Genomic DNA, 72,089 nt, shown 5'->3' with positions numbered 1-72,089 from the left:
GTAAAACCAGTCGGTTTTTTGCAATTTCTGCGCGGTCAAGGTGAAGGTTCGGAAAGGAGAGAGGAGATGATGACGATTCTTTTGGGACTGGTGCCACCCAAAATGATGGTCGGATGCGATGGTGGTGGCCCAAAAAGCTACCGGATGAATAGTGACAGCAAGGGGAGGTGGTTCTGCGCGCATGAGAGAGAGAGAGGGGGTTTTTAAAAACTGATCTTCGAAATATTTATGGTTATGCAACTAGGCTTCCGTAGATCATAACTTCTTCGTTACAACTCCGATTTGAGTCCACTACGTGTCTATAGACTTATCTCAACATTCTCTACGCAACAATCATACTAAAATCCCCAAATTCTTTCCCAAACAAAAAATTAACTTTTAAACCTATTTAAATATTCTCGGAGTAAAATTGCCTTTTGCTAGAATAATTTAATAATTAAATAATAATTCAGGATCGGATTATTAGCATCTATGCATTTACACGCATTTAAGAGAATATTAACCATTAAATTAATTTAATGAATATAAATAAGTCCACATCATCATAATTTTATTAAACCAAAAATAATCATTTGCACCTTATCATAACTATCCAATAACTTTGAAATAAATAATAATAATACATAAAAGTATCGTAGCACCCTACCCCAAGGAAAGCCATGGTTGCCTCTCTCTCTCTCTCTCTCTCTCTCTCTCTCTCTCTCTCTCTCTCTCTCTATTTGGGATTACTAACTCTCAACAAGGCCTAGGAAGAGATTTTATGAAATTCGGATCTTTTAACATAATACTTCAATTTAATATGCAAATTCATAATTGAACATTAATTGGCCACAAATACTGTATATGAAAAATCTTATATGTACTTGTCAACTATAGAACCTAGTGAAAAAAAAGGTGTGTGTGTGAGGAAAAGAGAGTAAGGGGCGACTGCCATGGATGGCAGTGGGGGTTGGAGGCTGGGTCAGGCTAGATGTTTCTTTTCCTACGGGGAAGATGGTTGTTGCTTGCTGGGATACCCTTTTTTTTTCAGAGTTATTGGATAAATATAATAAGGCGCAAATGGTTATTTTTTGTTTAATACAATTATGATGATGTGGACTTATTAAAGATCATTAGATTAATCTAATGATTAATATTATCTTAAATGTGTGTAAATACATGGATGCTAAATACAGACGCATGGGGATCCAAATATAAATATATGTTTATATCCACATTGTTAAAGTTTTTATTGACCTTAAAAGAAAACACCCTTATTTAAATATCATTACTAGAAAACTTGAATTTTAGCCTATGTTCAATGCATGGCCATAACTAGCAAAAGCTACACTTTTACCACAAATGAGACACGGGTTGTAATTGTGGTCTTAAGTAGGAATCGTTGTAGTTTGATTACCACAACTTTTCAATAAAATTGTGAACCGACTGATATATTACGATTTAGTAAAAAGACGAATGTGTTCATCTATGATTTTTTCCACTACCTACCTAGTGTGTGGCCTCTTAAACACTGGGGCCCACCCATACTCCAACCAGGTGAGCCATTATGTCTCTTGGACGAGGTAGAAATAATGTTTTATATTCAAAATTTCCACAGATTTCCCGAATGTAGCTAAACTCCTTTATCTTTTTCAAAAAAGAATTTTAACATTAAAATAATAAATTCACAAACATATTAACAATTACAATAGGCCATATATATATATATAATGTCTTTTAGATGGGCTTGGTGTAGGTAACTGTTGTAATTTAACTGCGGACTTAGGTGCATAACTAAAGTTAATTTTGACTGTACCATCTAAGTATTGTTGGATATAATCTAAATTATTCAGACTACGCTGGATAGGGGCAGGTTGGGTTTCAGTGACTAGGGTCCAATCTTTAGGTAAACTATTTTAGACCATTTAACAGTATGTGAGATTCTTATATTAGCATCAGGCGTACAACTCTGGATTAGGAGTGTTTGATCTTTAGGGCTTTTATTTAAAGCTTGAAAATTCATATTTGTACCTGTAACCTTGTAATAAATTCTGTAAACTAATGCTAAGGGTTGGGTACCTGGAAGGACATTATAACCAGAGGTCTTAATATTTAAGGTTAAAGTCTTAAGAATATGAGGATCATTTAGGCTAACAGTGAAATCAGGATAGCAATCAAAATGTACTGGACCATTACATAAACTGGACTCAATCATTCCAAGCACACTATCATTGAATTCAGTAAATCGTGCATCACATAAACATAACAATATGGAAGCTTGTAATCCTAATCTAGTTAATGGCTTAACAGCAACTTGAACAAGACCAATATGCAGAAAATTATTACCATCATGCTTGTGTTTTTTAATAGAATCTAAATTAAGTAACTGACAAGACTCATGTTCTTTACTTAAAGCATAAACTTGTTCTACAGTCTTAACATGTGTAGTTGAATTAAATGCAGATAAAGACCATTTTTTCTTATAAATATTTTGACTAGGGATTTTAGGTATATTCCAATCTCTAAAATCTAATTGTTCATTATCATTATTAGAATTATACTCGAATTGTTCTTCATTTACAATTTTAGGCATACGCCCAATAGAGGTTCTAGAGCTACTCGAACTACAAGAATTTGTTCTAAAGAGGCAACTCATTATACTAAAGTGTGTGGATTGGAAGAATGAAGAAGAAGATAAATAGTTGATTCTTAACTCTACTAATTATTCTACAAGAAACCTATCAGTACTCTCCCTAGCTCTCTGTCTCTTGCCCACCGCTCGTGCCACACCCTGGGACTTATCGTTTGGAAAAAGGACTCACGGGTCAAACTTTACGGGAGAAAACCAAAAAGTAACTTGGAGAACAAAAGAAAGAAAAGAAGAAACTAAAGACTTCAACTCAGAAATCCTAAACTAGCCACTTGGGTTGGATGAGTTGCAACTTAGACTCAAACTCTCACAACTCTTACGGCTCTGATACCAGAAAGGGGTCTAGAACCAGAAAGGATAATTACAGATAGTAATAAAATAAACGTAATAAAAAAGACGTAATTTAAGCATGAATCTTATTAATGAAAAAACATATACTGAGCATATGAACATAACGATATTTTTAAATTACTCAAAATACTTTTATGTAAGCCAACATTCTCATAAGCCTATGTTTTAATTTTAATAAAAGTATTTTGAGTAATTTAAAAATATCATTATGTTCATATGCTCAGTATTTGTTTTTTCATTAATAAGATTCATGCTTAAATTACGTCTTTTTTATTACGTTTGCTTAGTGGGAAACTTGAAGACATTAATAATTGGTCTCAACTCTCAACGGGAAAATATTATCTCAAAGACTTGGTACGTGGCTGGCTATAGTTTCAACTTTCACTCCAAATATATAATATATTTAGTGTTTTGTTTTATGTTTTTTTAAAGGGTAAAAAATTGTCGAAAATATAAAGTTACCCGGGGGGCGTGGAAAAGTAGTGCTCTTGAACGGCTTGACTAGTCGAGTGGCCTCCGTACTCTCATTTCAGGTTGAAGAAGAAGACGCTCACTCACCACTCCACCACCTAATATTTAACAAAGAGGAAATGATATTATATTGTCGGTGGTGAGGCAAGAATCAAAAGACACTTGACCAATATAATTGAAGGGAAACTTGCAGGAAACTTCCTCAAAAGACATGTCAATTTGGAGCTAAGTGATGTATAGGTCCCCACACGTGATGGCAAAACCCACGCATAGACAATCACAATTGTACAAAAACATAATAATAAATAGGGTAATTTTCACTTTCATACGGTAAAATTTATTAATTTTGTGTATGCGACTGAGATGAAAAAAAATTAATGTATTGAACTCTAAAAATCGGTAAACTTTATCGTAATAAAATGAAAATTACCCTAATAAATACATAGTAAAAGGCAAAAATATAGATATATGTATATATGGCTTTCCCAATCTCTGAGGAGGCCACACTCACAGCCGCCTCTAGAAGAAGACAATCTACCGAAAAGAAACGAGGAATATTGGGAAAAAAATAATACAAAAGAGGGAGAAAGTGGAAGTCTTGGCTGCGATGATCATATGATGATTCTTCTTCTTCCGGTTGGTGCAAAAAATTTGACAGGATATTTGTTTGCATATATATATATATATATATAGACAAAATCTAAACCTTAGTAAACTAAAATTAACTCAAGTAAAGTAACTCAAATAGCTTTATAATCACGAGCAAGGAATTGTATGGCTTTTGACTGGGTTGATTGTGCTTTTACTGCTTTACTCATGCTTTTACTCAGGCTCTTTATGCTTTTACTCAGGAATATGCTTTACTCATGCTTTTACTCAGGTGCTTTATGCGTTTACTCAGGAATCTGCTTTTACTCATTCAACTTTCAATTTTGTCTGCTGCTTTAACTCAATTATGATAGGGAATCTCAGTCTGAATTAAGCTCATAGGTGGCATATGCATCATTGGGGTCTTGACTATGGAGATAATTAGACCATCTCATGGGGCGATCAGGGCTCGGACTTTGTTGACGAGGTTGACAGCTTGAAGAGGATTGGGACTCATTGTCTTCATCATCTTGCATCTGGGAGGCTTGGAGTAGAAGTTGCTTGGCCATATCCTGTAATTCTGTTTTAGATTTACCTTCAACAGAGAGAGTAGTCTGGGAAGAATGAGGAGAGGTAGGCTCAGGTTCATGTCGAGGAAATGTGGTTTGGGGAAAATCACGATATATGGATTCAGAAATATGGTGGATTTCAAAACGATCCCACCAGTTAACAGAGAACTGTCGGGAAAAAATTGTGGTTTCCCAATTGACACTGTAAGACCATTTCATAATCCAGGGAATCTTATAACGGGTAAAGAAAAGTTGAGGGATTGGAAAAAATGAATCACGCTCAGGAATTTTAACTTTTGTAGAGAAATATGTAATTAAGTCAGTGATTTGGAGAGGGATAATATCTGATTTAGGACCATGTGTATCCCACCAGTGAAGGAACCAGTAGGGGAGTTCACAACGAAATTTATTGTCAAAATTGATGAACCAGGAATGGATAAAATTAGGAGTTTGATGTAGGAAAATGTAATACCAAGACTCAACGTAATCAGCATAATTATATTGTAATTTGGATATAAGGGTTCTGAGTTCATAGGGATGTGATCCCCAGCATTTCTGGCTTAAGACTTGGTAAATGTAGAGAGAATGATAGATGATTTTCTGGGGGTCAGTTTTATCACGAATAGGCTTAATATCAACAGATTTAGTCTCATGGAGTATTTCTCTATAGAACTTAAGGGATTTGTATGGACTGTGGGGAAGATAATGAAAACCTGGGGGAAAATGATTTTGTCTTCCTTTGTTTGATGAGAATATAGGTCGTGGCATAGAAGATGGTGTCAATACTCTCCTTTATACAATAATTGAACACTTTATAGGAACACCAAGTCATACTCAGTCCAGAATACATGATCAATTGAGTAATTTAAGATGCCCTCAATTAAGCGATTTTAGATGGTATAAAGATGTTTTTATTTCCCGAGTCATGTTAAGAGAAGATAGTAACCAAGCCTTTTGGAAAGAAAAATTTATTAATGGACTACCTAATTTATTTGCCCATAAAATACGCACCGTACTAAGCAATAAATTAGGCCATATAGACTATGATAAATTAACTTAAGGTAACATTATTAGTACAATTAACCAAGAAGGTATGAAAATGTGTATTGATATGAAAATTAATCGGCAAATACAATCTGAGAAAAGATCTGCCAAATATGAATTAGGAAATTTTTGTGAGCAATATGGTCTGTCTATTCCCCCCTCCAGACAATATAAGAACAAATACAGCTCTCCTAAACATATTAGAAAAAACCGTTATTATAAGCGTAAAAAATACCCATACCAACAAGATAATGAGTTCTATAAGAAAAGGAAGTTTCATTCTAAGAAGAACTGGTCCAAAAAGCCAAAAGATAAGAAAATAACCGACAAAAGTAAAGTTAGATGTTATAAGTGTCAAAAGTTTGGCCATTATGCTAATAAGTGTAAAGTAAAGGATGTTATCCGACAACTACAAATCACAGATGAAGAAAGAGCCAATTTGATTAAAGTTCTTGAACTAAGAAATTCTGAGTCTAGTGAAGAGGTAACTATGATAAGCAACCCTGAGTCATCCCATTATGAGTCTTCTGATTCCCAACCAAGTTCACCAAATATTCAAATAGGCTGTAAAGATAAACAAGAAGAACAAGAAGAATTATTAATAGAATTGATTAGCAAAGTAGAACATCCTGAGCTGAAATCTGAATACTTAAAAAAACTAAAGAAAATTATGATTCAAGAAAATAGCATAAGTCAGCCCTCTTCCTCCACTATAAGTCTTAATACAACCTTAGAAAGATTTCATAAGAGAAAAGAAATTTCTTTACACGATTTACATGCTGAGGTTAAAACTATAAAAAAGGAAATAATTGAGTTAAAACAGTTAAGTCATAAGTTGCAGACTGAGAATTATGATATTCGACAAAACCTAAATTCCTTCCTAGAAAAAGAGTCCCCTAAGACTGATAGTCAACCTGGTAGCCCAGTCCATTCTGAAGAAAATGAGAAAAATGATCATGCCATTAATTTAATTAATCATGTTTCCTTTCGAAAATGGTATTCCAAAGTTACTATAATCGTTGATGTTAATGTATGGTTTTTACTATTTTCTTTTGGCTTCCCTTGACAACTTTGTAATAGGATGTGTAATGTAATTTATCAAGCTCAAGTCTAGATTAGGGAAAACTTTTATTGGTGCTCTTCTCTAATCTCTGCTCTATGGTGGCTCAAGCAAGTTGACAAAGTTATTGAGTATTGCATATCATTACATTAAACAGTCTTCATAAAATGATGACTAGTCATCCATTTCTCATATGACTAGTCATCCGTTTCTCATATGACTAGTCATCCGTTTCTCATATGACTAGTCATCCTTTCTCATATGACTTCCAGCTGGATAACAAACTGTTTTGTCATATTCCTTTTCTCTCTCTCTGCTGCCATCTGTGTTTTCGACCTAACGAATTTTTTGGTGTAAAGGCCACGATTTTGGTCATTTGGCCGCTGTCTCTTTCGCGTGGAAGTTTTGGAAAGATTGCTTTGCTTTCTTTCTCTTCTTCCTCAAGAAAGAACCATATATTTTCATCTATGAGTTTTTCCAATTGATTTCTTTTTGAAAAACTGCATTTGAAAACCCGAATCTGCATCTAGCTATTCAAATCATCTCTCATTTATATCTAGGTCAGATTCAAGACTGATTTCTTCAAGAGTATGGTTTCTTGAAGAAATTGGTCATTCTCCTTTGAATCCAAATATTGGTTTCGGTCTGTGTTGGAGCTTGCAAGCTAGTGTCATGGGATGAACGAGCTGGAGAAGGAGCTGCATTGCCATGAAGAACTGAGCTTCAAGTTTTGCTAAGTTGGAGAAGAAGATTGCACAAAGGAGGTATTGCTCATATTCCTAAATAGACCTAGGTGCATCTTGAGCTTGGTTGTGTTTCCTTTGTAAGAATCTTTTTCTACTTAGTGGAGTGCCTGGTCGGTTGATGATTCCCAGTTTTTCCCAATGGTGGGTTTCTGGGTGAACAAAATTTGTTTTGCATATCTGTAATTTTTCTGGGTTTGTGTTCTTGGTGGTTGACTAGTCATCTTTATCTGCTGTTTGATGTTTGCATGATTATGATGATTTCACACACTTTCACCATAGTTGTTGCTAGCACAGGGGATGCCTAGATTGACGGGTCCTTCTAAGTGCCTAGGTTGTCACTAGTAATCTTCTAGGGTTGCAGGTACATTGTGGCATGATCTGTGTGTTCTCTTGATTGTGATTGTTCATTACTAGCAGTTGACTAGTCATATGTGTATTTGGTCAAGGTTTAAAGTGTGTGAAGATTGCTGTGTTGTTTTGTCTTGTTTGTGTAATTAAATTTACCATTAGTCACCTAAGTACCAATTTCAGTTGAGGATTTTGAAATTAATACCATTGCTTTATTCGACTCCGGATCCGATCTTAACTGCATAAAAGAAGGATTGATCCCCACAAAGTATTATACCAAATCTAAGGAATCTCTAAGTACTGCTTCTGGAAAATTATTACAATTAAAATATGAAATCTCAAAAGCCCATGTTTGTCATAATAGAGTCTGTTTTAAAACTTCATTTGTCTTAATCAAAAACATAACTGATAAAGTCATTTTAGGACTGCCTTTTATAAGCCTTCTTTATCCCCTGCAAGTTGAATTTGATGGAGTAGTTTCCAGTCATCTAGGAGAAAAAGTCAAGTTTGAATTCCTCACTCGGTCAGAATTGCATAAGTTAAAAATTTTGCATAACAATACAATTGCTAAAACTGCTTCGTTAATTCAAGATAAGACTAATCACATTTGCCACTTACATGAAGAAGTAAACACCAAAAGAATTGAGTCTCAATTAAATAATTCCTCTTTCCAAATACAAATCCAGACTTTTGAGAAAAAATTAATTGACGAAATATGTTCTGATTTACCTACTGCCTTCTGGCATAGAAAACATCATGTAGTAAAATTACCTTACATAAAGAATTTCTCTGAAAAAAATATACCTACTAAAGCCCGTCCGATACAAATGAGCCAAGAAATGGTAAGCTATTGCAAAACTGAAATTAATGAGCTATTACAAAAAAAACATCATTAGGAAAAGTAAGTCTCTATGGTCTTGCCCTGCCTTTTATGTGCAGAGAAAAATGCTGAGTTAGAACGAGGATCACCACGATTAGTCATTAATTATAAACCTCTAAATATTGTTCTAGAATGGATTAGATACCCTATCCCTAATAAAAGAGATCTGATCAACCATTTAAGCAATGCTGTCATCTTTTCTAAATTTGATTTAAAAAGTGGTTTTTGGCAAATACAAATTGATGAATCTGATAGATATAAGACTACTTTTGTTACTCATTTTGGTCATTATGAGTGGAATGTTATGCCATTTGGACTTAAGAATGCTCCCAGTGAATTTCAAAATATAATGAATGAGATTTTCAATCCTTATAGTCACTTTTCTATTGTTTACATTGATGATGTTCTTATCTTTTCTAAATCTATAGAACAACACTGGAAACACTTGCATAAATTCCTACAAATTGTCAAAACTAATGGATTAGCTGTCTCTGCTAAAAAGATTAAATTATTTCAAACTAATATTAAATTCCTTGGTTTCAATATAAGTCAATCACATATACATCCGATAGATCGAGCCATACAATTTGAGGACAAATTCCCTGACCAGATAACTGATAAGAACCAATTACAACGATTTTTAGGATCCCTTAATTATGTTTCTGATTTTTATAAAAACCTAAGGAGTCAGTGTAAGCCTTTGTATGATAGATTACAGAATAATTTTCCTCCCTAGTCCTCCATTCATACTGAGATTGTTAAGCAAATTAAGAGTCATGTCAAAACTCTTCCTTGTCTAGGTATTCCCACTACCAATTCTTTTAAAATAGTCGAAACAGATGCTTCTGAGATAGGTTATGGTGGAATCCTTAAGCAAAAAACTGAGTCCATTCCTTCTGAGCAAATCATTCGTTTTCACTCTGGTATTTGGACTAAGTCGCAATCTAATTATAGTACTATTAAAAAAGAAATATTAGCTATAGTATTATGCATTACTAAATTTCAAGATGATCTATTAAATAAAAAAAATTTAGTCAGAGTCGATTGTAAATCAGCTAAGCATGTTTTAGAAAAAGATGTTCAAAATATTGCATCAAAACAAATTTTTGCTCGATGGCAAACTCTTTTAAGCATATTTGATTTTGACATTGAGTATCTAAAAGGCAGTTAGAATTCTGTTCCTGATTTTCTTACTAGAGAGTTTTTACAAGATAAACAATGGCCAGCAGAAAAGAAAAAGATAAGCACAAAGAAAGTTACAGCCCATCTCCTCAGTTACCCAGAATCCTCTCTGCATCCCTAAGCCAAAAAACAACTAAAACTGAGCCTGGTTCTTCCTCCTTTCCTAAACCTGAATCTACAATCACCCTTTTTCCTGGTCTTTCTCCTATCTCAGTTCTAAATCGTTACAGCCCCCTAGGATCTACAATAAGCCAAATGAGACCTAATTACCATTCTGCACTAACCTCTAGCTATGAGCCATTTCAATTACCCCCTACTAGAACCCCTCTTTCCTCCTCTTCCTACCACCCTAAGACTTCTCCCTATGTTTATAAAAGTACAGCTAATCTTTTTATTATCGAACCCTATGTTCCTAAATCTTTGACCCCCATTATGATTGCCCAAAATCATTTTCCCCCAGGTTTTCATTATCTTCCCCACAGTCCGTACAAATCCCTTAAGTTCTACAGAGAAATACTCCATGAGACTAAATCTGTTGATATTAAGCCTATTTGTGATAAAACTGACCCCCAGAAAATCATCTATCATTCTCTCTACATTTACCAAGTCCTAAGCCAGAAATGCTGGGGATCACATCCCTACGAACTCAGAACCCTTCCATCCAAATTACAATATAATTATGCTGATTACGTTGAGTCTTGGTATTACATTTTCCTACATCAAACTCCTGATTTTACCCATTCCTGGTTCATCAATTTTGACAGTAAATTTCGTTGTGAACTCCCCTACTGGTTCCTTCACTGGTGGGATACACATGGTCCTAAATCAGATATTATCCCTCTCCAAATCACTGAATTAATTACATATTTCTCTACAAAAGTTAAAATTCCTGAGCGTGATTCATTTTTTCCAATCCCTCAACTTTTCTTTACCCGTTATAAGATTCCCTGGATTATGAAATGGTCTTACAGTGTCAATTGGGAAACCACAATTTTTTCCCGACAGTTCTCTGTTAACTGGTGGGATCGTTTTGAAATCCACCGTATTTCTGAATCCGTATATCGTGATTTTCCCCAAACCACATTTCCTCGACATGAACCTGAGCCTACCTCTCCTCATTCTTCCCAGACTACTCTCTCTATTGAAGGTAAATCTAAAACAGAATTACAGGATATGGCCAAGCAACTTCTACTCCAAGCCTCCCAGATGCAAGATGATGAAGACAATGAGTCCCAATCCTCTTCAAGCTGTCAACCTCGTCAACAAAGTCCGAGCCCTGATCGCCCCATGAGATGGTCTAATTATCTCCATAGTCAGGACCCCAATGATGCATATGCCACCTATGAGCTTAATTCAGACTGAGATTCCCTATCATAATTGAGTTAAAGCAGCAGACAAAATTGAAAGTTGAATGAGTAAAAGCAGATTCCTGAGTAAACGCATAAAGCGCCTGAGTAAAAGCATGAGTAAAGCATATTCCTGAGTAAAAGCATAAAGAGCCTGAGTAAAAGCATGAGTAAAGCAGTAAAAGCACAATCAACCCAGTCAAAAGCCATACAATTCCTTGCTCGTGATTATAAAGCTATTTGAGTTACTTTACTTGAGTTACTTTTAGTTTACTAAGGTTTAGATTTTGTCTATATATATATATGTGCAAAAAAATATCCTGTCAAATTTTTTGCACCAACCGGAAGAAGAAGAATCATCATATGATCATCGCAGCCAAGACTTCCACTTTCTCCCTCTTTTGTATTATTTTTTTCCCAATATTCCTCGTTTCTTTTCGGTAGATTGTCTTCTTCTGGAGGCGGCTGTGAGTGTGGCCTCCTCAGAGATTGGGAAAGCCATATATACATATATCTATATTTTTGCCTTTTACTATGTATTTATTAGGGTAATTTTCATTTTATTACGATAAAGTTTACCGATTTTTAGAGTTCAATACATTAATTTTTTTTCATCTCAATCGCATACACAAAATTAATAAATTTTACCGTATGAAAGTGAAAATTACCCTATTTATTATTATGTTTTTGTACAATTGTGATTGTCTATGCGTGGGTTTTGCCATCACGTGTGGGGACCTATACATCACTTAGCTCCAAATTGACATGTCTTTTGAGGAAGTTTCCTGCAAGTTTCCCTTCAATTATATTGGTCAAGTGTCTTTTGATTCTTGCCTCACCACCGACAATATAATATCATTTCCTCTTTGTTAAATATTAGGTGGTGGTGTGGTGAGTGAGCGTCTTCTTCTTCCACCTGAAATGAGAGTACGGAGGCCACTCGACTAGTCAAGCCGTTCAAGAGCACTACTTTTCCACGCCCCCGGGGTAACTTTATATTTTCGACAATTTTTTACCCTTTAAAAAAACATAAAACAAAACACTAAATATATTATATATTTGGAGTGAAAGTTGAAACTATAGCCAGCCACGTACCAAGTCTTTGAGATAATATTTTCCCGTTGAGAGTTGAGACCAATTATTAATGTCTTCAAGTTTCCCACTAAGCAAAGCTAGAGAGAGAGAGTGAAAGTAGTTCTGTTTGGCTTCAAGACTTTCGAAACCCTTCCTTCCTATATATATATATATATATATATATATATATATATATATATATATATATAAGCTTCAAGAGTGGACAAGAGTGGTAGTCTCTCTCTCTCTCTCTCTCTCTCTCTCTCTCTCTCAAGGGTGGTGCTGGCGGCTGCTTAGCTTAGAGACTCCCATATATATTGGTCTTGTAAGTAACCAACTTATCCACTCCTCCAGTTAATTAGTTTTTGATCTGTTTCTCAAAACTCCCACACTTATTGTTTGATGGTCTGTTGACAAATTTCATATCCATTCTTGTTATATGGGCCAAATTTTGACCTATAGTGTGAAAGTTTGCATGGCGGACCAGGAATTTTTTTAGGAGTGGCTAAATTTTTATTTATTTTTTGAGAGATCTTTTATAACAAGGAATTTTCCTGGCTAACTAATATTATATGGTAGGTTTATATTTTTATATATATAGAAAATATGGTAGAATTTCAGTGGGTAGAAGAAAATAAAATTGGATTTGGGTGGCTAGGATAGATTGAATTCTAAAAGATAAGTGGGCTAGAATTTAATTTTAGTGGATTTTGTTGTACAATAAAGACTAAAGTACAAAACCAGCACTGGACTAAAGGCCGGTTAGCTCCTTCGTAGATCCGCCCTTGTTTGCATGCATTTTCTTCAAGTTTTTTGTTTTCCTGTTTTGTTTTTCTTTCTTTCTTGGGTCTGCATATTTGAAAAAAATGATCGACGTGGAAGATCTTTTCTTCTTCCTTTTTTTATTAATTATTTGTACAGACATGATTCATGCTCTTTTGCTTTTTCACTTCCATTATCTGTATTTGTTTTTATTGATCCTCCCTCCCCTGTGTAAAGTGAAATAGAAGAAGAAGAGGAACGACTAAAATGGATGGAGAAAACAAAAGCATAATTTCACTCCATTTTATTAATTACTCTTTATTTAATTCAAGTAATTCAAGAATAATTAAGCTCTTCTATGTGTCTAGCATGCAAATTGGGCACACCAATACAAATCATGTGGGATCCACTCACTGGACCACATCTTTTGTTAATTAGGGTCGGTTATGTAATAATTATCAAAGAAAGAACTAGTTAAAATATAATCACTTAGATGAGAACCTACTAATACAAAATAACAACCTACTAATTTAAGTTTTTATTATTTATTTATTTATTTATTTATTTTGTGCAGGTGCACGCGTGCATATGGCTACACAGATTAATTTGGTAAGCATGTCTAGCCCACAAGCACAACATGTACCAGGAGCTGAAATCCGATTAATGGCTGGCGCTTCAACAACAGGACTAGGCATTCAGTCTCCACCACATCATGTGATCCACATAACCAATTTGACTGAACCCAAGACACCTTCACTGCATCTACTAGAAGAAAATAATGGTACGTAATATATATATGGGACATTTTGGAAAAAGCAAAAGGAGAGAGAAAAATTTTAAAAGAAGCAAAAATGGACAAAAATGCCTTATTTATTTTTAGATTTCCTAAGGAATCCAATACATTTGCATGTCTTTGATTTGAAAGTTGAGTGGTTTTTTTGTCTTTTTTGAAAAAACTTTGGCTTTTTCGAAAAGTGATAAAAATTTTATGTCTAAAACCTAAAAAACCTTATATTTTTATTTATTAGATATATATATCTCTCTCATCAGGTCCATACACACGATTATTGGTAGTCCCTTCTTTTATAACAAATAAGATTTTTGTCTATTGCATGACATAATTGTTAAGAATTTGGCTAGGTATAGACCATACATTTTCTAAAATTACAATAATGCAACTATGTCATGTATTTGTGGTTAATAAATTTAAAAGCCTTTGTCTATGCACTTGACAACCTGAGGTTGTGTTGGATTACGCATCCTCAATGTTGCTTGTATAAAAAATTAAAAAATAAAACTATTTACATCAAAAGAAGTTCACCAAACTTAGGGGCCGTTCAGTATCATTTTCACGGCTCCATTTTCGTTTTCCGTTTTCAATTTTAACAGAACACATGTTCAGTAGAGTGTTTTCCCAAAACACTCAAATCTGTTTTCTAAAAACAAATCCAACTCCATGTACAAAAATTGAAAACGAAAAAAGTCGTTTTCAGTGTTTTCTAAAGACAGGGGATAACACCCATCTTCTCCGACCCAACAAAATAGACCAACTCCGATCAAAATTCTTTGGTGGACTAGTAGATTTCACCGGCAGATTGAAAACCTTTTGGCCCTCGATTTCATTGCTATGTTTTGCCTCTCTGAAATTTATGTCGTCAACCTCCATAGAGACCACAATCCTTGCCGGAGAAAAAGTAGAAAATTTATTAAAGAATTGAGACCCCACAAAACTCACTTACCACTCCTCCAATAGAAGAAGAAAAAAAAAACAGAGAGAGAGAGAGAGAGAGAGAGAGAGAGAGAGAGAGAGAGAGAGTAGGATAATTTTAGACTTTTTTAACGATAGAATTATATATTTTTTTTATAATATATTTTGTTTGTTGTAATCACATATATATATATATATATATATTATGACTGAGATATTAACTTTGAAAAATCACAATGCATTTAAATGAAAAAATAAAGTAAAATGAAGTTATTTTCAAATTATACTACCAAACGCGTTTTCACTGCTTTTATTTTCTAAATTGGTTTTTCAATTAATCTACTAGACGCATTCTCGAATCCTGAAAATGAAAATTTATTTTTTTGTTTTCATTCTCAGAAAACCTTCTCCGAAAACGTTACCGAACAATTTAGTTTACTAAAAAAAATTATGACATATTACACAACCCATATTAAGGATAACATCCCACAACACATAGTAAGGAGAGAACTCTCCCACAACCATTATTAGGAATATTACAATAGTATTTTATAATTTGAACTTCCTCCATCTTCACAAAGATAATAGCATATATTGTTAAATGGCTTGAGATTTGAGAACAACATGCTATATATTTGAATCTTGTTAGAGTTTGTAGCATTTGGTATCCTATTCAAGTAGAGAACTCAAAACTTTGATTTTTCTTTAAAACAAGAAGTTCTCAAATCCATTTTTTAAGATTCAAAAATTTGTTTGGTATCCTATATTCAAGTAGGGAACTCAAAAACTTCAAAAAGAAGGAGTTCTAAAATTCATGTATTTAAATTAAAAAAGTTGTTTGGTATGCAACTCGAAAACACGTTTTAGAAAGAAAAAAAATTCTAAAACAACATATTTGTTCTGTTTTGGGGTATTTTTGAATTGAAGTTTTCAAAACTAGGTCTACCAAACAGAATTTTTGAGTTTTGAACTCAAATTCTGTTTTTAAGGTTTTGACTTTGTGATCAGCATGGTACTCAACAAATTAATTAAACATGCCAATATTTCTTCATCTTTAAATTCTACACACAGGAGAAGCAAGAGAAAAGTATCTTAGGTTATGTGTGCCCCTCCATAAAGCTGCTCTAAGAGGCGATTGGAAAACTGCTAAAAGCATTCTCAGTGAGGATGAGAAACTTTTAACTGCTAGCATAACAAAGGGATGGGAAACTGCCCTTCACATTGCCGCAGGAGCAAGACATGTTCACTTTGTGAAGGAACTGGTCCAAATGATGGATACAGAAGACTTGGCACTGCAAGACAATAAAAAAAATACTGCATTGAGTTTTGCCGCTGCAGCTGGAACGGTAGAAATTGCTGAGATTATGATACGGAAAAATATATCTTTGCCAACAATCCGAGGGGGTGAAGGAATGACACCGATATATATGGCTGCTTTGTTGGGACAGTCTGAAATGGCGGAATACCTGTACCCTAAAACTTATGAAATGTTTGACGAAAGGGACCGCAATGCGCTGTTTTTTACTTGTGTCGATACAGGTCTCTATGGTAGGTATACGAAACATTTCATGCTTTTGATTTTATAATTTTCTTTGTTTCCTAGAGAAAACTAATGGCACACACGAGTAATTAATTAATAAATCACTTCACACTGGCTGAATTTTCAAAGTTACTTTGTAAATTATGCAGATTTAGCCATGAAGATGTTAGGAAATTATACAGCATTAGCTACGGTTCGTAATGGGGAAAATGAAACAGCCTTGCATGTCTTGGCTCGAAGGCCTTCAGAATTTGCTAGCCAAAGTTCAGGATTGTGGAGTAGAATCACCAATTCATGTGAGTTAATTGATAGAAAATTATAATATATGGACATATATATGTAGTAATAATTACCTAATTAAGTGGAAGCAAGCACTTATTTTGTGTGATATGATCACTATTATTTTGTCATGTGCAAATTACTAAGTAAAATGCATAGAGTAAGCACTTATTTTGTGTCTCTCCCTTGCCATTGAAGAGAAGGAGCGCCTGATCGTATATAACATAAAACTTCACACCTGAATTAATAAGTTATTGTAACTATCTGCGATTATTATGCATACTTGACCTTGCGATTTTGTTATTCTGACACTCTCATCGTAAGTACGTCCTTTCAGTTCAGAAGTTTGCATACAAGGGAAACTCGAAGCAAACCAAAGCCCTTCAACTAGTTCAACAGCTTTGGAAAGAAATCTTAAAACTTGACGACCAAGTGGTCATGAGCTTGATAAAATATCCTTCACAACTACTATTTGACGCTACAAGATTAGGAAATTTTGAATTCCTGGCTGCACTTTTAAGTGATTATCCTGATTTATTTTGGGAACTCGACGAAAAAAACCGAAGTATAATCCATGTCGCAGTTTTGCATCGTCATGCAAGTATCTTCAATCTAGTGCATGAGATAGGCTTTATCAAGGACTTCATAACGGCAATGAGTGATGATGAGGATAACAACATATTGCATCTGGCTGCAAACTTAGCACCTCAAAATCAACTCAATCTTGTGTCAGGAGCAGCTCTTCAAATGCAGCGAGAGTTAGTATGGTTTGAGGTACTTCTGCTTCTATCCTTGCAATCTTTACCATTGTTGTATTTTTTTCTTATAAGATACTTATAATGTTGCCAATGTTTGAGCCTTACATGTGAGATGCGTTTTATGTGATCGTAACACATTCATATGGTGTGACTCAAATTACAAGGGTTCATAATTTAGTGCATAGTAAATACGCATTTATATGCATTAATATTTCCATATGCAGGAAGTTAAAAAGAATGTGCAACCTCTCTCTACAGAGATGAAAAATAAGAAAGGCAAAACACCGAGAGAATTATTCACCAGTGAACATAAGGGGTTATTGCATAAGGGAGAATCATGGATGAAGAACACTGCAAAATCGTGCATGCTCGTCGCAACCATTATTGCCACTGTTGTGTTTTCGGCTGCATTTAGCATACCAGGCGGTATAGCTGATAAAACAGGAGCACCAAATTTCGTAAAAGAGACAGCATTTCTAATCTTTGCAATATCAGATGGAGTAGCCCTCTTTTCCTCTTCAACTTCCATGCTGATGTTCTTGTACATCCTCACCTCGCGGTATGCAGAAAATGATTTTCTCAAATCCTTACCGTTGAAGTTAATGGTAGGACTCGCATCACTCTTCATCTCCATGACATCCATGATGATAGCCTTCAGCACAGCCTTCTATTTATCTTGTCACTACGGATTAGGTTTCGTCTCGGATTTTATATTTATATTTGCATTTGTTCCAGTGGTCTTGTTCCTTTTCTTGCAATATCCACTCTTGTCCGATATGTTCTTATCAACATATTGTTCCAGTCTTATATTTCAGCCAAGAAAACATATGATCCAATAGAAAGTCACGCCCTCATTAATGTGAACGCTCTAACTGAAACCTTCCCTCCACAATCATGTATATGTTTGTATATTCTAGCTTAGTTTTGTAATAAAATAATAGTGATCATCAACAAATGCATGGCGCTTAAGTTTTGTGTGTATGAAATGAAATCATCAATCGAAAATCAACGATACTATAACCAACTAAGCTCTTGATTGAATTGTATTTCTTAGTCCTAATGTAGAAATTCAACCTTATAAATAGTAACGAAGAAGGAAAGTGCGTCAACACCAAATCTTCAAATTCATTATTTATCTTTATTCTCTGCAACTTTAGGTGTACTGTAATTTATGAAATCGGTACTTAGGTGAAGGGGGTAAACTAAAACTCCAATGGACAGATCAGACATGCACGAATCAGACAACAAAATATTCCTAACCAATGTGTGACTAGCCAATCCCAAGTCACAGACCTAAGAACGCAGAACAACCAAACATACAAATTTAATCACAAATCTCATACCCCTTGCAGATCTAGAAAAAGACTACGTGACAACCTAGGCACTCAGAAGGACTCGTCAATCTAGGCATTCCCTGTACTAACAACAACTAGAGTGATAGGTGTAGTGTGAGAATCATTCATCAACATTTCAGCAACAACATGTATAGTATGACTAATCATAACAGTAAGAACAACACAGCAAAAATGTTTACCCAGAAACCCACCACTGGGAAAAACTGGGGGTCATCACGCTGACCTGGCAATCCACTAACAAGAAGAAATAGTTACAGAGATCAACAGATACATCTCAAGTTTCTTAGTTCTATAAAGGAGCAGCTATACCTCTCCAATTTATCTTCTTCTTCTCAACAACATTGCTTGCAGCTAGTCTATCATGACAATGGAAGCTTCATCCTTTAGCTCAATCATCTCATGTCACCAATAGCACAACACTACTCAAACAAATGCAGTGATGAAATGTAGATTTAAGAAAGGATCTATTTTCTCAAGAAACTATTCTTAGAGAGAAAATCAATCTTAAAGTCTAAACTCTAGATCTAGAATGATATATATGATTTAGGACATCTAGATGCAGATATAGCTAGTGATCACAAGCAGATTTTATGTTTTACATAAAATCTCATGAATGCAACCTCACAGCCTTCACAAAGAAAAGCACAGAGAAAATATTGATTCTTCAAACTTTCCAAAAGTGCAAGGTATATTTTGTGAAGTGATAGCACCTTAAAAATTTGCCTCCTTATAGCAAGGAGAGTAAAAGGCTGCCCTAGAAAAAATAAATAAATAAATACAATTGTCAGTAATGTATTGCCTATCAAAGAAGACAAAAAAAAAAACTAAACAGAGGAGTAAAAGCTGGCATAAAAGGTAAAATTGTACGATCAGGATGACAAGTCATCCAAGTGGACCACCAACCAAAGATGCAATGCAATGCATGATTTTACCTTTATTGAAAAATGTCATTTCCACCTTGTTGAAGAGAAACCAATGCGACAATCTTTCTGTGAGGTCCACAATAAGCCATCAACCTTAAACTAATCTAAATCCTTTTGAGGAAGCTTATTACAAGAAATTATACACATGTCAAGGAAAGCTAAAAACCAATTGATTAATTACAGCCTCCAACTTAGGACATGAGTAGTTGTAATTTAGGGCCTGTTTGGTATCCTACTTTAAAAAAATGAACTCAAAACTTATGATTTTTGTTAAAATATGAGTTTTTAAATACTTATTTTAGGATCTAAAAACTTGTTTAGTATTGAACTCTAAACTATTTTTAAGATCTAGAAAAAAAATTGAAATTAAAATAAAAAAATCAGAAACCCTAATTCCCAAATTGAAATTATCAAAAGAAAAGGATAGAGGGCGGAGAGAGAGAGAGAGAGAGAGAGAGAGAGAGGAGAGAAAAAAAACTGCAAAGAGTTTGGCTAATGTTTTCATAAGATTCATTTTTAGGAAGAATATTTTTTAAATATATTGGTTATTGGTCTGGGTTTAGTCAAAGAGTTAATGTTTTTGTTTTCTTAAGTTATGTAGTAATCTATACTATTTTTTAAGAGAATAGTCTTTATCCATCACTTTTGACCCAAAAAAAAAAAAATCAAAAGACTTCGAAAAAAAAAAGTACGACCCATGCCAAGATCTTTGAAACCTTGGCCCAGCCCAACCCAATCCAAAAAATTAAAAATTCCCATAAAGTCCGGCCCGATGACGAACCCTATTTCTAATCACAAAGAAAACTTCAAAATTTTCATTTTATTTTATTTTTTTTGTGGGGAAAGACAATCAATTATAGGTTTAGTCATGGCACCCATTAATTATCCATGGGCATTTTGAACTATTGCTCCCAACCCCATCTTTCTATCAACCATACAACATGCCTCATCAACATTTAATTCCAACAAATCCTCCTCAGGGGGCTTCAACAACAGGAAACTACATGAGATAGCTTAGCAGCTGTACTTAGATCAACACACTCTTATACTAGTGATGTGTCAAGGCTTTCTCATTAAGCCTCCATGAAGGCTCATGTTTCTCTATACTCAAATCATCCAAGCTATCACCGCAAATGAATATATATCCTCCTCCTAAAATATAATACGAATATGATAAAAGATATTCATGAAAGAAAATACTGTTGCTTGTCACAGAGGAGAACAATTCCAAAACTATTATGCAAACTTAAAAGACCACAACGAATGCAACAAATCTTCATCAGCTCTCAAACAACAAGAACAAACGCCAGAGGGTATCACTTGTCAACATGCTAGAGCAACTTGAAATGGAAGAACAGTTTTTAGCACATGCCAAAGGAAAACTTGTACCTTAAGCGTTAATTCCAGCTTCCAAGGATGTTTCCAAACCATTTGTTAAGAATTGGAGTAGTTAGAGGGGAAGAGACCATGAAACTAGGTAGTATCTGCAGCCTATAACGTAAACACTTGTTGAGTCAATTAAATAGCATACACTTCGGAATATGATGGGTGTAAAGATGAGAAATTTGGATGTAATTATCCTATTGGAAGTTAATTTGTAGTCGTAGCGAAATAGGTGATAGAATAATTAGCCAATTTTGAAGCAAAAAATACCAAAATTTAAAAGAAAATCAAAGACCTCAAGCTATCAATCACTCAATCAGATCATGATAGGAACATCACCAAAACTACATGAACCCATATCAAACCTCTTTATCACATTTTCGATGTAGCCCTTTGGTTATTAAAATTATTGGTGCTTGCTAACGGGGTCTAGCACAGTGAAAAAAGACTTTGACTTGCAGACTATTGACCTCATGTGCGACGTAAATTAGTAGTGTGTGAGTGTGTGAGTGTTTGTGTATGAATCCCTCTCCTCCTTGTAGTTTAGACTATCACTTGTATTCAAAATAAATAAATAAAATTTATTGCGGCTCATTTTTTTTAATGTTGACAAGTAGTGGCTACTTTAAATTTAGTCAATATATAGAGTTTAAATTGAATAATTAGTGACTAAAACACATAAAGTAGGTATGGTACGGTGTCCTCACATGTCTTCTTTGCAACATTTGTGACCAATTAAATTTTTTTAAATTCTTTTCAAAAGAAGCGTCCTCATATCCAACCATCGTATTCTTTTCTTTCCCTCCCTAAATCACTCTTTGAGAGGATGTAGATTTCGTAAGGAAATATCTCCACTCAAGTGGGCTCTTGATTTTGGCTTCTCTAATCGAATTAAATCCCGTTAATTCGATTTGAGTTCGACTTTGATTTTGATTTGAGTATGACTTTGATTTTGATAATCTTAGGCATAAACAACTAAAAACACTAACCTGAAGCCATTGAATTATCTCTAGAGCTAAAGTCTTTATGTTAGGTTTTGTTTTGGTAATACTTTTAGCTTTCCTAAATAAACTTGTAATCTTGTATGTAATTAATCAAACTCAAGGAATTTAGGCTAGTTTAAGTCTGCTTTTAAGATGATTACATAAGTTGAGATAAACCTTGTCAAGGCTCACATGAAATCAAGATCCTTGAAGGTAAAAATACATTGAATTCATTTAAATAATAGGTGATATGACTAGCTATCTATGAGAGTTTGTTTTTATTGCCAACAGTACCTCCTTTGTCTTATTATGAAGCCAATGTTTCGCTGCTAGCAGGGGCGGATCTATTAAGGCGCAAGGAGGTGCAGCTGCACCCCCATTCGCCGGAAAAACCATTGTAGGTGTTTCAAATTGCCCCTTTGCTCAACTGGTGTACAGATTACCTTATTTCCATTCTCAACATTTAAGTAAATGTCTTTGTTTTTTTACTTTTATTTATTTTTATATTACTCCATTTACTTAAGTTTACAATGTAAATAAGGAAGTACCCCCCATTTGGATTCAAATAAAAATACTAGAAAATCAAATTCCCACCAAATCAAAATATGAAAATTCGGTTTTAGTGCAAAATACGATTTAGGCTAAAAATGATGGCTCATTAAGTCAATATATACTTCATACTAAAATTCCATAAAATCAAGTTTTCTTCTTTGATGTATAAGGAATAAAAGCCGCCAAAAATTATCTCGAGAAAATGATTATTCCGAAAAACCATTTTCATACTTAGTCAATATTGCACCTCCGCTAAAAAATTTCTGGGTCCGCCTTTGGCTACTAGATGGGGGATTTTAGAGGAGACTTAATTTTGGTAGAAAGGGAGGCTACAACATGCCAGCCATCACTTCCTTTAGGAGAGAATTTGAGAGCTTCTTCTTCCTCTGCATTTTCTTCTCTCAGTGACGTCTGAGATTTTTGAGAGAGGGAGAGAGAGAGAGAGAGATCTTCTTCTCTACATTTGTACTTGGGTGAGGTTTTAGTTTCAAATGAGGTTTTTAATAGCTTTTGAAATTCTGGTTATATTTAACCTGACGGCAACAATCGGGAGCATAATGTACATGAAATGAAAACTAATCCAACAAAATCTATCGTAACCACACACTTGAGGTGAACTTACTGATATCAAAATGTTAGGGAACTCGATCACGAGCCCTAAAATTGCAAGTAAAAAGGAGCCGATGAATATTGGGGGAAAATTGCTTACTGAGCAAATGCTTCTTCTAGAGATTGAGACGACGAGAGAGAAGAGAGAAATAGGTGGTTGCTTGTGGTATTGGGCTACTATTGTGGGTTTCAGGGACGGACCTGCCCTTGAACTAACCTGGGCTATTGTTTTCACCAGCCCACTCAAAAAAGTAAAAAATAATGCTAAAAAGTAATTTTTGTAACCAACATGTGTCCATCCTGACAATCCCCACTAGACTCAATCAACAAACTACTACAACTTTTGTTTAAATATTTAACACACTACCATCTTTATTGCTTCTATATATTGTTTTAATACTCTGTCATTAATTAATATACATTAACATGTTAACTCGCAATATACTCACTTAAATCACTCAAACTCACTGTGCAATACATTTCTTTCAATTCCTTTTTTTATATATAAAAATTTCTTTCAATTTTTTTTGTGTTAAAATAATATATAACATTTTCTAAAGTTTCACTAACAATTTCCATATTTTTCACACAATTTCAATCTTTTTTTATCAAATTTGTACCGATATCAATAATTTGTCGGTATTTTCTAGTTTTTGGGCCACTGATCAGAAACTGTCGAAATTTAATAGATTTGTACATAAGGTAAATTTAGCCCACCCAATTTTCAAATCTTAGGTCCGTCCCTGGTGGGTTTGTGAGGGTTTATAAAGGATGAACCAAGTAAGATCGAGAAGTGAAGCTCTTGGCCGTTGGATTCAAGGGAAATATTTCGTTGGCGCAATTGGGCCCATTGGTTACGAGTCACAACTACGAATCTAGGATAGTATTTGGAAACATCTAGTTACACCAAAAATTATTGTCCAAGCAAATTCCTGACAAATTTTGTTTTTTGTTTTTTTTAATCCAAATGCAATGTAACAAATTTTGGGCTTTGTTAATTACATGCCATTAGTGCTTTCTATGTAGGATTTGGATTCTTTGTTAGGATCTGCTTGACTTCTTTCCTCAAGACGTCATCTCATTAAAATTTAATTCAAAGGATTTAAAGTTGACACCTCCCTCCAAATTTATTAGAAAATTTAACAAATGTGACAGCATGACTAACACTACTAACGAAAATAGAGTTGAGGAACTACATAAGCCATTTTGTGAATTAATTAGAGTACCAAAATGCAAATTGGGTCTAAATGTAGGGATATGGCCACTAAAAAGCCTAAATATAAAATAAATAAATCAAAAGCTGAATTGCCTATTATACTTTACACTTTCTGTTAGAAAACGCAATTTTCGTTCATGGCCACTATGTATACAGTGTACGCAATTTTCTTTCTCATCTTTCTGTTTTCTTTCTCATATCTACCCCTCTATTCCCTTTTTATTTTTTCATCTCACATTCTCACATGTAAAAATTAAAAGCTTGAAATCCTCTCAAATGCTTAGTTTCGATGTTCTACTTTTGAGCCTACGAAAATTTGGGTCAAATTTAAAATATGTCCAAAACGATGGAAAGGATTTGGATTTGGGCCTCTAAATCCAAATCTACCTAATCAAGTCCATGAATTCAAACGGATCCTTGTATTGCCTCCGTACAAAAAAAAAAGAAGATAATTTGAGATAAATTCAAAGGCTTAATTATTGATATGCCCTATGTGCTTCACCGAAAATCTCACTTTGCCCCCTATACTTCAAACTGAGTCAAACTGTGCTTTATTTTTGGGTCCCCCATTACCTCATTCCGTTAGCTTGGTCAGTAAAATCGTTAACTTGCTGACGTGGCATGGGTATTTTAGTAATTTTAACTATTAAAAATTCTCAAAATTTAAAACAGTATTAAAACATTTTAATAATAAAATAAATTAAAAAATAGGGAAAAAAAATAAATCCCCTGAACTTGAATAGCCCCCCACCACCACAACCTAACCCTTCCCCATCGCCAACAACCACCCCCAACCCATGCTTACCATTCCCTCCCCATCTTGCCACCCTGATTTCTCCTCTGCCAGGGTAAGAAAGTAAAAAACAAAATAAAATTCTTCAATATGAGTTTACTGTTTATAAACTCCCCCTTATGCTTCAAACTGAGTCAATATGCCCCTTGTGCTTTATTTTTGCGTCCCTCGTTACCTCATTCCGTTAGTTTGGTCAGTAAAATCGTCAACTTGCTGACGTGGCATGGGTATTTTAGTAATTTTAACTATTAAAAATTCTCAAAAAATTTAAAACAATATTAAAACATTTTAATAATAAAATAAATTAGAAAATAGGGAAAAAAATAAATCCCCTAGAGAATAGCCCCCCACCACCACAACCCAACCTTTCCTTATCGCCAACAACCACTCCTAACCCATGCTTACCATTCCCTCCCCATCTTGCCACCCTATTTTCTCCTCCGCCTAGGTAAAAAAGTAAAAAACAAAATAAAGTTCTTCAATATGAGTTTACTGTTTATAAACTCCAATCACATAACCTTCATGGCTACACAGAGAATATGTGAAAATGACAAGCATGAAATCAAATCAAACCCAGTTGGAGAAGATAAGAGAAGTTCTTGCGCCTTGGGGTTTTGGCATTCGGAAAATTTGTTGGGATGGCTACGGCTTGGGGTAGATTGGATTTGTGAGGTTGGGTGTGGATTTGGAGTGTCAGCTCGGAGTGAGTATGGTTGGAGGTTGAAAGTGGCTAGGTGGGTTGGGATTGATTGTTATTAATAGTTCGGGGTGGGTGCATCACCTGGGTGGGGATATCATATTTGAAAAATGGAGTGGTGGCCATAGGTTAAGGGCGGCGGGTGGAGGTGGGGAAGGGTTGGATTGTAGTGGTGGTGGGGCTATTCAGGTGCTAGGGGCTTTATTTATTTTTTTTTAAAGAACTTTCCAATTATTAAAATATTTTATAAACAGTTTTTACAAAGTTAATTTAAATTTTGAAAATTTGAAAATTTGAAAATTTTTAATAGCTAAAATATCTAAAATATTCATGCCACGTAAGCAAGTTAACAGATTTACTAACCAAAATGACGGAAGGGGGTAATGGGGGACACAAAAATAAAGCATAGGGGGCATGTTGACTCAGTTTGAAGTGCAGGGGGCAAAGTGAGATTTTCGGTGAAGCACATGGGGGCATATCAATAATTAAGCCAAATCCAAAAGGTATAACAATAGTTGGATGCAATCCTCGTATTTTCTCTATTTGATTTAAGTCCTTTTACTACTTTGCCACATAAGATTACATACCCTTTTAAGGAGGCTAACTAAATTTGTTTTTCTTTGGATTGAGGTGAAAATGGGAAACAATCGGATTTTAAGGTATTAATTAACAAAGTAATTGCTTCTGACTATAATGATTTTGTATAATTCATTGTTTGTTTCTTTTTTAGTTTTACCATTCAATTAATTGCCTTCATGATCAAAATTAATAGCATTATATTAATTTCAAATTAAGAAGTTGCATTTTTTTTTTTTGAGAGAACCTCGACGAAACGAGGGAAACTTTATTAATAAAATAAAAAGTTACAACGGGGTTGGGGGAGGGGAGGACAATACGCTTGACCCCGACTTAACAAATCACATAATAGAGCGTCCTGAATAAGATCAGGGGGCACCTCAAACCAAGTGAAGTTGTCCACAGTATGCAGACCAAATCGAGCAAGTCGGTGTGCAACACCATTTGCTTCCCTATGAGTAAATTGAAAAACAGAGCCAGGAAATTGTTTCTGAAGATGCTTTACGTCTTCGACAATGGTACCAATGTTGGAATAAATCTGTCCTGCTTGCTTTAAGGCTGCAACCACCACAGCAGAGTCTCCTTCGAAGATGGGAGATGCAATCCCGAGTGAGAGAGCAAGGGTCACCCCTTCAGGAGCCGCAAGAATTTTTGCGTGTTCAACCGATTGCACTTCCCTAACTAATTTTGCCATTGCAGCCACAAAACCTCCATCCGCGTCTTTGGCAACAATCCCAACATCCCCTCTTCCCGAAGTAGGGTAAAATGCTCCATCAAAGTTGAGTTTGAGGCGGCCTGACGGTAGTGCTGCCCATTTAACGACATTCCACACCCGATTAGTTACTTTGCACAAAGTATCATTTACCGTAATAAATTCATGCACATATTGTTGAGCATAGACCACAACATCATGTAGAGATCGTTGAACTCCCCACCACAACAGTGCATTTCGGTTTCCCCATATAGCCCATAGCAAAGTGATAATATGATCTCTCTGCACTTTATTTGTACTCTCCAGCATCTCTCTCAGCCAATCTTTCATTGTATTACAACGTACCTGATGGGCATGCCTTGTCAACATAGAAATATCCCAAGTAGCCACCGCAAACGGACACATAACAAGGACATGTAGAGCACTTTCAATGGTGTCGCCACAAAACAAGCACAGCTCCTGCATATCTACACCCTTTTTAATTAAGTTTGACTTAGTAGGTAGGATATCATGGGCTACACACCATGCAAAAAATTGAAGCTTTGTAGGTACAGTGGCTTTCCAAATAAGTCTCCAGAGCATGCTATTATCTGCACTGGATGAGGAAGACCCATCCTCATCACCAGAAGTAAGTCGCAAGGCCACTCTATATGCACTCTTTAACGTGAACACACCATGGTTATCATAATGCCATACAATTCGGTCTGGCGGCGCCCGAATACTTAAGGGGATTCGTGCAATGTCAACCACATCCAAAAAATTGAAGCTTTGTAGGTACAGTGGCAGGCCTTGGCACCCATCTATCCCCTCAAACTCGTGCTGATTTTCCATCACCAATTTGAAATCTTGATCCCATCTCGAAAGCCGTCTAGATGCTCTTCCAAACAAAAGATGGCCTTGATTCTAATGTAGCTTCCCAGAAGCTGGTTTGTGAAAAATATTTGGCTTTTAGAATTTTGCTCGCCAATGACTAGGAAGTTGCATTATGCATCTAACATTGGCTCTTTTTCTTTCTCCATTTTCCGATGTCTTTGTTTTGCTTTTATTATGGCGTTTTTTATTGTTGGTTGTATTAATGAGATCCACATACTACCTGATGCATAGTTACATAATTTCATGTGGATGCTTACTTGATCGATTGTTATAATATGTGAGTCTTTACATTCTTCGATTAAATTGTATTTTATCCATATATTAGGTGAATATTATCAAGGAAATAATGCAAAATTTAAATTCTGAAATTCAATTACTAGGGAATAATGTATTAAATTTGAATTTTGAATGTGTTTTCCTTATTTACCTCAAATGTTAAAATCGACATCACAAAAAAATAAGTGAAAGGACCTACATCTAAAACCAACAATGCGTGAACTACAATGACAATTAATCGTTTTGGATATAGATCTAATAATCCAAAAAAGAAAAGACAAAAGAATATACATGATAAAATTTCTCAATTTGATTGTTTCACATAATCACTTCTACTTTTGAACTATTCCTAGTCCACATTTCTTTTCGGTAAGCTTGTCTTCTTCTACTATTGAACTATTCTAGAAACTGAGGAAGCTTCTCACAAGTTTCCAGTCAATTATAATAAGCTTAGGTCGACCCTCTTTGTCTCTTGTCTCTCAGTGGGGAAGCTACTGGCCATATAATATCGTCTTGTCTTTATTAATTAAGGTGAAATGTTAGAGAGGAGAGTTTAGAACTTCTGTCAAATTTGATTAAATTCTGGAATTCTAATTGTTATCCATTGCCACAAGTTCGCCCTCAGAATTTCCATTCATCATCTCTCTTTTTCTTTTATAGGTTTCTTCTTTTTTGCTGTGATCTTTTTCTACATACCAAGTTTGGATCTGGGTGCTTTTTGTTCTTAAAAAATGTATAAAAATAAGTGGGATGCTTTCAAACGAAGATGTTCTTTCTTCGACCAAAAGAGAAGATTTTGATTTTCTTTCTTTGACCAACAAAGAAGATTTTCTTTCGAGTAGCTTTATACTGTACAGTTTGGAAGTTATTTCAGTATTGCTACTACAGCCAACCACACAGTTAAGTTCATTCTTAGTTTTCTAATAATATTGTTTTGAATTTGAATTTTGAAATGGACGAGTACATCATGTGTGAACAGCGATAGAGAAATACTTGTGTGAAATGGGCATGTGAATGTGACCAGCTGGGGTCTGAGCACGTGACCAACGGGGGCCTGAGCAATGGTCCTTGGGATGGATTCAACACTTATGACATGTTTACTTGTTAGGAACAAAAGAAGTCATGAATCGAGAAGCTTAGAGAAATTAAGGAATTAGAATTGGATCAACTAATCTTGATTTTAAGAATATTTAATTACGAATTTAACATAAAACTCACCCAAAAAAATTTATTCATTATTTGCAAGTAGACGTATGAGAAGTCAGGAATTGCAAGAATGTGATTGCAATCATATACACATTCTTGATTAGTAGACATGATATGAATGTGAAGTCAGAATTTCTCTAAAAGTTTACCCAAAAAAAGGAATATCTCTAAAAGAATTGTAATTTTCTTTATAAATTTGTCAATAGATTCAGTACAATCTTTATGCACATATAATTTGAATAAATTAATCAAATTACTATTCAAGTACACTAACGCTTTGATCTGGAGACCATGTCCAGCACTAGGTCAAATCTGTATGAGGATTTCCTTTTGAATAGAGAACCGGTACAGAGGGAGCTGTTAATGTTCAAACCAGAACCTTTTGAGCCAACGGCTTACGCAGCTACGCTGGGGATAGTGCATTGCACAGAGATTTGTAAGCATTAACACAAAGTTTAAATTTCTCTGCAGCCATTGCCTGCAAAGATGCACAAATATCTTATAAGAAGTTATGAATATAACAATGAAAAAGAAATCACGAAACTGACCTAATAATAATATGATAAACAAATCATGATCATGGCAACCAAGTGCAGCTAGTGCAAATAGCAGAGAAGCTACAAAAGTTAAAACAAATGGCGTGCAACAAAACAGGTCATTGTGCATAACAGCAAGACCGAGCACCAAGACAACCCAGCATACAACTAAGTCAACACTCAGCAAAGCAAGCCAGATAGGAGACAGCGATAATGACAAGTCAGCATTAACATCTTGACAGCCAGCTCAGATCCCGTTCATAAGACAGCTTCAGTTAGCTTATGTTAAGAAATTTTTTTATTAATTTATTTTTATTTTTATATAAACGACAGTTTAAACTACTCTAAATTGCTCTAATCTACCAGAGAGGGGGATCGAACTCGGGCACAAGGGGGTGGGTACACTGCCATTATTCTCTATAAGCTCCAATGGTGATGTATTTATTCGTTATTTGTAAACCGTTAGGAAACAGTTAGGAGTTTTGAATTTGTTATGCTTAGTTGTAATCTGTAAACTTGTTAAAGTCAAGTTATGCTTCAGTTGACTTGCTCCCATTGTGCATATAGGACCTATCTGACAACGAACATTTGGACATTCATCATCTCTGTGCCAATGTGATGGCGGTCAAGATTTTTGTTCGCAGATTCATCATTTTCTTCAACGCATACTGTTCCAGTTCACAACTATGCACTGTAGCATGAGTATGGTATTTTTATCTGTTTTAAAGTAAAACTTACCAGTGTTATCTGGCTAGCTAAAAAAGTGCAAAGTCATCTATCAATTCAAATAAACCTAATTAAGGGATGCGTATTTTTGTCTTGATAATTAAATATTAACAATTTTCAAGGGAGTAATTTGCCTTGAGACTTATTCCATATTTGTCAAAGCTTTTTACAAACAGCTTTTTGATGCCTCTATCAAGCCACTTACCCACACAAAAATGGAAAATCACACTGTTGAATAGGCTATGACTAACAACTGAACATGATATTTTGAACACACTCAACACTCGAATGAATTAAAGAATTCAAATTAGTCAACGATCCAAAGATTAAGAACTGACCTGTGAAGGGCCTTCATGCTTGTCAGGATGCCATTTTAAAGCTGATAAATGGAAACTGCCAGAAGGAGTCAAATGTTTAAATAATACTGAAAAAGAAAACGGGGAAATATAAAATAAAGTACAAGAACTTTGTTCATATACTCCATTCAAAAATTTGGAGAGAGAAAAAAGGCCCGCTGAAGAACTTACGCTTTTTTAACATCTTCAGCCTTTAAAGGACCTGTTGGAGGCAGGCCAAGAATTGTTCTATCAGAATAAGATCCTATAGTACATGATTCATCATCAGACTCCACGTCACTACTATTCTCCCATCTTTTACTTTTATCTTTCCAGCTTGATTGCTCTGACCACTCAAATCCAGATTCTGAGTCTTTAAAAGAGGAGTCACGGCATGAGTCAAAAGACCAGGTGTACCATTTCTTGCCAAATGTTGCACGAAAGATAGACTCAGGATTGTTGTCATCATCTTCGGAGAAACTCTCTCTTTTGAACTTGCCTGAACAGGACAGAAAGAGAAAGCACAAGGTTTGTAAGATGCACCTAATGCAGGCAAATCATAACCTTTATCAGCCAGCAGAAAACACATGGGGTTTTTAAATTTTTACATAGAATCTCTGACTTTTCGCAATGAAATAAGTAGATATGTAAAGTTCTGAAAAATCTTACATGAGAGCAGATTTAGAGATTCTTCTGACAGATATTAGCAACTTCATAAAGTTCTAAGGGTTCGTCAAGAAACATTTACATTTGGGATTGCAGTTCTTCCTATTGTGCATCCAAAAATCAGAAATGCATCTGATACCTAACCAGGTACATGTCACATATGACACACACCTCGGATTTTAGACTATTTGGTTTATGGATAAGATCTATAACTTTAGTTTACAACATAGGAAGGTTTTATGGTAATGATCAATCAGCATAGATTCTTACAAATAAAGTGAAAAATTCAGCCACAAGTTAACACAACATTTTAAAATTAATTATACTTGTATAATATGTTTGCTTTAAAAATGAAATAAAAGCACACCTCTTTTTCTGTATAGTTGGGAAGCACATCAGAAATGGGAGTATTTTTCAAAGTATTTAAGTGTAGAATACACAAATTTTCTAAGTAGGAATAACTATAATCAAGTGCAATAATCACTGAACTGATGAAAAGATCATCCAGCTTTTAAAGCATTAAAGAAAATATGAGCGCTAATCCTTTTTTTCTTTTTCTTTTTTAATGAGAACAGAGACTTCATCAATAAAACTCATTAAAGTCACAGCATGGTGGTGACCAGTCTTGCACAAGATATCCACCATCCAGACAACATTAAAAGCAAACTTTTTATCACGAAGAAATCTACTGTTGGCATGAGAAAAAGTGGATCAGCAAATCATAAAGCTCAGATGCAGGCCAAACATCAAAAAAGAAAGTACAGATTACTAGACAAAATTGTAAAAGTAACCAAACTCTTTAAGTGCAGCAAACGTAGGGCATAGAAAACAAATATAAATAAAAGGATAGGTTTAGAAAGGACAAATAAGAAGACCTCACGTTTCGTTTTCTTGTGGTGTGATTTCTCAGCATGTCGAGAAGATCTCGACCTATGTTTCTGAGGAGAGCTTCCTGAATCATTTTCATTCTGACAGTGAAAACAAACTAAGTATCACTACAGTAAAAACTAAGTGCACTTTTTTTTTAATCAAAAGCAGACACAATTATATTTATAAATAAAAAACTATCAGCAAAACACCATATTACGTGCTTCTGCCTCTGAGACATGACGGGGGAACTCTAATACCAGGAACTAGATAACTGAATTTCTAAAGTGCAAGGGGGAATTGATAGAATTGAGACGTCTCCATCGTGTCTTACATATCAATAATATATATATATATATATATATTAACGATTAAGGATCCACAAGGCCATTAGAAAAATTAGGAGCTATAGCATCATGAATTCATAATATGTTTTAGTTTTTTTTGTCACTACTTTTGAGATAAATTTTTAAATGGCTCCATTTAAATCATGTTTAACTATATCCAAATCCAAGTTGAATGGAATGTGGACATTCAATCAGAATTTAATGCCAAAGTATCCTCAGAGAAATATAAAAGAAACGAAACACATACACAAATTAAAAAATTTATTTTAATGCAACAAAAAAGAGGGCATTCCAATGTATAGATGCACACCCTCGTTCCAAAATAATGAGTAAAACAATGGAATTTTGCCAAGTTGTTTCATATATAGAGACTTCAACGAGACTACATACAAAAACAAGAGGACCAGTCTACCTGAATGTTCTGAAAGAAATTTTTAGAGGACCCACTGTTGAAGAGGAGGTTTTTCAGGGCTTTCTTTGTATCAGCACGCTTTTGACGTGTTGCATATCTGATGTAATTCTGAAATGCACATTTCAAATGTTAAGCTTCAATTTAGAAAATTCATAATTATGAAAGATACAGAGAGGCAGGGAGGGAAAACTGATACTAAGCAGTGAAACAACAGACTCCTAACTGGGTATAAGAGTTGGTACAATTATAAAAGAGGGTACTCCCTTGCTTTATAAGAGCATACAATAAATGGAATGAGGGACAAAACTATTGCAAGAAATAAGAGAATATAAAAGGCACATCTAAATTTATTTATCTTTCCCTCTGGACAGCCTGTTTGACTTGGAATTCAGATTACATTCTAGAACATGTGAAGGAAAAGGCTTGATAGCTAATAAACATTTAGCAGGTTAAAGACCAACCAGGGATTTAAAAAACATCTAAAAGAAAATATGAATAAAAAAAGACTGCACAGTCTAGATACTGGCACAGGGTGAAAAGGATAACACAAGATAAGGATGCATCTGCTTATTGAAGAGCAAACATGCTGCCGAACAGGGCTGAAATGCAATTTGAAGCATGGAAGATGAATGGAAATAATAGCTTTTCAAGCTACAATGAACTTGGCAATAAAAAGCAATAGAACTGAAGAATATATGGTTTGGAAACATCAGACAACAGCAAAGTAGGTCATCAAATATTACAGCAGCACCAAAATTTATTAATATTACATATTACGATACTCACTCCGGCTAGCATCCAATTTGCACTTATTTTAAGACTGGAAATGCCCCAGAAAGGGAGATTACAACCAGAAGTGAGAGCACCAGCGCATCCAAGATCTCTCTCTCAAGACTTTTTCATTTGCTTGGAGCTAAACTTTCCATTTGAGGCGGAAACTTGTGTCCCATAACAACAAATCTTATGTCCCATAATAGTTTGTGGAGCATATTTTTTCAAACTTGTCACGAAACAAAATCCCTCCTTCCACATGTATACGAACTTTAAACATGCACGTCTGTTCTGTCTCTGCCATAAAATGGCATACTCGAGAAGCGCATAATCTGTGTATTGGTAACAACTAATTTGCCTATCTTGGCTTTCTACTAAATCACGGATTGAGAGCATTTATGTTCACTTAGTCTGCTGAATTAGACAACATAGGTAGACTGAAGACCAATACATTCTCCCTTCAAAATTAATCATTAAGCATAAAAATAGTCTTATAAATTAGAAGAATATTTGTGGAATATGGATGTGTTTTTTTTCCAACTAATCCTAACATAACTGTTTTTTTATAGAAAATTTGTGTTTGTGAATTGGCAATTTTTTATAGGGGAGATAAATGATAGGAACTAGCCTTTCTTGTGCCAAAGGCAAGAGTAGAAGTTTGCCTCTTAGGACTTTTTCCCAAACAAACAACCAATCAAATTTCACACTCGAGAATTAACAATTCCCACGTATGATTATCATGTGGAAAGCACACCATAAAGGGGGAAAAAGATTAAAGCCCTGTGTGCAGTGTCAATTTTTGCTGCCTTTGCTTGCTATCATTGGCATGTATTTTCTATATAAGAAGTCCAAAATTAGCACAGAATTAATACCTTTGATGGTTGTTGACTGCTTTTTACATCCTGCAAAAACATTTGAATCAACAAACATTCTTATAGAAAGCAAAATTGTGTTACTTCAAATTTTATCTAATTGACGAGTATTCTAAAAAACTTTATAATTTAAAAAAACTAAATATGCATCACAAACATTAAGATACAGACGAATGAATTTGCCCAATCAAATTACACCAAGATGCTTTAAACCTCTCTCGGTAGAAATGCAAAGGTAGGAGAAACCTTAAAATTTGACCTACACCTGACACTGACTGGATCACTTGGAAACCTTAGAAGACGAAAAAATCACCACTTATATTATAGATTATCTATGCCTTGAAGTCAAAGATTAACAAAATACATAATTTAAAACTCAACGTAGAGACCAAACATTAGTGCCAATTTCTAGAGAAGAAAGTACAAACTTAAACAGCCATTTAACCATAGGGTGATCAACAAATTTAAACAGCCAATGACAAGAAACACAAACTGATTAACCAAAACAATAGTCAGTTATTCCATCATCAATTTTAAGAGTCAAGGTGGCAGTAGAAAAAAAAAATCCTCAATCAAAGACATTATTAACTTAATATAAATAAATACAAAAAGCACAAGTAAGAAGATAACATGTTTCCCTAAACAAAGCTAGAAACCGCTCTCTTTTCATTCAAAATGTAATGTTATTGCTTATAGGATTTATCATGTAAATTTTTGCCTTCACAACCTCTAAGAATCTTCAAACGAAAAAAAAAAATCATGTTCATAAGCATACAACTAAACGACGAATTAAGCATACAATTTTAACAAATCTTTGACATGGAGAGTAATAAAAATGAAATCATCAAAGAGAAAAACAACTCACGAAGGTCCATTTGTTCTTCCACTTCTCGAATGAAGTTGGAGTAGAATGGAACCAAGCGAAGCGGGTTGCTGTAGAAGTTGATGAAATCAATGAATTCTCGAGTAGAAACAAGTTTCTCCATCTGAATATTTGCATTTATGGAGAGGAAAATCTGGAAAAACTTGTATCAAGGTTCACTGGCGGATCCACGTAGGGGAAAGGGGGTCAAGTGACCACTGCAAACAAGAAACCACGGCCCGGGGAGAAGAATTGTGAGCCCTGAAAAGAGACAGGGGAGAGACTGAGGGAGAGAGGAAGAAGACGGAAAAAAAAAAGGTTGATTGTACCGGTGCAGCCAATCATCCAAGGGTTCATATTTCATTTTAAAAATTAATGGCTGAGATTGAATGACCTGATGACTTGTTTAGCCACTTTTTATTGAGGAGCACGTGAAATACACGTGACTGAGAAAACAAAGAATAATCCCTCGCGTGCACTGGAGCTGCTTCATCTCATCTCTGCGCACTCTCTCGGAAATCCAAGCTTCATCTATGTCCCCAGATCGGAATCTGGGCGTCTCATCTCTGCCCACGCCGAGATGCAACAGCCATCGGAGAGGAGATAGAGAGACAGCGGTGCTTCGAAGGGGAAAAAGGTGTCAGTTCAGAAGACTAGGCCGAAGCTGACCTCGCCTGCGTCCTCCGCCACTTCACTCGCGCTTTCAAGTAATGGAATCCTTAGAGGTTGAGGTTGTAACTCAGTTAAGAAATTTTTCATAGACAACTTTTGCTTGTCCTGAGTGTTTACTACTGAAAGATAACCATCAAAGGATTCTTTGAAGAATTATGAAAGGCATTTCATTAGAGAATATTGATAGAAAACCTTGTAAAGTTGACGTTTCACTGAACAATACTGATGCATTTGTTGTCCCTAGTACATGTGTGCAATAGTTTGATGGTGCTGCCTTTGCTTTGCTAATTGTAGGAACCCTCTGAGACTCTGCATGGTGATATGGTTGCTCCTGGTATATCTGCAGCAGGTAGTTTTCAGAAAGAATTAACCAATCAAGTTCCAAATGATGAAGGTAGTGAATCTAGTGAAAATCATATGACAGATGAACAGAGAGCACGAATGAAAGCTAGCAGATTTAAGGTCCTTGAGAAAGATGCAGCTAGGCGCCGCCAATTGCAGGTGGCTTGAGGTTCTGTTTTTCTTCTGTCGTGCTCTAAATTATGTTTCGTTGTGTTGAGCTGTGGAATGGCAATTGAACTCATGGATATAGGCATCAAGGCAGAACCTTCTGTCTTGATATTCTTTCTTTGTAGGACAAAGTTTTTTGTCATATTTACACAAGTCGATCTCTTTAATAGTTGATCCCTTACCAATAGTTGCATGTGGGTTCTTAATAGTTGATCTCTTTAATAGTTGATCCCTTACCAATATTTACACATGCCCAGTCAAATTGCATATAGGTATATGTAATTGCATGACACTACGAAAAATAACTACAGCTGCAAGTTCAACAATGTTTTAGGCTTTCATTCATGCTACAAAGGATGTAATAGGCGATATGCCCACAAAAACCATTAAACATGGCTAAATTTTTGTTTTATTGAACTTGTACTCATTTTTCAATTTACCCCATGACCTTTATTTAGAAAATTAAGGATATGAAATAATTAACATTCCATCCAATTTGCCATTAAATATGAGGGCAAATTGGTTAACTTTAAAAATAATTAAATAATTAAATAATTAAAATAATATAATATTAAAGGATATTAAAAATATGCTCTAAAGTCAAACATGTGATGTCAATTTCTGGATATTTCACCATCATTTATGGACAAAATTATTGTTTTCAACTATAATATATAGTCTATAATTATAACAGTAAAATAACAAGTCCTTAAAATATGATTAGTATGAGGGCATTTTTGTTACACTGAAATATATATTTAAAGATACCATCAAAGTGTTTAAATAATCTCTCTCTACCTCCATCTCATTTGCAGGAAGGTGTATGCTCACTTGGACTTTTCATGCATACTTGGTGAGATTCTCACCTTCTTCTGAGAGTTTAATATTTAGGGGCTAACATTTGTGTACTCTACAAGTTATAAATTGAGCTAAACGTATTACAAAATATTTTAGGGGAAGTGTTTTCTTTGTTCTATTTCGTTTTTGAGATCTTATTTCTTTTTTATGTGACATGTAGTCTTGGTTATTAGAGAAAATAGATGATATCACCTTTAATTTTCTATAGCTTTCAGGTAGTAATAGATTATCCGTATTGTCATGCAAATGAACACACACAAAAAAGAGGCCCTCTAGCCAAAAAGGAGGAAATTTGGTGATCTTTCCATACATTATAAGAGTGTGAGCTAATGAGCCTTCTAGTAAAAATGAAAAAAGTTAAAAACCAAAAGAAGGGTGGAATGCAATTGCATATTGTAAACTAAGAATTACAAACAGACGTTACGAAATTGCATACATATATATATATATATGCAATTGTATATTGTAATATGAGAACTTGCACATAGAAGCTACGAAATTGCATATAGGTATATGCATATACATATTGTAAACTGAGAATTGCACACATGTGCTATCAAATATGCGATATATGCCCACAAAACCATTAAACGTGGCTAAATTGTTGATTTAGTCCTTGAACTTGTACCAAAATTTTAATTTATCTCATGATCTTTTTTGTTATAAAATTAAGGATATGAATTTGTCTTTATCGCCAATGTCTCCCCTGCTGTTTAATTCCCTAACATTTCATCCAATCCGTCATTAAATATGAGGGAACATTGGTCATTTCATACGTTAAAAATAATTGAATTATGTAAAATAAAATAATATGAAAGGATGTTAAATATATGCCATAAAGCCAGACATGTTGATGTTGCTTTCTTTTTTGGATATTTCACCATCATTTATGGACAAAATCGTTGTTTTCAACTTATGATATTTAGTCTACAATCATAACAGCACAATAATCCTTGGAATATGATTCATATGAGAACTATGCAATGAGATTGGATATAGGAGACTTCTTATACTTCCAGTTCATTTTCTAAACATTCATGGTCATATGATTATCAATTGGGCATTGATCATAATCGAAAAAGTCCAATTTTCTTTTTCGTCAATTCAATGTGGCTCAATCAATCAACCATTAAGTAATAATTTTTGTTGAAAGTTTTTAAATTTATATTTGTATCAACAATCATATGTTTGATATTATTGATTTTTTTTAATTAACAATATAGTAATAATTGGAGATAATCAACAAAGTTCAATATTATTCCCAATAATTCATTTGGTTGAATTAGTAGTAAATCATGAAAGTTATATTGAGTAATTTATGCCAACAAACCTACCTAATGAACGCTAAGCGACTCATTTTTCGGGTAAATGATGTTGTCCGTTGACCAAACTACCCAACGAACTTCATGATTTACTCAACAAACAAGGTATTTTACTCCAAGGACAAAAGGGGTTTATTTGTTGAGTAAAGTTTGTTGTTTCCCTGGGAAATTGGACCAATTAAAATACTTTATCGAAACAAATGCGCTATTTTTTCACGCAAATGTAGGGGGTGCATTCGTTGAATAATCCTTCTTTTCTTTTAATTTTTTTCCCTAATTTTCGTTTATCGATAAGAGTAGTTATCCATTACTATTAGGCCTATTGTCCCCTTTTAAAATTTTACTTTCCAGAGTTATTACTTGTATAAAGAATTTAGCACTTTCACGTTTAATAATCTATTATACACATACATACATATTTTAAAATAATACATTCGTGTTTTATACACGTGTCACATTTTTTAAAAAGGAAATGTGGGATAGTTGTATTGTACATGTACATACGTATTTCTAACCTTTAATACATGTATTTTTACAAAATTGTAAGACACACAAAATTTACGTATTATACAAATAATTCTCACATACTATTGAATAAGAATAATATATGTTATAAAAAATTATATTACAATATTATTTAGTAGACGATTAATATCTACTTTGGATATGTTGAAATTAGCAAATTAATATGTATAAAGTACAAACTAATGCAACTAGGAGGGTCCTTTTTTCTTAATTTTTTTTATTAAATAGCATAGCCATGCGGCTAGACCTTTTGAATATAATGTATTTAAATAGTATAGCCGGGTGTCTATAATACAATTTTTTTTTAAAACTTGTTTTTGAAACGTGGCGATTATTTTGACACATGGCGCTAGAGGGTCCCTTTAAAAATGAAAATAAATAATACAGCGCACGGGTATACTCCGTGTTTTATATATATATATTTTAAATAGACTAGGTTTGACATGTGGCAGCTAATCGGTGGGGTTTTTTTTATATTAAAAATAGTCTAGCGGCATGGCTATAATTAATTTTTATTTTATTTTTCAAGTATAGCCTCACGGCTATACTATTTTACACGTGGGTGCCAAAGGGCAGTTTTTATTTAAGGTTTTAGACATAAAAATTTCACTTTTGTAAAAAGACAAAAAAACCACTCAATTTTCAAATCAAAGACATGCAAATGTATTAGATTCTTTAGGAAATCTAAAAATAAATAAGGGCATTTTTGTCCATTTTTGCTTATTTTAAAATTTTTCTCTCTCCTTTTGCTTTTTCCATTCCCTTTTTTTTATATATAAAGTAAGTAGTATAGCTGGGCAATTATACTCAACTTTTTAAATCTTTTTTAAAAATAGCATAACCATGCGGCTTTACTTGATAAATTGTTTTCAAAGTGTGTGTGTGTGTGTGTGTGTGTGTGTGTATATATATAGGCATCCTTTTTATCTTTTAATTTTTTTCCCCTATTTTCGTTTATCAATAAGAATAGTTATCCATTACTATTAGGCCTATTGTCCCCTTTTAAATTTTTACTTTTCCAGAGTTAGTCTTGTATAAAGAATTTAGTACTTTCACGTTTAATAATCTATTATAAACAAACGTACGTATTTTTCAATAATACATTCGTATTCTATACAAGTCTCACTATTTTTAAAAATGTGGAATAGCTGTATTTGAATAAGAATATATATGTTATAAAAAATTAACATATTACAATATTATATATTAGGCGATTAATATCTACTTTAGATATGTTGAAACTAGCAAATTAATACGTATAAAGTGCAAACTAATGCAATTAGGAGCGTCCTTTTTCTTAATTGTTTTTATTAAATAACATAGCCGTGCGGCTATACCGTTAGAATATAATGTATGTAACTAGTATAGCCGGTCGGCTATACTACGATTTTTAAAAAAAAAACATTTTTTTGACACGTCCTTATTTTTGAAACGTGGATAGTGTTCCTTTAAAAATATAAAAAATATTACAGCCGTAAGGCTATACTCCGTGTTTTCAATTTTTTTAAATAAATAAACTAGGTTTGACACGTGGCGGCTAGGTGGGGTCCTTTTTTTATTAAAATTAGTATAGCCTCGGCTATACTTAGTTTTTTAATTTTTGAGTACAATCGCTGCTATACTATTTTACACGCAGGCGCCAAAGGGCTGTGCGTTTGTCCTGTTTTATATATAGTAAATAGTATAGCTAAGCGATTTTGAAATTTTTTTTTTTAACAAATAGTATAGCCGGGCGGCTTTATGTTATTTATTTATTTTTTCATTTAAAAAAAAAATTGTCTTCAATATGTATATATATATATATATATATATATATAGGGATCCTTTTTTTCTTTTAATTTTTTCCCCCGATTTTTGTTTATCAATAAGAGTAGTTATCCGTTCCTATTAAGCCTATTTTCCCCTTTTAATTTTTTATTTTTCCAGAGTTGTTCCCGTATAAAGAATTTTGCACTTTCACGTTTAATAATCTATTATATACATACATACATTTTTTTCAATAATACATTTGTGTTCTATATACGTCTCACGTTTTTAAAAAAGGAAATGTAGAATAGTCTTATTATACATGTACATACGTATTTCTAACATTTAATACACATATTTTTTTACAAAATTTGCAGTAAGACATACAAAATTCATATATTATACAAATAATTCTCACATACTATTGAATAATAATAATATATGTTATAAAAAATTATATTACAATATTATATAGTATACAATTAATATCTACTTTGGATATGATGAAACTAGAAAATTAATGTGTATAAAGTACAAACTAATGCAATTAGGAGGGTCCTTTTTTCTTAATTTTTTTTAATTAAATAGCATAGCCGTGCGGCTTTACCTTTGGAATATAATGTATGTAACTGGTCTCGCCGGGCAACTATACTACGAATTTAAAAATAATAAAAAAATGTTTTTGACACGTGGCCCTAGAGGGTCCATTTAAAAATAAAAATAAATAGTACAGCTGCACGGCTATACTCTGTGTTTTCTATTTTTAAAAAATAGAGTAGGTTTGACACGTGGCGGCTATTTGGTGGGGGTCCTTTTTTATTAAAAATAGTTACTGTGTTTTAATTTTCAGGTATAGCCGCACGGCTATACAATTTTATACATGGGCGCCAAAGAGCTGTCCTCTTTGTTTATATAGTAAATAGTATAGCCGTGCGGCGAAAAACTCGATTTTTAAATGTTTTAAAAATAGTATAGCCGACCGGCTTTACTGTTGTTTTTTTTTCTTTTTAAATTTTGTTCAATATATATATATATATATATAGGGATCTTTTTTTCTTTTAATTTTTTTCCCAATTTTCGTGTTTCGATATGAGTTATTGCTTAGGGTTTTTATTACTAACCATCCAGGAATGGGATCCAAACCCTTGTCATTGAAGAGGAGGAGCGCCTGATAGTATATAACATAAAACTTTACACCTGAATTAATAAGTTGGTGGCGCATTGTAACTATCTTGAGATTTTATGCTCTTTCTATTTGTGACCTTGGGATTTTGTTGTTCTGACATTCTCATCGTAAGTACTAGTGATCATCAATGTGAACTCTCCAACTAAAACCTTGCTTCCACACTATGTATGTATATTCTACAACCATAATTGAGCGGAAGTTTTGTGTGTATGAATTCAATTCAATGGAAAAATCAAAACTATAAGCTCTTGTTGAATTGTATTTCTTGCAGTCCTAATGATTGAAATCCAACCTTATTAGTAACGAAGAAGTTTGAGATTTTTTTTTTGCTTATGTTGTTGTTCGTCAACATGTTTTTTTTTTCCAAGTCTTTTTCTTTTAAATATCATTATTTATCTGATTTGGCTTTCTCTGTATTTGTATAATCATTAGCAAACTTTAGAGAGAAGAAGAGGTTTAGTGTAACAGCTGGATATGATAGTTGTAATTTAAGGCCCGTTTGGTACCTTACTTTATTTAAAAAGTCAATTATGAGTTTTGTAATGCTATTTTTTTTTTCCATGAATTATGAGTTAGTACTTTTTAAATACTTGAAGGATATTTAGGATTCTCTAAAAATTTGTTGTTATTGAACTTTTAGCTTTTAAATTATTGCCTTTCTCTGAAGGATCCGCCACTAGAATAAAACTTGAAATTAATAATTATTGTAACTATCTGAGAAACCCTGACCTTGGGAAATTTTGTTGTTCTGAAATTCTCATCGTAAGTACTAGTGATCATCAATGTGAACTCTCCAACTAAAAGACAATCATGTATATGATGTATATTCTAGCTTAGTTTTGTTATAAAATATATAGTGATCATATATATATATAGAGAGACTATAAAGAGTTTGGCTAATATTTTCATAAGATTTATTTTTAGGTAGAATATTTTTTAAATATATTGGCTATTGGTCTAGGTTTTACTATCATATTTTTGTTTTCTTAAGTTATCTAGTAATCTATGCTATTCTTTAAAAGCGAATACTCTTTATCCATCACTTTTAACCCAAAAAAAAAAAAAAAGATTTTGGAAAAAAGTCCGGCCCAGGCTAAGCCCTTTGAAATCTTGACCCGGCCCAACCTAACTTAAAAAAATTAAAAAAGCCCATAAAGCCCAACCCTAGATAACTTTGATTTATTTTTTCTGGTGTTTGAGTGATTTTAGTGTTGATTTTGGGTTGAACTGGAACTTGATACACTTGGTCCTTATTTGTGATTTCGTTATCTGGGTTTTCTCTTCTGAGCTTATTTGGGATTTTGCATTTTCACTGCAACAATATGATTATACTTCCAGTTGCTGAAAATTGAAAGGGTTTTATTTCTGGCTGGGCTGGCAATTGGTTTTGTTACTCAAACTAGCTTTAGTTATTGCTTGGAATGGAACAGTTGGGGTTGGGGCCAATTCTATTGTTCAGCTTTGAATTTTTTTTTAGATCTGGTTTCTTATGCTTTACAAAGAGCCAACTCAAAAAGTTAGTTAATGATAAATTCAGCCACACTTTCATTTTCAACTTAGTATGCTCTCTGTTCCAAACTCAGCAGTATGTTGCATTAGGTTAGAAACATTGGCTGATGTGGGTACTTCTGTTTGATTCTAAGTTTTGGGATTTTCATGTGTGGTTATCCAAATCTTACTGCAATTAGGTCATTTGGCTTAGTTTGATTGGCGTTTTCAATGTATTGAAGGAGATTCTATTTTTTGGTTATAATTCTAATCTATATTGCACGGATACAAATACGAGTAGGCCAATATGATTTGCACCGATATTGCAAAACTCCAAAAACTAGAATACAGGGTATTGGCACTGATGCGGCTATTAAAATAATATAGATAATAAAAACTGATATTGCATCTATCATGTTATAATCATCCATTATGTTTAAAACATAAAACTAAAAACAGTGCAAAGGATCCACTAATGTAATAGGTTTGGAGCAATTGCTTCCTAAAAAGTCCTGACTTCAAATCCTAATATTTATGTATTGTGTGTAAGTTTAACATGTTATGAACCCTTTCAATAAGAAAAATATTCAAATAAATATAACCCAATACTAACAGCAGCCAGCTACAAAGGAAAAAAAAGGTTAGAGTTGATTGTGGGAAAGTCTGCATGTTTTAAAAGAAAATAATAAAGGTTTTACTGCTAAAAAACTTACAGCACGGGTTGAAAAAAGGTTTTGTTCCGTAAACGTTCCAACGTCAGTGAAATTGAAAAGCCCAAACAATGAGACGACGTCGTCTCAGTGAAAACCTAAAATAAACAAAATCGTGCTCTCTTCGTCTTCCTCGTGCAGCAGACGCAGAGCCTCACAGACGACGACGCTTCTTCATCTTCCTCACCGACGACGCCTCAAACTTCTCGCTGCAGCGCCGTTTCGGGACCGTATATCGGACGGTAAAACTTTAGGAACAGTCCACGATACGCGTATAGCGCCGTATCAGATACGTATCACACGCGTATCGCCGTATCCAATACGAGCATACCCCTCAAGACTGCCGTATCGGTGCAACAAAGGTTCAAATATTAGGCTTGTCCTTTTGTTTCTATGGTGTTCTGTTTCATCATCTATTATGCATAATTTCATAATGTGTATGCAGAATTTCATCATCTATTAGACATGCAAATATAAAAGATTGCATTAACACAAAATTCCAACTGATTCATTTTATGCCCTAATATTCTCATCTGTTTTAGTTTGTCTGATTTTGAATGTTTTTGGATTTAATTGTGCTCTGTATTATGTCTTTCTTGAAATTAATCAACTTTGATTTCAATTTTTAGGGCAAACCCAATCCTATTTAACTCAGATAATTTAAATGAAGAAACCACCAAGCACAATCTGCACATCAAGTAAAATAAAGTTCGAAGAACCTGAATCTTCGTCTTCATCCAAAGATGTAAGTAATCAAAAGAATTTTTATTTTATCTTATGCTATTATAATTCTTATTGTTGTGAAGAAGAATCAATTTTTGCATTTGATTTTCATTCTTTTTTATATTTATAATAGGAGGAGGAGATAGAGCAGGAGCTTGCAGATGTGACATTTGGAGAACTGCAAAAGGCACGCTCAAACGGGTCACATTTAGTGCACCCAAAGCCCAAAGAAGAGAAGAAGGGTGGCCGGGCGAACAAGAACCGGTAATTTGAGCATGCATTAGATTGTTTCCCATTGGTTTTTGTTGGGTTTTTTGTAATGCAATTGAGGAGCTGAATATGTGTGTATGTTTGCTTTTGAAGGCCAATGGAGGTTAGTTGCAAGAAGCCTGTTACAAGATTTCGAGAGATCATTCAAGGTTCGAAAAAGGTGAGCTTTTGATATGAAGATGTTCTGCTTTGTGATTTTATGACTTAATTAAGATTCAACCTTATTTGCGGTACACCTGTCTGTTTTCCTATTGGGTTCCAAAGGTTTTCATGAGAAAATATTGATAACTTAAATAGTTTACTATGACAAAAATTGACGATAAATAACTGTAGCTTGTTTCTTGATGTGTGTTTTTATGTTTTTTCTATGACCTATTTGGAATCAAAACCTGGTGTGTTATTAAGCATGACATAGGAGGATTATGGTTTTTAGTATTTGATGTGGATTTTATTCTTAGGATTCATTTCTCCTAGAGAAGTTATTTTTGTATCAAAGTTATGTTAAAGCGAGAAAGTGGATGAGCAAAGTTGTGAGTAGTCAATCTATGATTAGGCTAGTTATTTCCATACCTAGGCAATCATCTTATTAAGATAACTAATGGAGTGTTGGAGTAAAGCAGAAGGCTTACATGTACTTTGTTTAGTGTAAAGCTTGAACAATTCAATCAGTGTACTTTGGTTGAAATTATTTCTTGCTATGTTTAGGTGGTACGTGACCCACGTTTTGAATCTTTATGTGGAACACTGGATGTTGATGGGTAGGCTTCTCTCTCTCTCTCTCCCCCCATTTGTGGTGTGTGTATAGATTACTTTATTTAGGCTTCTCTCTTTTTATGAAAGATGAGTTGCTACTTCTGGATTATCCGAAGTACCAAGCCAAAAATGAGTTGTAATTATTTTGGCTTCAATAAAATTTATGTTACATAGAAAATGAAAAGGATAACCTGCATTCAACAGGTTTAGGAAGAGATATGACTTTCTATTTGCAAACGAGCTTCCTGCCGAGAGAGAGGTAAAATTTCTTAAATATGTTATATGTCTTCAGTTTCATCTCTACATGTTTATTATTTTTCTCTGATTTTTGTGTTGCGTCTGACAGGAACTGCAGATGCAAGTGAAGAAATCCAAGGACCCAGAAGTGATTGAAGAACTAAAGAAACGCATATCTTGGATCGTAAATGCTTGCCTTCAAAAAAATATATTTGATAGATTCCCTCATTTATCTGTCCTTGCTATATATTCCTTTTAACTCTCTATTTTGCTTGAAAGAAAAATTAGAGAAACTGTCTCTGTCACTATTCAGTTTTCTTCATTGTTGTGTCTTTTCAGGATAAACAGCTCAAATCTGAGTCAGCCAAGCGCACTGAAGCTGCAATACTGGCCGAGCACAAGCAAAAAGAGAGAGAAGCAGCAAAGCAAGGGAAACAACCCTTTTTTCTTAAGAAATGTAATACTCTCTTGCTCTCTCTCCATCTGTGTGTGCATGCGCATATGTGTTTTGTTTCAGTAGTCTATATTTCCGGATGGTACTTGGCAGATGCAAGAAAAAGCAAAATATTTTAGATCTCTCAATTTTAGATTCACTGTATGAGGAATTCTAGACCCCTTGACAAGTGAACCCCAGGATCTTATCATCTGATTATTCGAATCCCGTGTTTAACATTTTTAATTATATGCAGCTGAGATCCGAAAGAAACGACTTATGGAAAAGTATAAACAACTCAAGGTAAAAAATTTCATTTTGTCATGATGTTCAAAATACCTTGTTGGGACTAGTACTTAGTCATCTTGGCTTTGGCAACAAACGTAATTTTTTTAAATGATCAGGGATCTGGCAAGCTTGAAGCCTTCATCGAGAAAAGGCGCAGGAAGAATGCTGCAAAGGACCACAGATTCATGCCATACCGTAGGCCTGACAACACTGTGCAACAAATTTAATGACTTCACTTGGTTCTGGAGAAGCAGAGTAAATTTTCTTATTAGCTGAGTGGTATTGGGAGACTACTGGGTGGTGACATGATGAGTTTGCTTGGAAAGCTGCAAATTTCAGTAAATTTTGAACAAAAGCCCCCAAAAGAATCTTTTTTTTATTTTTTTATTTTTACTATTTGGAATTTAGTTGTCAAATTTGGATGTGGGTGGCAGGGTGCCAAAGAGTAATTCCAATGATCTTTTTATTATTCGGAGCTGCTATATTTGCTCACTATTTCATTCCTTCAAATGCAAATAGTAAAACTAACTTTTTATTTATTTAAAATATATCAAATGAACTTTCACCCTCTCTCTTCCCCACCCAGCCAACCCCAGAGCTTTGATGAAAGTAGGAGCCTTGCTGCTGGTGGGAGAACTAGTATTAGTGAGCAAACAAAGAGTTGTGCCAGAGGCCATTGGAGACCTGTTGAAGATTCAAAACTGAAAGAACTTGTGGCCCAATATGGTCCTCAAAACTGGAACCTAATAGCTGAGCATCTTGATGGCAGAGGGAAGCATCATCACTCTCGAAACCCAACCACCCATCACCATTTCGTCTGCCAAATACAACACCATTCACGTAGCCAAAACCCATAACAGTTTTCATCTCCTCACACTCAGAATCAAATTTAAAGAATTGTTGAATAAAAATCAAATTTACAGATTGAATATTTTAAGGAAAAATTGATATGATAATCCTTAATCTCCAGAAAATAAAAATTCATTGTCTATAGAACTATCATCATCCCATCATCCTTAACTAAAAAACTGGTGTCACCCTTTGACGTCGTTGCAAACCCAACCCCCACAACGTCATTTGGGATTGTCACAAATCTTCGATTTACGAAACCTAGGTGGTTGGGTCTTCACCAACCTCGAAAACTGAGTGATGTCGTCGCAAACCCATATGCCGAATATGCCATTATGTATCTGACGACGCGTAGATCTCCTCAAATCGCTGACCTCACCATCAAAATGAGGGGTCCAGATCTATTGGCTACATGTTGTATTGTCGACCTCACATAGAGAGAGAGAGAGAGAGAGAGAGAGATGAGGTGGCTAGGGCTAGGAGAGGACTAAGGGAGAAGGAGGTGGTTGGGCGGCGACATTATTTTTAATTATTTTTAAAATACAAGGAATTATTTATTACTGTTTGGCCCATATAAAGTCCATGTCATTGAAAAAAGGGATCTCATGTTTGATGCATAAGCATTTAATAGATTTATTAATGGTTTGTATAACGGAGTGGGTAAATTGTAAATTTTCCGGGAGTTTGAGTATGTACTTGTAAATGTCCCTAAAGGTGGGTATGAATTTGAAAATGACTTTGGTGGGTTTTTTACGTTATAAATACAAACTTAAGAGTATGGTGGCCCTTAGAAAGACATAATTTTGATATATATATATATATATATCTCAGTCTCTTCCATTGAGAGATTGCTCAAATAATTTTATTTGAGGACACCCTTTAGAGTACTCTACAATTTTTTATTTTTTAACGATCCAAATAGTTTATTTTTCAAGTCTCCATTCACAGATCATCTTTGCAAAAAATCAGACAAATCAGAAATCGTTTCGACATCTAATTATATCATGCAAAATCAATGAATACGGTACTTCAAGAAAGTATTAAAATTACAATAATGTATTGATGACATTGTTTTATGTGTAAGGAGAATAATACGTACGTGAAAAAAAAAGAGAAAGTTAGAGTGTTGAGGCCCAAAAATCCAGGGGCTAAGCCCAAATTAGTTATTGGCCCAACACAGGTAATGGAACGTAAAAGAAGCTCAATCGGGACAAAAGAGAATTTGTAGGGTGCACCGATACAAGCTACGGACCACATATGATGCCAAGCAAGCACGTGCAAAAGGGCCAAGAGCATGCAAACTTTACAAAATCACGCGCACATGCCCGTTCGGTGTTACTTGGCCCGATTATAGCCTATCATGAATAATAAAATTCAAGCACAAGCATAAGCGTCATGTGAGAAGAGATACTATCCTAACACTAAGCCGTGCTACAAGCTTAAGTGGGCCCAAGCCACAAAATTATCTGGGGCTTGTGAGAAGGTTGTGGTGTGGATGGATACAAGCAATCACGGGGCCTATTGAGGGTTCGAGGAGTGAAGATTTTAGGCCACTTGGGAGCACTAAAACTCGAGCTCATTCCTCGGCCCCAAATACATGGGTTAGCATGAGAGAGAGAACATAACCCAGTGCCTTAGAAATAGTACAATAGCTTGTTCGGGAAACCTTATGATAATTAGAGCACCCAAACACTTTGTCAAAACACTTCCCGCAGCTTGACGAAAGCCCATTAGATCTGGAGATAACACGCTAATAACCCAACACTGTACACACAGCCCAGCCTGAAGCCTTATAAAAAAATCTGCATCATGCTCCATCATCGTTAGGACTCCAAGAGAGTCAAACAAGGAGTCATGGCAAGAACCAGCAGAAATCCATGTGTGAAGGACGAACACCCATTGGACAAAAGCTCTACCCATCTCCTTTTCCATTACAAGCTTCGTTTTGAAAACCAAAGAGAGAAAGCAGGTGGCGCCTCACCCTCATGGAGAGGTCTAGCTGCGTCAAACCATGGAACCACAAAGGGTTCCTTACCCATGCATCTTGAATGGAAGAATTTCACCCAAAATATTAAGTGGAAAGAAGCAACGAGAAAGGGAGGAAAGGATTAGATGAAATTAGGGTTCTTCATGCCTATAAAAGAGGGCTTTTGCTACCCAGAAAACCAACCCATTCGGAGGCCTGACCAAGCATTGTCAAGTAACTGAAAATTTACTCAAGCCACCCAATCCTCTTCTTTGTTCGTAATCGTTCTAATCTTCCTTTGCGCCACTTCAAACCCCTGTTCTTTGTAAGAAATTCATGCTTCTCTCTCTCTCAAATTGCTAAACTTGTGAAAGCGTAGCTCTCATGCCACAGGCTCCTCAAGCTAAGCCATTAATCGATTTATCATGCTGATTTGGCTATTGGTGAAATGAACCTAAGAGTGTTTTTCTAAAGTCTCTTCAGGACTTTTCAAAAACTCTTTTGGGAGTTTGGTTTCGAACTCAGACACTTGGGGAATTTTGTTTCTTTTTTCTTCTTATGGCAGCCCAAGCCCATTCGTCAGGTTGCTAGAACAAAAAGACCCCTACAGAGAGAAGGTTGCTAGCATTCCCCTGGCTTAAAATACCACCCTTGTTACAATGTCACTATTCAAAAAAGCTTTTTTATTTTAAACCCAAAACACATAGTGGCTTTAGCCAAAAGCTAAGATCAGAAACCTTACTGTCATTACTCCCTCCTTTCCTTTTCAATTGCTCTCTGTTAGGAAAATCACAATCTCCCTAAAATGCCTTGCTGTATTCTCTCCTCATAATGTCATTTTTTAGGATATAGCCACCAAGAAGATGATTGGTGAAGGGCTAATCTTGATGGCCTCTTTTACCTGTCCAAGGATTTTCAAACTAGCAAGGGATTTCAAGTCAGTTCCAAGTTATTCCAGATCAAAGTTTGTGGCATCAACATTTATCTCACTTTTCAGAACCCGTTCTATCTGTTTTGTTTCCTAACCTAGTAAAACAACAGACCACATGTGACTCCTGTCAATTGTCTATGTCTGCTAGGTTGTCTTTCAATTCCTCTATGTCTCGAGCTAATAAACCCTTTGAGATTGTACACTCTTGACATCTGGGGTCCAACCTTTGAATCTTAATTTTGATGGTTATAAATATTTTGTGACTTTTATCGATGATTTCTCAAGAATCACTTGGTTATATCTCTTAAAATTCAAAAGTGATGTATTGAATGTTTTCAAGGACTTCCTTAATCTTGTTAGAAATCATTTTTCCACACAAATTCATACACTACGATAAGATAACGACATTGAATATATGTCCAATCTCATGACACAATACTTAAGCACACACGGATCATTCACCAAACAAGTTGTGTGGGTACACCTCTCATGACAAAATGAGCACACATGGTAGTTGTGTGGGTACACGTGGTAAAAGGAAAAATCGTGATTCACTTAGAAAACTAGAGCTCTAATGTTTCAAATGAATGTTCCAAAAAGATTTTGGTCTCAAGGAGTCCTCACTGCTACTTACCTTATTAACCATTTGCCTAGTAAAGTGTTGGATTTCAGATCACCCCTTGAAGTTATGAAGGGAAGAAAGATTGACCTGTCTCATTTAAAGGTCTTTGATTGTGATAACAGTAATAGTTAGTTAAGAGTTTGTTAGTATTGGCACGTGTGGCAGCTGTAATTAGTTAGTTAGTTAGTTTGTTATAAAAGAAACTTTATCTCTCTGTAATTAGATACACGATTAAGAGATTAAACAGAAAAGCAAATTCTCTCGTCTTCCCTGAGTTCTTCTTCAATATTCATCTTCTTCCTTCAGTCTCAATTCTTCTTTCTTATACTGTTATCATGGTATCACGAGCCTGGACTCGATCCTGATTTTCTTTCTCTTCTCTGCTGCGTGGTTTCTCCTTCTCTATTATTGTTCTCTGTTCTTGTTCTCTACACGATTTTCCCCAAATTCTTCTCAAACCCTATATTCTTTGCTTGTGAGTTCTTCAATCTCATGGCATCTTCTTCGTCTACTTCCTCTCTCAAGATTGAGAGTCTTCTCGGCATGCTTACCATACGCTTGAGCGGCGACAACTATCTGAAGTGGAGCTATCAGCTTGAGTCGGTGTTACAAGGCTATGATCTCTTTGGATATCTTGATGGATCTGTGTTTGCTCCTCCGAAATTTGCTATTTTGGATGAGGAATGTGTTACCTCTGAAGTCACCGCTGCACAAAAGACTGCGTCTCGATAAAGCTCTCTGAATCTGCGATTGCTTCTCTCTCGGAAGCTCTTGAGTATGTCATTGGAAGTTGCCTGCTCGTGAGGCCTGGCTTAATCTTACGGATCGCTATGCTTCATTTCTCGAGCACGTATCAACCAATCAAGACTGCGAAGGCGTGGTGACTCGATTGACCGATTCCTTCTTCGTTTGAAGCATATTCGTGATCAATTGCACTCTGTTGGTGTGAAGATTTCTGATGACGATTTTGTCATCGCTGCTCTCAACGGTTTGCCGTAGGAATATGATATCATCAAAACGGTGTTAATTGCTCGAGATACTTCACTTTCTCTCGGAGACTTCCGCTCAACTTCTTGTTGCTTGAGCAAACCACCGAGGCCAGGGTTGTGACACATTACGCAATGTTTACCTCTCAATCTGCTCCGAATTCACAATCTGTTCCTAGGTGCAAGCTATGGTCCTTCGTCTGGTCAAGGCTTGCTTCCTACACGGTGCAGGGTTCGGTTGGCTATCTTGGCTCTAACACACTATTTTCGGTCCTCGGCCTAATTTCAACGGCAATTCAGTCGTGGTGGTTTTGGTTCAGTAAATTTGGTTCATCTCAATTCCGTCCTTCCTCTGCTGGATTTCGTAATGGTTTCTCTACCAATAAATTTGCAATTCAGTGTCAAATTCTGCGATAGCGTGGGCTGCTTCTGCTAATTATTACCATCGCCATTCTTCTCCTAATTCTACTGCTTCTTCTGTGATAATTGAGTGTCAAATTTGTGGTAAGAAGGGGCATGGTGCTTTGGATTGTTACCACCGCTCCAATTATGCATTTCAAGGTCAATCTCCTCCTTCATCCTTGACTGCAATGACTGCTCAGACTACCTACAATCCTGATCAAGTATGGATAGCTAATAGTGGTGCTACACATCACATGGTCTCTACTCTCGATCATCTGAATAATGTGGCTGCTTGTGATTCTGCTGAGAATGTGACTGTTGGCAATGGGGAAGGTTTGCAAATCCGTCATATAGGAACTGCTAAGCTTGCTTCTTTAACTCTTCCATCCGTGTTTCATGTTCCACATCTCACGGCTAATCTCTTATCTGTGCATCAACTGTGTAAAGATAACAATTGCAATATTATCTTTGATGTTTCTGGATTTTATATATAGGACAAGCTCACCAAGAACATTCTGCTCCAAGGCAAGAGTAGCCAGGGGCTTTATCCAATACCAGTGCCTCTGCAATCTTGTCTCTATACCATCTCCCATACAACATTCTCAGCGGTCTATGTCTCCTTCAGTTGCGTTTCTTGGTCAGCAGGTTAAATCCTCCTTGTGGCATCACAGGTTGGGTCATCCAACTAATGAAGTGGTGAAGTATATGCTCAAAGCTGCTCAGCTTCCCTATTGTGATGATTCTCAATTTTTCGTGTGTTCTGATTGTCTTCATGGCAAAATGCATAAACTTCCTTTTCCTACAGATCATGTAAAAGTTACCATTCCATTTCAAAAAATCCATAGTGATGTGTGGGGTCCCTCTAGGATGAAATCTGTTGATGGCTTTCGGTTTTATGTGATCTTTGTTGATGAGTGTACTGGCTATATGTGGTTATATCCACTTTATAATAAATCAGAAGTTTATGCTACTTTTCTCCGGTTTCATGCAATGATTGTTACTCAGATTTGCTGCTTCATCATGTTTGCAAAGTGATGGGGGAGGGGAGTTTACTAGTAGGTTGTTCATTGATTATTTGGCTTCTAAGGGCATTGAACATCAATTATCCTGTCCATACACTCCTCAGCAAAATGGTTTAGCTGAGAGGAAGAATAGACATCTTATTGAAACCTCTATTACTCTTTTGACTGCTGCTCATCTTCCTAGTCAGTTTTGGTTTCATGCCGTTGCTCATGCTGCGTATTTGATTAATAGGATGCCTAGTAAAGTTTGGATCTTCAGTCTCCCTATTATAGACTTTTTGGCTTGGTTCCTGACATCACACATGTTAAGATGTTTGGCACTGCAATTTATCCATATTTGAGACCTTATACTGAGCATAAGCTTCAATCTCGCACAGCTCAATGTGTTTTTCTTGGATATGCACCAGGTTATAAAGGTGTCATTTGTGATAATCCTTTCACAGGCAAATTGGTGATATCTAGGCATGTTATCCATGATGAAACTTGTCATCCTTTTAAGAGGCTTCCGGCATCTATTTCTCCGGTATTATCCATGCCCTCACAGTCTACTTCTATCCGGGTTCCACTTCTCGTTCCCGTGACACCTTCTGCTACTCCTACTGTAGAAGGTGCTAATAATTTGGCATATGATCCTGCAGCCTCTGATCCGGCAGACACTAGTCCTTCCATTTCTCATGCGGTATCTCCTTCAGATTCTATAGCATCTGTTTTAAATGCTCATCAATTACAAGTCCTTGCGCCTGCATTTCTGCATCTGTGATAATTCATCTTCTGTCTCTGATATATCTGCTCTTTCTGTTCCATCTGGTAATACACATTCTATACAAACTCGCTAAGAATGGAATTAGCAAAGTGAAACCTTTTCGATTATCAATGTTACCATACTACCATTCCTGTTATTGCTGCAGATGATGAACCTTCGTCTTATCGCATAGCTGCTCAATCTCCTGCTTGGGTTAAAGCAATGCATGAAGAACTTGAAGCATTGCAAATGTAGGGAACTTGGTCTCTAGTGCCATGTCCTTCCCGGAAAAATATAGTTGGAAGTAAATGGATCTACAAAATCAAGCGCAATGCCGATGGTTCAATTGCAAGGTATAAAGCTCGTTTAGTGGCACAAGGATTCAGCCAACAACAGAGTGCTGGATTTTAGTGAAACTTTCAGCCGATTGTCGGACATACAACTGTGAGGCTGATACTTAGTTTGGCAGCCATGAATAAGTGGAGTTTGCGAGTTAGATGTTAAAACGCTTTTTACATGGTGATCTGGAAGAGGAAGTTTACATGCGGCAGCCTCCAGTTTTGAAGATTCCCAGCATCGAGTTTGTGTGTAGGTTGGCCAAGTCCCTCTATGGCCTTAAACAGGCACCAAGGGCTTGGAATGCCAAGTTCTACAGAGTTATCTTCGACCTTAGGCTTTAAGTCCTCCCATTCTGACCCAAGTCTGTTTGTCAAGCATGAAGGTTCTGATATTGTGATTTTACTACTGTATGTAGATGATATTATTTTGACTGGTTCAAGTCCTCGTTGGTTCAAGCAGATTATTGATGATTTAGGAGCTGTATTTGATATGAAGGACATGGGCAGACTTGCATATTTTTAGGTCTTGGTGTCTTATGATTCCACAGGAGGTATCTTTGTTCATCAGACCACGTATGCTCAGGAGTTGTTAAATAAAGCAGGGATGACCAATTGTAAAGCTTGTCCAACTCCCTACAAGCCACATAATCAGGTATTAAGAACAGAGGGCAGCCATTAGATCCAACCTTGTATCGAGTCTTGTAGGTGCCTTACAGTATTTGACATTCACAAGGCGGACTTGTCATATTACATCATCATCTGTTTGTCAGATATGACTACACCTCTGAAGCACATTTTGATTTGGTCAAGCGTATATTAAGGTATATTCAAGGTACCATCTGATGGCATTCACTTCACTCTGAGGCCCTTGGCATCTGCAGCCTCAAAGTGATGATCTGTTAATTGGTGGAGACTTGAATACACGCAGGTCTACCACGAGATTTGTGATATTTCTTGAAATAATCCTATTTCTTGGCAATCTAAAAGCGAGGATCTGTGTCTAGAAGTTCGATCAAGCGAGTCAGGGCATTGGCCAATACTGCAGATTTAGCTTGGATTGACAGGTCTTGTTGGATTTGAAAGTATGCTTACAGCCTCCTACAATTTCATGTGATAATTTGTCTGCTTTGGCTCTTAGTTCTAATCCTATATATCACTCACGCATCAAGCACCTGACATTGATTTCCATTTCGTGCGCGAAAGGGTGCAAAGGAATGATCTTACTGTCCAAGTATATTCCTACTCAAGAACAACTAGCTGATGTCTTTACTAAAGGACTACATAGTCCAATTTTCTTAAGTCATTGTGCAAACATGAGGCTGGGCAACCTAGAGCTGGGTTTGAGGGGGAATGATAACAGTAATAGTTAGTTAAGAGTTTGTTAGTATTGGCACGTGTGGCAGCTGTAATTAGTTAGTTAGTTAGTTTGTTATAAAAGAAACTTTATCTCTCTGTAATTAGATACACGATTAAGAGATTAAACAGAAAAGCAAATTCTCTCGTCTTCCCTGAGTTCTTCTTCAATATTCATCTTCTTCCTTCAGTCTCAATTCTTCTTTCTTATACTGTTATCAGATTGCACCTGTTCGTTCGTATTCAGGCTTCTCATCGGATAAGCTTGATCCAAGAGCTGTCAAATGCATGTTCTTTGGATATTCTTCAACACGGAAGGGGTATAAGTTTTATAACCCTATCTCTAAGAAATTCATCGTATCAAGAGATGTTTGATTTGATGAAAAAACTCCTTATTACCACAAGACTAATGAAGCCATGATCCATTTTTGATTTGTTTCAGTGCCTACTCCTGCTGCAAGTACTGACTGTAGTCATCCTATGCCTTCTATTGCTCATCCTTCTTCTCATAAGCCTGAAGTTGAAATTCAAAATGAACCTGTTGAAGACTCAAACAATTCTCTTAATCATCATAAGGACCAAAGCAATATAGAATCCTCTAATGCGCCCTTGAGATGTAATCCTACGCGTGATCGTCATCCTCCTTCAAGGCTGCAAGATTATGTCACATACACTGTCAAGCATCCCATCACCAACTTTGTATCTTATCACAAGTTCTCACCACATCATGCTGCCTTCCTCAATGTTGTTTCTAGTGCTCATGATCCACAAAGCTTCCAGGATGCAAATCTTCAAGCAGTATGGAGAAAGCAATGCAAGAAGAGTTGCAAGCTCTTGATGATAACAACACTTGGAGTGTTGTTAAGCTTCCCAAAGGAAAGAAGGCTGTTGGCAGTCGATGGATGTACAAAACAAAGTTTCACTCCGATGGATCTATTGAAAGATACAAGGCAAGATTGGTAGCTCGGGGCTTCACTCAAATGTATGGTGTGGACTATAAAGAGACTTTTGCTCCTGTTGCAAAAATGAACATAGTTCGTGTGTTGATGTCTATAGTATTCAATAAGGAGTGGCCTCTATAACAAATGAAGGTGAAAAATGCATTTTTGCATGAGGATCTTGAAAAAGAAGTCTTTATGAAGCTTCCACCTGGTCATCCTCAAATCAATAATTGTATCTATTTATGAATTAAAACAATCCCTACGTGCATGGTATGCCAAGTTGAGTTCAGTTCTAGAGGCAGTTGGCTTCCAGAGTAGCAATGTAGATTCTTCTCTATTTGTTCGAAGTGGATCCATTGGAAAATTGGCGGTCCTCATCTATGTTGATGATCTCATTGTCACGGGTGAAAATGCTGATGAAATCAACATTCTAAAATGGAATTTGCAACAGAAGTTTGCAATCAAAGACCTAGGAGTCTTTAAATACTTTCTTGGCATTGAAATGGCCACTTCACACGAAGGGTTATTTTTAAATCAACGCAATTATGTTCTTGATCTTCTTAAAGAGTCTGGCATGCTTGACTCCAAACCTGCTCATACTCCGTTAGACAGCAAACTCAAGCTTGACATGGAAGGTGAACCCCTCAACAACATCAGCTATTATTAGAGGTTGATTGGTAAGCTTATCTACTTAATTATCTCTAGAGCAGACATGACAAATGCAGTTAGCATTGTGAGTCAATTCATGCATTCTCCCACCATGTTACACTTGAATGTGGTTAAAAGAATCTTGCGGTGCCTTGAGAGGTCTGTTGGTCATGTTATACTCATGACAAAGAATGATAATGTTCACATCCTTGGGTACACTGACGCTAATTAGGTAGGGAACTTCTTGGATCGAAATCAACCATATAGGATTGCACCTTTGTAGGAGGAAACCTGGTCACTTGGAAGAGCAAGAAGTAGATCGAATTGGACTGGAAAATCCATATCTCACCTATATTGGATTGATTTGGAATTGGCCAAATTGTATCGGTTTTGAATCGAGGACACCCCTAGAAGAAATTTTTAAAATGGGAGGGAGAGCGAGAGGGCATTATTACTCTTTTCCAAAAACTCTTAAATGAGATCAATTATGAGTAATGTCCTCATAAAACGGTTTGAAAGTGGATCCAAGGGTCCTATAAATAAGAAGATAGAAACCAAGAAAAACAATAAAATTTCAAATTCAAATCTGTCATGGATTGTATATGCTGATATGGAAATAAGATCGAAGGACATGAGTCAATATTGGATCCTACACTAGAGATTAATTGAAATTATTCAAGGATTAAAATCCAATTTTCTCACTAGTAAAAAAAGGAAATCACTTTTTGTTTTTTATATTTTATTATTGCACCGATTGGCTTCTATGTAACAAGCTGTCCCTAATTAAGTATATGCAGAAGGTTTTGAGCCCTGCAGATTAAGATTCAAAAACAGAAGTTTTGTACCAGATTATCAACTTCTTTAGATATATATTTAGACTCGGCATCCATATTGGTCAAAAATAGATCAATGACCACAGAATCGTAAAAACCACAATCACGCACAAGAATAAGGGAGTCTCGAAGGCTGAGAGAGAGAGAGAGAGAGAGAGAGAGAGAGAGAGATCCCTTTAGGATGATGAGGGGGGCACATATGTAGTTTTCATGTCCGATAAGGGAGGCCCAAAACTTGGTGTAAACACTATCAAACCAAAAACACAATGAAATATAGCAACAGTTGTGGAACAGAATCAAATAATACATGTACTGTGTTTCTTTTACACATAGCTGGGATTTATACTGTGTTTCACAATACAATAATGCTAACTGAATTAATGAAGGAAATTTGAATGAAAACAACTTCTGTATATCTATTTTGTAAATATACATCTGCAAAAGCAGCAAGCATATTTACAAATACCCCAATATTTGCCCAACTATATATAAACATTATATTTAGAACCTGCTGCATAATTCTTCACTTCCCTTTCTTTTTCCCATCTTTTGCGAGACACGCCTGAGCTTTTGGAAACGAGGAACCATTCTGAGAAGGCGGCTGCGGCGAAGGACCATTACTAGGATAAATGGCTTTAGTGACGTTGGGATTCTTAGAAGACATATTGATGCTAGCTAACCTTTTTAACTTTCTTTCTGGTTGTGCTTTTCGTTTGCCTTTTTGAAACCAGTACGTATTTATAGCCCTAGCTAGTATCCTACCAGTTAGTTTCCACTCAATTACGAAGAAAGAAAGTAACAATTAAGATCCAAACAACTCAATTTTTTTTTAATCTCCTTTGCTATATAATAATATCCTACAACATGTTATCTCTGTGTTAAATTGGTTTCAGACTTTGCATTGCAGTTCAACGGAAGTGGTCTTCGTGCTAAATTGGTTTCAGGTTTGATCAAACCTTTGATTGTTGAATCACATGCGGTTGCTTGGAGCAGTGGTTTACTCGTCGTGAACAACACATTCCTGGAAAATGAAAATAAAATTTTGACTGGGATTTTTATATGATAATATTACTTCGAATTTGACGTTGGATTTACATTACATTTTCATTTCAAAGAGATAGAAATAGAAAGAAAACGTCAAAGTTGCTGCACAATTTCTCATATTCTTCCACAGGAAACAAGGTGTTTATCAGTCGATCAGATTCAGACCGACCCCTAACAAATCTGATCAAATCCACTTGAAGAGAAAATAAATAAGATGGAAAAATAAGAAAATATATTGAAGGTAACACCCGTATTTAATCTTAGACGAAACCCAGAACATTTTCCTCGCTGTGACAAACCAAGTTTACGTGTATATATATATATATGTCAACACGCTTTTACATTTGGAGACCTCTAATTAATTATGTAACTTCCACTTAAACTCATAGCAAATCCTCTTACAACCAAATGGGGCTGAAGGTTTGAATTTTAAGCACCACATCACCACATTCCAGTATTCCCCAATTAAAAAGATCGCAGTAATAAGCATGAATTTCTCATGTTGTTTCCCAGAAACCATGGATTGATCGGCCGATCAGACTGACCATTACGAAAGTAAACCTACATGAAAATTATGTACGTGGTCGTGACCTGAAAGAGCCGTGTGTCAAGTGAAGAAGAAAAAAGAAAATAAAATCAAGGATTAATATTTTCCAATGGTGGGAAGTGAAATGAAAACTGGGTTGGTTCAATTCAAGCCACGTTTATATATGGTCCACACGGTTCCACGTACATTTTTAGACGGCTAATTTATTGTATCGTATGTAAGTTCCACTAAAGCACATAGCAAAGTCCTCTTTAAGTTATGGCCATGAATGGGCATGGTGAGTTGAATTTTGAAGCCCCCAACCCTGCCCAAAATATAGTTACTTTCCTGGTGATTGTTTTTTATTTATTTATTTATTTTAGAAATTATGGAGAAATCTAACATCAACATTAAAACAATCAAGTACGCCTCCACTAAAAATGACCCAATAATCGGTTCTCACTCTCGTACTTCTCTTTTCAATTACATCCACATGGTAATAAACAAATGTATTAATTAGCAAATTGAATCTAGTTATTCTGATTGGCTTGGCATTTTTGTTCTTGTTTAGCTTTGCTATTTTATTTATTTATTTTTTAAGTGAACCTCGGCGGTACGAGGCCTTTATTTTTTCTCTTGGAAGTATTATTAGTAGTATCTCCAGACAATAGCTTCAACTGATCAGTACACAACAATGCCTTATTGAACAAGAAAATGCCATCTTGTGATTGGTCAGCTTAAACCGTAGTTTCTTTTTGGACATGACCAGTGCCTTATTTGTTAATTATGTGTACTGGTTTCTTCTAGTCATGATGAGGGGCCGCTTGTAGCTTGTTTGCTGCGCTCTTGATTTCTTTCTTTGGCATGTTGTCTTATTTTAGGGTTACTAATTTAAAACTACAAATTAGTCATACGTCATGTCTATATATGTCGCTTTTTCCCCCTTTTTAATAGGATGTTGTGGATTCGAGTTGTATATAATAATAAGAAGATTTATTACTATTTACTCTAAATCATAGGCTAAGAGATTGTCTTTGACATGAGCTATAAGAGTATTTTTACTCACCACTTTAATCAAAGGTGTTTCCCTCATCACATTTCTTAACACTTGACACGTGTTCATTCTTCAATGCGCCCCCTCACGTGTGGGTGGGAGGCTGGAGTCTGGGTCGAGGTCCTGCTCTGATACCATGTTAAATTTCAGAGAGACGAGTCAGCCCCACTATTAGCAACACCAATATTATTCCCAACTAAACTACTTACAAAGCCGAGTAGGTGTGGTGTTTTATCACAAAAGGCATCGGTGTTATTAGAACCACTTATTATAAGATATAATTTATTTAATCAAGTTTCCAATGTGGGACTTTATATTCTTCAACATGTATATGCTGATATGGAAATAGGATCAAAAGGACATGAGTCAATATTGGATCCTACATCATAGATTAATTGAAATTATTCAAGGATTAAAATCCAATTTTCTCAATAGTCAAAAAATGAAATCACTTTTTATTTATTTATTGAGCTGATTGGTTATCATGTCAACATTTTTTTATGGTTTTTTGGATGACGTTAACGATGGAAGGTAAAGTAGAACACAAAACCACAGTCAAGGAGGTTAAGTGACCGACTTTAACTTTTAGGCGCGGGTAAAATGAGATTTGATGGAAGTTTCAGGGGGAACTAGAGTAAATAAACCTAAAAATGGTCTGTTTATATTAAGGGAGACAAACTTTTGGTAGTTTTGAAAGTCAACCGTTGTTTTTATTTATTCTTGTTGTGTATCCAACAGGTACGATATGTTTTTGAAAAGGGTGTGAGCAATAATTTGGGCGGGGAGGTAGGCGAGTGACATAAAAGTTGGATGACTGCATGACCCCAAATAATTAATCAAACTTTGAATGAACTAGGTTAGAAATTGAATTAACTTGGGTTGGATTAGTTTTTCATCCTCGTACTTACACACGCCTATTCTACAATTGATTCGTGGGCTTGCGAGTTTTATAAATTTAAAACAACACATTCAAATGACAAACACCTACGCCAGAGATTAATTGAAAGTATTCAAGGATTAAAATCCAATTTTCTCACTCAAAAAACAAAATCACATTATTTTTTGTTATTGAACTGATTGGTTTCTATGTAAAAGACGGTCCCTAGTTAAGTATATGCAGAAGGTTTATAGCCCTGCAATTAATTAAGTGTGCTGATTCATATCCTAAAATAGAAGCTGTTAAATTTGTGTATTATCTTACCAGATTATCTAGCTTATTTTAGATATTTAGACGTGAATAATGCTACTTTTACCACATTTGTATGCCACATTCTATATCACCATATGTGGCAGATGAGGGAGACAACCACATCAATTACAATTATTTAACATTTTCTTTTCTTTTATGATTTATTAACACTTTAAAAAAATTGTTAATTAAATTTTTTATTTATTAAAATACACTTCATTGAGTTAATTGATATGACATATGATATGGACATATCACATCATATGGTATAGAAATGTAAGATAAAAATATAATAAGTCTAGCATTACTTTTTAGACCTCGACATTCATATTGGTCAAAAAGTAGATCAATGATCGCAAAATCGTAAAAACCACAATCACACACAAGAATAAGGGAGTCTCGAAGGCTCAGAGAGAGAGAGAGAGATATATATATATATATATATATCCCTTTAGGATGATGATGAGGCCAATATATAGTTGGGAGTTTCACTAAAACACCAAAAATGGGGGTTGAAATTATAAAAAAACCCAAGCACTATTTAAACATATAAACACACCCAAAACCCATTATTACACACACTTAAAACTCATTTATAAACACACCCAAAAAGTTGACTTTGGGGTTGATTTTGGGTGTGTTTCTATGTTTAAATAGTGCTTGAGTTTTTTTATAAATACATGTCTAGGATTGGGTTTATTTATAAATTGTATATATAGTTTTCATGTCCGATAAGGGAGCCCCAAAACTGGGGGGTGTAAACACTATCAAACCAAAAATACAATGAAATATAGCAACAAGAGTTGTGGAAGAAAATCAAATAATACATATACTGTGTTTCTTTTACACCCTAAAATTGGAATTTATTCTTGGCAGCAGCCGCCCGTTTTACAATATAATAATGCTAACAGAATTAATGAAGGAAATTTTAATGAAAACTTCTGTATTTATACATCGTCTTATTAAGAGTACAATACGAAAAAACCAGTTGTGAGAGTGAGAGACTACTTACATTATTCAAAACAATGAAAGACATCGTTATTTTGAAAACGGGGTCTTGTTTCTAGACACTTTCTTTCATGGTATCAAACTTAGAAATAATGATTTTGACAAAAAGAAACTTAAAATTAATTAGACAAAAAAAAAATGTAAAATGATTTTGACCCCAAAAAAAACGTAAATTGATGACAAGATTAAAAGTTTCAAGTATTATATAATGCATAAAAGAGAAAAATCCAAGAGTAAGGTATATATCTCAACTATAGTACCAATCCAATTTGCCCAAAATGACCAATTGCATTCAATTTTAATTGGTTTTGATGATTTGGTTGATTGAAGTGGATCCTAAATTTCCAAAATCAACATGATTGGATCGCAAAATCTAATCAAATTCAATCCCTAGTTAGATTCATGATTTTTTTTTTCTCTTGTAGGTAGTTGAAATTGAAAAACTAATACGAACATTTTTTAAGTCATTCGATGGAGTATGTTTAATACATTATAGAATCAAAACAATTTTCTTCAGTATTTAATTTATATTTTACATTCACATCTATTAAAATGTTTTATTAGATCAAACTTGACCATAAAGGTTTCATGTTTCATTATTGTCTTTTTTTCATTATTAAAACCAATTGGATCCAATATATCAATTGGATCGAATTGGATTGGATCCTAAAATATAACTAAATCGGATTGGACTGGAAAATCCATATCCCACCTATATTGGATCGAATTTGAATTGGCCAAATTATATAGGTTTTGAATCGAAGACACCCCTAGAAGAAATTTTTAAAATGGGAGGGAGAACGAGAGGGCATTACTCTTTTCCAAAAATTCTTAAATGAGATCAAGAGTAATGTCCTCATAAAACGGCTTGAAAGTGGATTCAAGGGTCCTATAAATAGGAAGATAGAAACCAAGAAAAACAATAAAAATTCAAAAATCTGTCATGGACTGTATATGCTGATATGGAAATAAGATCAAAGGAAATGAGTCAATATTGGATCCTACACCAGAGATTAATTGAAATCATTCAAGATTAAAATCCAATTTTCTCACTAGTCAAAAATGAAATAACTTTTTTCTTTTTTGTTATTGAACTGATTGGTTTCTACGTAACAAGTGGTCCCTAATTAAGTATATGCAGAAGTTTTTTAGCTCTGCATTTTAAGATTCAAAAACAGAAACTGTTAAATTTGTGTATTATCATACCAGATTATCTAGCTTCTTTTAGATATTTAGACCTCGGCGTCCATATTGGTAAAAAAATAGATCAATGACCACAGAATCGTAACAACAACAATCACACACAAGAATAAGGGTCTCGAAGGCTGAGAGAGAGAGAGAGAGAGAGAGAGAGATCCTTTAGCATGATGAGGAGGCCACATATCTAGTTTTCATGTCCGATAAGGGAGCCCCAAAACTGGGTGCAAACACTATCAAACCAAAAACACAATGAAATATAGCAACAAGAGTTGTGGAACAAAATCAAATAATACATATACTGTGTTTCTTTTACACAGAGTTGGGATTTATTCTTGGCAGCAGCCACCCCTTTTACAATACAATAATGGTAATTGAATTAATGAAGGAAATTTGAATGAAAACAACTTCTGTATTTATACATCTGCAAAAGAAGCAAGCATATTTACAAATACCCCATTATATTTCCAACAATATATAAACATTATATTTGGAACCTGCTGCATAATTCTTCACTCGTTCCCTTCCTTCTTCCCATCTTTCTTCCTATCTTTTCCAGCACACTTCTTAAGAGTTGGAAACGGGGGACCATTCTCAGAAGGCGGCTGCGGCGAAGGACCAGTACTAGGCCAAAGGACTTTAGTGAAGTCGGGATTCTCAGAAGACATATTGATGCTAGCTAGCTTTTTTACTTTCTTTCTGGTTATGCTTTTCGTTTGCCTTTTTGAAACCAGTACGGTATTTATAGCCTACCAGTTAGTTTCCACTCAATTACGAAGAAAGAAAGTAACAATTAAGACCCAATCAACTCAATTTATTTTTATTTTTAATCTCCGTTGCTATATAATATCCTATAACATGTGGTCTTTCTGCTAAATTAGTTTCAGACTTTGCATTGCAGTTCAACACAAGGGCGTTTGATCAAACCTTTGATTTTTGAATCGCAATGCGGTTGCTTGGAGCAGTGGTTTACTCGTCGTGAACAACGCACACATTCCCGGAAAATGAAAATAAAATTTTGACTGGGATTTTTTTATGATAATATTACTTGGAATTTGGCGTTGGATTTACATTACATTTTCATTTCAATCTTTTTTCCCCGTTCTTTCTCAACTTCCCTATGTGATTATTAATTTCCCTTCTGTAAATATTGACTTTTAAAACCGTCTGTAAGAAATGATGACAGAAATGCTTACACATGTACAAAAGCATCATGGATCGAAACCCTGAAAACCAAGAAAACGTCAAGGCCGACCGAAAAATAATATTCCCAGAAACTGCAGATCGAAGAGCCACACGATATGTCATATATAAAAAGGTGGCGTGCATGCATGCAGTCAAGTCATTTCATGTGGAATGTAAAAATACCATGTTTAATTTGTGCACACTCATTTTCGTTGTATTTTCTGAGAAGATACTAATTTGAATTATCACATGCGTGACTGTATATTCAATCTTTGAATATTTAAGAATCAATCCCTTGTGCTAATAGCTTTCCTATAACTGGAAATTCTCTTTGCCCCCTTGCCTGGCTGCAAGAGGATTTGGTATGAGTTTAGGTGGAAGTTACATCGTTAATTAGAGGTCTCCAAATGTAAAAGCGTGTTGGCGGTTCTAGCCTTTGACAGGCTGGGCTCATGCCCGGCCGAAATTTGTGTTAAAAAAATATTACCCACACTCTTCTCTCTCCTCTCTCCTCTTTTCCCTAGCCCAAATTTTTGTTAAAAAAATATTACTTACATTGTCCTCTCCTCTCTCATCTCACCTTTTTTTATTCTTTTCCTTCTTTCCTCTCTATCTCTCTTTTTTCGTTCTTTTACTTCTCTCTTCTCTCCCTCTCTTTTTTTTTCCTTTCTTTTCCTTCTATCTTCTCTCCTCTCCCTTTCTTATTTCTTCCTTTTCCTTCTCTCTTTTTGTTAGAAAAATATTACCTACACTACTTATGATTATAAAAAAAAAAAAATTTGTCTCGCACAAAGATAACTATTTCAGAAATTACGGAACATGATTGATAAGGCTATATGGAGCTCGAGGTTGAAAGCCAAAAATGAATGTCATAATAGACGTTTATAAAAGGAAACAAGAGGAGAAATGAGGTCACAACTCGTTAAAAAAAAAAAAAAAACACTAGCTCCATTTTCTTCCTTCCCATTTCTCTCGATATAAACCTGGCTTTTTCTAAAATAATGTAGTCCCCTATTTTATCTTTCTTTTTAATATGAAATAAATTTTTTTCTATTTTTTTCTTTTGGTTTTTATTTTATTTTTTGTATTTGTAGATATAAATGCATTTGAGGGTAATGCCTATTACGTCTCCCCTCATTATGTAATCTTTTTATGTTTATTAATTAAATTTAATCGTTTCATCAATTTTATTATATAAATTTTGCCTGGTCGGGTTTCAAATCCTGAAACTGCCACTATATACATGTAATTAACCTTCAATATGTTTTCTTATTTTTCCATCTAATTTATTTTCTCTTCAGAGATCAACTCACACACACGTACGTCGTTTTCTGGTGGATTTGATCAAATCTAGGGGTCGGTCTGAATCTGATCGACTGATAAATCTCTTGTTTCCTGGAACAATATGAGAAATTGTGCAAACACTTTGACGGTTTCTTTCTATTTCTATCTCCTTGTTTGAAAAATTAATTATATGATAAATATATGCACAGTAGTGGGCCATATAAGCGGTACAATTGTCATAATCAGAACCGTTAATTTTTTCAAAATCACCAACATAAATATCAATTCTCCAAAAATAAATTAAATTGTTTATCGTTTAGTCATTCAAATGTATCAACTAAATAATGTACGGTTCATCATGAGAATTTTAATTGTTATAGCAAAGCTCATCCATTTATTCCATACATATAAGCATCTCCAATTTGATTAATTTTTTGTTGAGATGATATTTAGAATAGTTAAGGACTTCTCCTCTCAACCACCCATTTGATATTTTAGTGAGTTCATATTTTTTTAATATTTACCATGTATCAATGCAACAACTGGGATTACAAGTCCTATGACTGAGATTAAAGTCTTAACTAACCTTTAGCATACAATACTTAATGGACTTTCCCATTTTAATTTCAATTCAATTATACTCTTAGGGTGTGTTTGTTACACTGTGTAGGCATGGACTGGCTTGGCTAAGATTTTATCCCACGTTTATTTAACCCGGTTCTAATTTTAAGTGGGATTAACTAATATGGGCCCCACCAAAAACACCTCCCTAAGTATTCTTAGAGAAACCTGTCTGGAGAGGAGGGACTAACAGTCATGACCCAAGCTCCTCACAACCAACCCCACCCATGCTCCTCACAACTAGTGCCCCCCCAAGCGGCAGCCACAACCACCAGCCACAACCACCCAAGAAGGAGAAGACAAAATAGAAGAGGAAGATGAGAGAAGATACAATTTTAGAGAAAAAAAAAAGAAAAAAGAGGAGAAGGATAAGAAGAAGACAGAATAGAAGAGGGAAAAAAGAAAATTTTCGAAAAACAAAAATAAAAGGAGAAGGAGAAAGACATAATAGAAGAGGAAGAACAGAAAAATTTCAAAACAAAAAAAAGGAGAAGACATAACAGAAGAGGAATAAGAGAAAAAGAGAAGAGAAATTTTTTTGAAAAAAATAAAGAGAAAAGTATTCTGAAGAAGAGGAGAGAGGATGGAGAAGAAGAAGAAGATGAAAGAGATGCAGAGAGAAAGACGAGGAAGAAGAGGAAGAAGGGGAAAGAGAGAGAGTGGGAAGAAAAGTCAAAAAAATATTTTAAAAAAAGCTTACTTTTCAAAAAATATTTTAAAAAGGGAACAAAGATCTCATCACTTAAAAAGTGGTTGCCTATGATTTAGGATAAACAGTAATAAATCTCATTATTGTATACAGCTCGAATACACAAACATCCTATTAAAAATAAAAATAAAAGCGACATATATGGGCATTACGTGGGAAATGAGCTAAGCGGCCCCTAATTAAAAGGGGATAAAGATCTCATCCCTTGAAAAGTGTCCATGTCCAAAAAGGACCTACGGTTTCAATAAAAATACTAATTAAGAAAAGAGTAATGTTATTTGGACACATAAGATTGACCACATTAGCTGACCATCTTATATAGCAGCTGATGTGTATATGTCACGTTACTTAAATGTGCCCAACTGTGTTTTTATTTTTTCCTTTTTAAATTAAGTAATTTATATTTTCAACTTTTCTTCTTCTTCGTTGTATCCCTTTGGCTGCCTTCTCCTTCCCCTTTGGCCTTTGCTCATCCTCCTGCAATCTCTCTCCAAAAAGAAAACCAATTCTTTGATTCAACAAACCCAACTCTGCAAATCAACTAATCAAGAAAATCCAACTCAAAAATCTTAATGCCTATTTCACTAGCTATCTAGAAAATCCGAATTGATTTTGAGATCTCATATTCTCTGGTCATGTATATAAGAATTAAAAAGAATTTTAAAGCTTTAGTATGTTGCTAGGAATGGAGTATTAGCTTTCCAATCAAATGGGCGGTCTGGTGAACAATCGAAGTCGAACAATTCCCAAAATATGAACTATTTTTATTTTAAATATGAATGTTCTTCATGAATGTTCTTCCAAGATGGATTGATGTGATTTGTCTGGTTTCTCGCGCGGCTTGGCGGTGTTACTAGGTAAGGGTAGATTTGATGGAGGAAGGGAGTGTTGAGTAGAGAACGAAGCGCACTGCTACAGACATACAGATGCTAGGGTTAATTATAATTAATTATAATTTTGTTGTTTTTAAGGATTATTAAAAAAAAGTAAATAAAAATAAAATATGCATGGTAGTATTCATTAATTGACATGACATGACCATATCAGCTGCCGCATAAGGTGGTCAGCTAATGTGGTCAATATTGTGTGTCTAAATAGTATTACTCTTAAGAAAATCAATTGATGCCAGTATAGGTCCAACTTAAATATGCACAAGTTTTCTTTTTGGCTAGCAATTGAACACACAGATTAATATCCTAAATGAAAGCTGGTTTTATTTTTATTTTTTATAAACACGATATATTGCATTTATAATTCAAGTACAAAGGCGTACAAACACAAATAACCACATAAGGTTATTACAAATACGGAAGCGCAATAACCACAAATGGTTAATTCAAATACCGAGGGTTAATCCAAATATGGAAGCGCATCTTTTGATTAGTTAGTCTGATTAGTTGATTGGTTTTGAGATTATTACTTTTATAGTACAAGAGATAATCTAAATTATAGGAGAGGAGGATTTCTCTCACACACACACAACTATGATATCATGGGGATTCAAACCTTATACCTCTAGTATGCAATTATCAAGACCTTTTTCACTAGGCTAGACTCCATTTGGCATTTTTGAGATTACTTAGTCTCTAAACTAGCTAGCTTATCTGTGTAATTCAGTTTTTTAATCTTAGCTTAGCCAATATGTGTTATGATTCTAAGCAGACTAAATTTTTCTCAAGAACAATATAAAGAACTTCATACTCTCTGATGTTTTCTCTCAGATCTCAACAAGTTATTAATAACATGAAGTAATACAATCGAGGCTGTAAAACAGCAATCGAGACAACAATCACATATAAGAACACGACGCTTTGACATGGTTCATCCAATGTGAGTTACTTCCACGGAATTTGTTTGGTTATTGTTTCACTTTGAGTTTCCTTAGGAGAGTCTCAAAAGCTAAGGGACAAAAGATCCCTTTAAAAGGGGGAGGGGGGCCTGTTATATAGACAAAGGGTTTGTCCTCCCAGCCCTTTATATATTTCCATGTGGATAAGTGAGGCACAAAATATGGAATTTCATTCGTTTCTTCGTACGGCAGCCCAAGCCCATTCGCTAGGCTGCTAGAACAAAAAGACAATGAAATATAGCAACAATAGTTGTGGAACAAAATCAAATAATACATATACTGTGTTTCTTTTACACCCTAAAGTTGGAATTTATTCTTGGCAACAGCCACCCGTTTTACAATATAATAATGCTAACTTAATTAATGAAGGAAATTTTAATGAAAACTTATGTATTTATACATCGTCTTATTAAGAGTACAATACGGAAAAACCAATCGTGAGAGTGAGAGACTACTGATATTATTCAAAACAATGATAGACATCGTTATTTTGAAAACGGGGTCTTGTTTCTAGACACTTTCTTTCATGGTACTGATGAGTCGATTTTATATTATATATTTAACCTCATTCTTAGTATATTTTGGTTAATATGTTGGAAGAATTGTGATACTTTGAATTATATTTCTAATATAGGACTTTCGACTTCCTCTGGAGCAAAACATAATCAAATGGACGAATTTTGGAGTAATTCCAGTTGGAGGATGTACGTGAGTCACTTAGCTTGATCGTATCAAAATATCAGACTTTTCCACCAAGCGATGAGTTCCTGGCGAATAAATGAAGGAGCAGTGCACTATGCTGGAATAGTGACGTTTTGGGCTATTATTGCGATTTTAGAGCCCAAGATGACCTTGGATGGGTTCGTGGCCTCCTGGAGAAGTGTTCGAATATTTTTATCTTTAAAACGAGCTATCTTGGGCCAGATTTGGAGGAGATTTGAGACCAAAACGTGGCTGGGCAGATTTGGGTAGATTCTCCTAATCCAATTTGGACTTTATTTCCTAGTCTTATTTTATTTTAACTTAGTTTCCTTGTGGGGTTTGGGTAGCTAGGTTTTAGGAGGTATTTAAGCTTCTTTTGAAACGACCCGACCCAATTTCCACTTTGAAATCGGGCGAATCCAGTTTTAAATTGACACTGTAATCGTGGATCGAAAAGGCGAAAATACCAAAACAATAACATAAA

General features: G+C 34.9%; 3 protein-coding genes and 1 long non-coding RNA gene across 11 annotated transcripts; 3 read left to right on the top strand and 1 right to left on the bottom strand.

The window, feature by feature from the left end:
- The first annotated feature begins 11,539 nt into the window (after positions 1 to 11,539).
- On the top strand, positions 11,540 to 18,290 carry LOC103329239 (uncharacterized). Of its 4 annotated transcripts, none has more exons than XM_089042202.1 (6): positions 11,540 to 12,201; positions 13,625 to 13,831; positions 15,830 to 16,306; positions 16,448 to 16,594; positions 16,915 to 17,351; positions 17,560 to 18,290. In XM_089042202.1, exons 2-6 carry the CDS (start codon positions 13,639 to 13,641, stop codon positions 18,172 to 18,174), a joined length of 1,869 nt encoding a protein of 622 aa, XP_088898328.1. In that variant the 5' UTR covers positions 11,540 to 12,201; positions 13,625 to 13,638; the 3' UTR covers positions 18,175 to 18,290. The 4 variants fall into 4 exon arrangements, with proteins under 4 accessions (XP_088898328.1, XP_008229901.2, XP_088898379.1 ...); XM_008231679.2 differs by lacking the exon at positions 11,540 to 12,201 and adding an exon at positions 12,338 to 12,613; XM_089042253.1 differs by lacking the exon at positions 11,540 to 12,201 and adding an exon at positions 12,487 to 12,613 and having other exon boundaries at positions 16,902 to 17,351.
- Positions 18,291 to 29,655: 11,365 nt separating this feature from the next.
- Positions 29,656 to 36,419, bottom strand: LOC103328100 (Chaperone DnaJ-domain superfamily protein). 4 transcript variants are annotated; one of them, XM_089043857.1, is made up of 8 exons: positions 36,278 to 36,419; positions 35,887 to 36,144; positions 35,022 to 35,051; positions 33,379 to 33,486; positions 32,633 to 32,720; positions 31,279 to 31,585; positions 31,090 to 31,144; positions 29,656 to 29,967 (listed from the first exon to the last, which is right to left on the bottom strand). In XM_089043857.1, the coding sequence occupies exons 2-8, from the start codon at positions 36,019 to 36,021 to the stop codon at positions 29,893 to 29,895; spliced, it is 798 nt and encodes a 265-aa protein (XP_088899983.1). In that variant the 5' UTR covers positions 36,022 to 36,144; positions 36,278 to 36,419; the 3' UTR covers positions 29,656 to 29,892. The 4 variants fall into 4 exon arrangements, with proteins under 4 accessions (XP_088899983.1, XP_088899984.1, XP_088899985.1 ...); XM_089043858.1 differs by lacking the exons at positions 35,022 to 35,051; positions 36,278 to 36,419 and having other exon boundaries at positions 35,887 to 36,195; XM_089043859.1 differs by lacking the exons at positions 35,022 to 35,051; positions 35,887 to 36,144; positions 36,278 to 36,419 and adding an exon at positions 34,165 to 35,010.
- Positions 36,420 to 36,506: 87 nt separating this feature from the next.
- Positions 36,507 to 38,062, top strand: LOC148921593 (uncharacterized). 2 transcript variants are annotated; one of them, XR_016123168.1, is made up of 3 exons: positions 36,507 to 36,614; positions 36,850 to 37,056; positions 37,881 to 38,062. It is a non-coding gene; the product is annotated as an uncharacterized LOC148921593 (long non-coding RNA). The 2 variants fall into 2 exon arrangements; XR_016123169.1 differs by lacking the exon at positions 36,507 to 36,614 and having other exon boundaries at positions 36,944 to 37,066.
- Positions 38,063 to 44,989: 6,927 nt separating this feature from the next.
- LOC103328091 (rRNA biogenesis protein rrp36-like) lies at positions 44,990 to 48,073 on the top strand. The gene is made up of 10 exons (XM_008230482.3): positions 44,990 to 45,262; positions 45,530 to 45,645; positions 45,757 to 45,887; positions 45,987 to 46,053; positions 46,599 to 46,651; positions 46,851 to 46,905; positions 46,993 to 47,067; positions 47,223 to 47,340; positions 47,573 to 47,619; positions 47,721 to 48,073. The coding sequence occupies exons 2-10, from the start codon at positions 45,565 to 45,567 to the stop codon at positions 47,829 to 47,831; spliced, it is 738 nt and encodes a 245-aa protein (XP_008228704.2). The 5' UTR covers positions 44,990 to 45,262; positions 45,530 to 45,564; the 3' UTR covers positions 47,832 to 48,073.
- The last annotated feature ends 24,016 nt before the right edge of the window (positions 48,074 to 72,089 follow it).

Source organism: Prunus mume, linkage group LG1 (genome assembly GCF_029339155.1).
Source record: "Prunus mume cultivar Tortuosa linkage group LG1, ASM2933915v1, whole genome shotgun sequence".
Classification (NCBI taxonomy): domain Eukaryota; kingdom Viridiplantae; phylum Streptophyta; class Magnoliopsida; order Rosales; family Rosaceae; genus Prunus; species Prunus mume.
The sequence above is the reverse complement of the archived record's forward strand: the minus strand, read 5'-3'. Positions and strand labels throughout refer to the sequence as shown.

Excerpts from the sequence above, each read along its gene's own strand:
- LOC103328091 (XM_008230482.3), top strand. The coding sequence starts at position 45,565 with ATGAAGAAACCACCAAGCACAATCTGCACATCAAGTAAAATAAAGTTC. Across the intron at positions 46,054-46,598 it reads TCATTCAAGGTTCGAAAAAG|GTGGTACGTGACCCACGTTT; the intron begins GTGAGCTTTTGA and ends TGCTATGTTTAG. Across the intron at positions 46,652-46,850 it reads GGAACACTGGATGTTGATGG|GTTTAGGAAGAGATATGACT; the intron begins GTAGGCTTCTCT and ends TGCATTCAACAG.
- LOC103328100 (XM_089043857.1), bottom strand. The coding sequence starts at position 36,021 with ATGCAAATATTCAGATGGAGAAACTTGTTTCTACTCGAGAATTCATTG. Across the intron at positions 33,487-35,021 it reads GCAGTCAACAACCATCAAAG|AATTACATCAGATATGCAAC; the intron begins GTATTAATTCTG and ends TGTGCATTTCAG. Across the intron at positions 31,145-31,278 it reads GCTGAAGATGTTAAAAAAGC|TTTCCATTTATCAGCTTTAA; the intron begins GTAAGTTCTTCA and ends TCCTTCTGGCAG.
- LOC103329239 (XM_089042202.1), top strand. The coding sequence starts at position 13,639 with ATGGCTACACAGATTAATTTGGTAAGCATGTCTAGCCCACAAGCACAA. Across the intron at positions 16,307-16,447 it reads TGTCGATACAGGTCTCTATG|ATTTAGCCATGAAGATGTTA; the intron begins GTAGGTATACGA and ends TAAATTATGCAG. Across the intron at positions 17,352-17,559 it reads GAGAGTTAGTATGGTTTGAG|GAAGTTAAAAAGAATGTGCA; the intron begins GTACTTCTGCTT and ends TTCCATATGCAG.